The 72,089-nt window shown below is 40.8% G+C and overlaps 1 protein-coding gene across 1 annotated transcript; it reads right to left on the bottom strand.

The window, feature by feature from the left end:
- Positions 1 to 30,723: 30,723 nt before the first annotated feature.
- Positions 30,724 to 50,632, bottom strand: LOC308302260 (toll-like receptor 13; the record flags this gene model as incomplete). Its single annotated transcript, XM_080746520.1, has 3 exons — positions 30,724 to 30,727; positions 48,193 to 48,308; positions 50,468 to 50,632. 3 exons carry the CDS (start codon positions 50,630 to 50,632, stop codon positions 30,724 to 30,726), a joined length of 285 nt encoding a protein of 94 aa, XP_080602646.1.
- Positions 50,633 to 72,089: the final 21,457 nt, after the last annotated feature.

Consider the following 72,089-nt stretch of genomic DNA (forward strand, 5'->3'; position numbering starts at 1 on the left):
TACCGCCCGTGACAAACGCTGTGAGCCAGGATTGGTAAAAAGTGGTCCTGACTGAAAGAAAACATGATCGTGAAAATAAACAGGACATCCTTGGATTACATTTACTCGGATCATGGATACTATTTTCCCAGTAACGCGGAGGTACGTAAAATGGCGGATTCTTCTCCTGATCTTGCTTTTTCAATCACCATGTTCAAAATGCAGCCCTTTCTACCTGAATCATCGTGGGCACCCGATGTGTTAATTAAAATATGTCCGATAAATTAAAATCCTGCCTGCGGCCCCCAAATTGCCTAGCGGAAACCCTGAGTGGAAAAATGGCGCCCCCACCTGGCCATCTGGAACTCTCTAGAGCACCATTCACTCTCCAGGTAATGATGGCTGATCACACAGATGGTCTTTCTGCTGCCATAGATGGCATCTGTAATGTTCTCTATGATGGGTGCACCTGGAAACAAAACAAAACACACACACACACACACACACACACACACACACACAATAATGCCACTATAGGCTTGACAACACCGACAGAGACCGGTCCCTACATGCTTACAACTGTCAGTGACACAACAATAAAGAAATATTTAAATGAATACAGTATTACTTAGAGACCGAGAGGTTTCTACCTGGTAAGAAGTCTCGGTGGTGCAGACAGAGTCTCCAACCCTGCTCTCCCTCCAGCACTGGAAGCATTGCTCTGCAAACCCAGAGCTCATCGTGAACGTTGTAGGAGATGAAGGCATCGTAGCGCTCAGGAGACCCCCTCTTTCTTTCCTTGGCATCTTTAAGGAAGGCCAGGAAGAGGTAGTAGGCATAGAGAAGATGCAACCTCAGGAAGTGGTAGGTGAAAGATGTGAGCAGAGTCAGCACAATCACACAAGTGGAGAGAATGAAGCAGTTGAAGCTAGTGTCCACCAAACAGGAATGGTCGTCAAAGTCCAGAAACCTGGTTCCCTTTTTAGCCAGTGGATAGTCACAAATGAAGTGATTAACACCAGCTACCAGTGTTTGGTTGTTGTTCTGCATCCACTGCAGAAAGCCAACATTAGACAATTCACAACAATCAAAAGGGTTGTCAGCCATGTTAATATACCTGAGAGCAGGGAGAAAACTGAACACAGAGATATTGATCACCGTCAACCCATTGTGGCTCAGATCCAGCCAGAAGAGTTGAGTCAGATTGGCTTGTGCCAGGAAATCCAGGGATGTCAGATTACACTCTTTTAGGGAGAGAGTCTTCAGCTGTGGTACATATTTAAGTGGCACATATTTAAATGAGTCTGGGTCTGGTGGTTCACCACGGACAACTTCAAAATGTTCCAAATGTTTCATATCGAACTCTGAGAGCATGCCCCATACATTTTCGAGACAATCTGGATTATAGTATGATCGACTGAATTGCATTGTTAAGCTCTTCAGGCTCTGTAGTAAGGTGGTATTATAGGTTTGCCATTCTAACTCATGGGGAGGTGAAGGTGTCATTGTTAAGGGGTCTAGATCTTCATAAAAATGTAGACTAAGTGTTTCAAGTTGATCTAGTCCTTCCAAATAGTTGTTGTTCCATGCTGTCCATACCATGATGTCGTCATTGAATTCCACCTCTAATTGCTTGAGCGATTTCAGACTCATGAATTCACCTTTGCTGGGCTGGTAGACCTTATTCTTATTTAAATCCAATGATTCTAGTTTTTGTAAGCCAGTCTTGAATGTGTCGCCAAACGTCTCAATTATATTGTGACTCAGAGTTAGAACCTTTAACTCATTAAGATGTTGAAAAACACACGGTTTAAGTTCATAGATGTGGTTGTGATCTAGATGAACGTGTGTGAGTCTGGTTGAGTGTAAGAAGTCTGAGCAGCTTAAATCATGAATATGATTGTTGCTCAGGTCAAGGATTTGAAGCATGGAGAGATTCTTAACATCGTCTGGCACTTTGGAAAAGCCATTCCATGATAGATCCAGGTTGGTTAGTTGAGTACAAGGTGACAGTGTTTTACTAAGCCTGTCATTGATGCTACCCGTCACGCTGAGTGTCCTCAGTGTGGGTATTTTGCAGATAATATTCAAGAGATCTCTGTCTATCCACACATCTGTCAATCTCAATCTCTTCAGTGAATCAAGGCTCTGTATAGCTCTTCTGGTGTTGTTATAAGACATGTAATGACCCCTCAAATACACTGTAGATATATTCCTTAGAATATACTTGTCTGGTATATCCCACTCCCATCCAGTAACATTACAACATCCTGACAGGTTGATTGTCTTAAGATGTGGAAACACAGCTGTTGTGATGCTAAACTTTTTTATCGACTGTGAATCAACTCTCAACCCCCTGAGCTGGGAGGACATGTTTAATGGCAGATCTTTTGACTGAAAAGACTCTAACTCATCAGCTGTGATGTTCAGCACCTGCAAGCTTGGTAGTTTTAAGATTGTGATTATATCTGTAATTTGATTGGACATCAGACTTATTTCCTGTAAGCTGGTGAGTGACTGGAAGGCAGCAGGGTTGATGGATGTGATATTGTTATCATGCAAGCTCAGCATCAAGAGGTTAGACAGTCCCTGAAACATATTGTCTGTCAGTGTTGTTAATTTGTTATTCTCCATATTGAGTACTGTAAGTTGTATCAAAGGTACAAAAGCCCCGTCATCTACATGGGTTATTAAATTATCACTCAGGTCCAAATCTGTGAGATTTGACAGATAGTAAAAATCTGTCCTGTGTATCTTTTGGATGTTATTGCTCTCTAGTCTTAATGATATAACATCCCTGGGAATGTCGTCTGGTATGCTAACGAGATCACACAAATCACAATCCATTGAAAGTCCAGCAGAGACATTGTCAGAGTGAAGAATTATGCATTCTTTCATGAAGTAAGCCAGTATGGGACTAAGATGAAGCGTGAACAACAGAAATAAGAAGGAAAGACAATGGAAGGTTCCTGTCTGTAGCATCATGGCTGTCTTCAGGGTCAGGTACTTTTGGTGGAGTAATTCTGCTGTGGACACTGGTTGGTGACAACGCAGTTCAGCATTGATGATCTAAAGAGGATACAACAGTAACACAGTCAGGCACGTGCACACATAGACATCAAAGGGGACTTGAGCCCTTGCCCTTTTACCCGTCTGTAAAAAGTGTCCTCTCAAGAACATGAATGCAGTTTTCACCATGGTGAAACAAACGCAAATGCCCCCTTTCCATGCCATACCTGAAGGCAGCATTCAAGAGAATTGCCTTGTCCAAATTCTCCTGAACTAGAATTCAGCATCTCATGTTGAAAGAATTGTCCTCTCTGTGTAAAAATACATGCCATATGCCACATCTCCAGTATTCACTTGATTATGCTTAGTTTAGTACTGGCAATAGCCTACCTCCAAGCTCACAACGTGTCGCAGTCCCTGAACACAGTTACAGTAGAGTACATACAGTACAGTATGTAAGCTTATATTTCCACTCATGTTCCCTTTAAAAGACTATAGCATCATGAGTGGACATACTTGTCCCATATCATTGTTATTACTGTAGAACCAGCCACACTCGTTAGACTGACTTGTATAGTCTATAGGTTAGACCAGGGGTGTCAAACTGCCATTTCGCGGGCATTTTGCGGCCCGCGAAGAGGTCCAATGCGGCCCGCGACGGACCCCCGGCGGCCATCTTTGGAAAAAAAAAAACATTTTTTTTTTCAAAAATATTTTTTGGACCTCCAAAAATGTAGTAGGCATGATCGCAATCGCGAAATTGCATGTTTAACCCCCATACCACACCACATTTGAAGAAAACATAATGGCTTCTATCTCATGAATGCCTGTACGGATTTCCAAGCAGATTTTTTTGTTTGAAAGCTGTGAACAGCGTGCACACACATGGTGCATGATCTAGGCATGGGCATGCATGATCTGTGCACTATGAATTACATGGAAGTCTATGGAGACTGAGGCTTCCTGGTACTTGGCAGCCATTTTGAAAAAGCAGAGAATGCGTTAATAGTAGAAAAGAATATGTATAACTTCAAATTGAGATGTTCTACTTTCAATGTTTTAATTGGGCTCCATAAAAATGCATTGTTTGTTTTCAGTGTCCATAATTAAAGTAGCTACAGTAGTGAGTCAGTTACTGAAATACAATGCTGTGTAAAGGCCTATTCACACTGAGAACTATAAACGTATAACTTTACAAATCTTATGGATATATGTGTGTGTGTGTGTGTGTGTGTGTGTGTGTGTGTGTGTGTGTGTGTGTGTGTGTGTGTGTGTGTGTGTGTGTGTGTACACCTTTGACACAATCTAATTGTCTCAATAGAAGAGCAGGAAAACTAAACACAATCATCTCAATTGTTATATTGTAACATACACTACCATTCAGATTAGTAATAAAATTTGATTTATTGGCCAAGCAAAGTAGGCCTGCATAATACAAGTGTAACTATATAAGCTGAAACTCTGGAGTCTCAGGTGATCATAGCTGAAACCTCAGAACAATAGCCACACATTAGCAACCATAACTACAGATAGCCACCCATTAGCTAACAGAAACTGCTTATGTAAATGCTGGAATGTTAAAAAGTAGTTATAGAACTGACTGCCAACAGACTGAAAAACAAGGCTGGTATAACAGCCATTCACCCTGAGTGTAATAGTTTGGAAAATTGTTTGAAAATGTTCACTGTGTGTGTGTGTGTGTGTGTGTGTGTGTGTGTGTGTGTGTGTGTGTGTGTGTGTGTGTGTGTGTGTGTGTGTGTGTGTGTGTGTGTGTGTGTGTGTGTGTACATATGTATAATTGTATATGCATATGTTTATATATACACACATATGTTTATTTTATATATATATATATATATATATATATATATATATATATATATATATATATATATATATACACTTAATGGCACTTAGCTGGATGTGTGTGCTCGTACGCTGGCTTCGGCCCAGCTCAAGTCACCTTTTGACCAATGTGGCCCTCAACCCAAAATGAGTTTGACACCTGGGTTAGACTGACATGTATATACTGTATATTGGCATTCACGGCTTAATATTGACGACATCAGGGATCTCCATATATGGGCATAAAAGGGATTCTGTTAGTGTGGTACCCCTGACATCACAGTGATGTCAGAGGGTTATGTCAGAGCTCAAGTAAAGTACAAATACCTCAACATTGTACAGTACATACATTTTCCATTTTCAGGGATTACTGAAAATGGGAGGTCATCCCCTTTAAGTAAATGTACTCGGTTATTTTACAATGGCTGCTATGGGAAAGCTAAATCATAACAAATAGTCAAAAACTGCTGTTAAGTATGACATCATTTTGTAGGCAGAGGAGAATTTCTGCCCCCAGTTTCCGTGAATCTTTTTACTATTTTTACTATTTACACATTTTTCTTCTCTTTGTTGTTGAAAGGAAAGTGTTAGAATTATACTTTAGTCGTTATTTTTGTCTCGGATTAGTTGAAATAGCGAGGGACAGAAAATGCTCTGGGGGCAGAGTTCTCCTCTGCCTACAAAATGATGTCACGGCTTAAAAGCCCCATGCACAGGCACTTTCTTTCTGTCTTTCTGTCTTTCTTTCTTTCTTTCTTTCTTTCTTTCTTTCTTTCTTTCTTTCTTTCTTTCTTTCTTTCTTTCACTCACTCAATAAAAACAGTACATGGGGTACAATTATTATAAGAACAGAAATAAGTTCAAGTGGAGAGGCTTGGTTCATCAGGCTGGCCCTTAATCCATGGGTGCATTTAGAAAAGCACATGGGTGTGTGCTCAGTGTATTGAGTGCAGAGAGGGCGGTGACGTTGTGGCTTATTAACGAACGGCCACGGTGCGTTTTTTCCAGCCTGAACTCAGAAAGAAAACTTTCTGAAAAGCAGCAGTTGCCAACGTAACATTGGCCTACCTGCTGTTAGTTTATGTTGATGTGCTTGTAACATTAAAGCCCAAAGGATCAATCAAGCCGCAAATGGTGCGTTTTGTTATCCTTTCTTACGCCATTGTTCGCCACAGAGAATCGCTCGAGACACCACCATGAAAATCAACAAATCAAAACACAGAATTGACCCCCACACTGTCAAACCCCAACTTCTGAGTAAGAACAACATACCAAGCCGCTAGAGTTGGTGTCCCATTAACTTTACATTACAGGGAAAAAAAGCTTAAAATGAATCTGCTTTAAGTAGCATAATGGTTTTCATGATGCTGAATCCATTGCAAGCATCCGTTTTGCACTAAAAACATTCCTGGGGCTAAAACAGCCCCCAAAAAAGTGTGAAAAGTGATGACTCATCACTTTTCATCACTAAACCATAGTCTTGTGGGACAGTTTTTAGCCCAAGGAATGTTTTTTTGTGCAAAACAGATGCTTGCAATGGATTCAGCATCATGAAAACTCCCTAGCTTGACCCCTCTTATGCTACTTAAAGCAGATACATTTTAGCTTTTTTTCCCTGTAATGTAAAGTTAATGGGACACCAACTCTAGCGGCTGATAACACCAATTTAGCTGTGTCTAAGAAAAGGTTATCATACCAAAATATAATCTACAGATATAGAGCCCATGGACTATGTAGCTGGTCGTTCCTGAAAGCTAAAACCTAACTATAATTTTAGCTGGGACCCGGACCCCCTTATATTCCCTCAAAGGCACTGCCCTGGGGTTCCCCGGATCCCAATTTGAGAACCTATGATACAGACGATTGGTATTATTCCTATGTTGTTGTTTTACCCTCTGCTCGGTAGCTCTGGTCCATAGCGTAACGCTATGTCACCGATGAGCCCTTGCGCCGTAGGAAAGGCTGCGCATCCTGTCCCCTGTAGTAAAAATACAAAGTACAGTTTCGCTTCTCACCAAAACAAAGACATCTTCATAGAGTAAAAAGTCCCCCGTAGTGGGGGAAATCTGTGTCTACATTTAACGTCTAAAATGCACTTATCGCCATAAAAGAAAATATTTCAGGCCAAATCTGGTCAATGGACTTTTCAATTGACAAGATCTGTAGAGGGCGGTGTGGAGTAGCTAAAACTTCTAGTGAAATATTTTCTTTTTTGGACCAATTGTGTATTTTAGACATGAGGTGGGGGGCTACGAGTGTTGCCACTAAGGAAAGTAGGCTTTCAACATCTTAGAACCGTCTTTGTTTTGGTGAGTAGTGAAAGTGTATATTTTATTTTTACTACAGACGAGAGGCTGAGCAGCCTGGGCTGCCGCGGCTCTGAGAGCAAGTGCTCACCAGTGACATAGCGTAGTGTTAGATACGGGACCAGAGGGGAAAACTCGCTTACGAAAATGTAATCTATGCACGTTTAAAGGGGTTGGTCATTACTTTATTTATGTTTTGCAGTCGAGACCAGGTGTGCGTGTGAAGGAGCGAGCGAGAGAGAGAGAGAGAGAGAGAGAGAGAGAGAGAGAGAGAGAGAGAGAAAATTGAATTAATCTAATGCAGGGAAGTGCAGGCACCATAGACCTGGATACACTTAGCCTACAGTATATATGTCACGGTTTGATAGAGAAACAGTACGATCGAGAAACGGAGCACTCATCGTGCGGCACGGGGCGGAACAAGCGGTCGCGTCGGCAGGAATGATAGCGCCTCACCCCACGGAGGTTAGGGTTAGGGTTAGGGTTAGGGTTAGGCATAGTTTTACTGAGGTTAAGGTTAGGGTTAGGGTTAGAGTAAGGCATAGTAAGCTAATGGCTAAACACTGCCGAGCTAGGCTAGTAAATAAAGAAAGAGAGTCGCAAACGAGTGACGTCAGCGCCAAACTAGTGAATGGCTGTCGTCGCCATCTGGTGGTGATTGGTGTGTGGTGAACGACAACACAAGCGCTCTTACCATGAACGTACTGATCTGTTACATAAGAGATATATATATATATATATATATATATATATATATATATAAGGCTGGGACTTTAACTGATTAATTGTGATTAATTAATTACAGAAAATGTACGTGTGACCCACTTAGCTACTTAACAATTACTACTACCACTATTGTAGTTAAGCACTCCCTCTAACTCAATGGTTCTAGACTTGTGGGTCGGGACCCCCAGAGGCGTCCCCAAATTATTTTAGGGGGTCCCCAGAGTTACCCAAACGTACTGTAACATATACACACATAAAGAATGTCAAGAGCTAGAAGTTAAAACTTTGACTGGTGCAGCCCTCTCACATAGAAAGGACATCATCTATTACACTTTTTCTCAAACCTTTGTGGTTGCAGTACCCCCTTATACTGATTTCTGAAGCCAAGCACCCCCCCCCCCCCTTTCCCCCTTACATAACAAGTCCAGTTGCAATGCCAATATGTTCAAAACAAAACCGCATAATGGCAAATAAACATTGCTTTCTGTGCTATAACTGTTGTACTAGGTATTTGCAATTTGGTTTAGCAATTTACAGATGAGAAGGTTCACACTTTACTGTCATTTTCCATAACAGTAAAATACATCTTCCCATTTCTCGGGTACCCTCTTCAATACCCCTGCGTACCCCTAGGGGTACACATACCTAGATACATAGAAACACTGATCTGTTACATAAGATATATATATATATATATATATATATATATATATATATATATATATATATATATATATATATATATATATATATATAACACAGAAATGTCACAATGAAAAGTACTTTCCAGGATGAATGAATTGTAACACTGAATCCTACCTGAACTCCTAAACGTCAGAGACAACAATCCTTCCAGTGTTTTACTCAGGCAGGAATGAAGTCCATTTGACCACAGCTCTGCTACACCTCAGACATTACATGGTGTGACAACTTAGTGAAAGAGGAAGCTAAGCGCCCTAATAATGCAGAAATACTTCAAAGAGCAAAGGCGACCTCAGGGCTTCTGAGAGTTCACACGGTCGCAAAATGCAGAAATGCTGGACTTTAGTGGAACTAGGACAGATTCATATCAATCCGTGCAAACAACACGTTTACAAAGTCAGACAGCAATGAAGTGCGTTTGACCACAGCCATGAGGTCATCACTGTGTCCCGACACAGACAAAATTTCTGTTTTATTTATTTATTCATTTATTTTCATAATATTACAATGTTCTTATTTTGATCATGAGACCCAATTGCTGAGGTTCTCCTCAGAATACCTGTATGTATGACACCGATCTACTACTTTATGTGCCATACATACACTATGTATGGCACAATAGGAGTCCACTAGAGCGGTTCTCAAACCTTTTATTTGCAAGGACCCTCATTACTCAGAGAGTGTACACATGGAACCAAATGGACCCTATACAAATGTCCACCCAGGGGCGTCGCACCAAATTCTGGGCCCTGTGTACAAGGATTCACTGCGGCCCCCCCATGAATGTTCTTCATAGGGGGGGGGGGGGGGGGGGGGGTTAAACCATTTAGACTGGGAACGCATTATTACACATTATTTTGTGCTTTAACTATTGGCACCGAGTGCTGCGCTGCGAGCTTGTAGATCAGCTATTTTTGAAGAAAAAAAAAGTCTTTGAATATTTCAAATCCCCACGGACCCCCATCTCAAAATATTTCGTTCCAGGGACCACCCAGAAGCAAAATTTGAGTTACAAATATATTCAAAGATTTGCACATATTTTCCAGACTTTTCAAAAATAGCAGATCTACAAGCTCACGGTGCAATACTCGGTGCCACGCTGTGAAGCTTGTATACAAATAATTAAGGCCCCTCCACCTTGGGCCCTTGTAACTCAGTCCCACTTACATCCCCCCCCCCCCCCCCCCCCCCTCCCCCTCCCCCCCTGTGACGCCCCTGTGTCCACCATAAGCCAGCATGGCTGAGCCGCTGACCACAGCTTAACTGACACCTCAGAAATATCATGGGGTGACAAGTAGTGAAAGAGGGAAGAACCCTAACAATGCAGAAATACTTCAAAGAACAAAGATAGGCGTGCTGAGTGCTTCTGGGAGTTCACACGGTGACAAAATGCAGAAATGCTTCCCTTTAGTGGAACTAGGACAGAAATATCAATCCGTGTGAACAACACGTTTACAAAGGTCAGACAGCAATGATGTCCATTTGACCACAGTCGCTTCCTAAAGGTCAAGGATGTCCACGATCACAACACCAGAGGCAGCTCCACGAATCATGTTCAGCCTAGATTCAACACAAAAAATGCTCTAATTCGTTCTGCAGGCCTTAAAGGAGTGCAACTCCCTAGCCTCCTTCAAAATTGGTCAGAAAGGTCACCTTCAGGCGGCTGCTACTCGAGACTTGTAAACAGACTTAGCCCCCATCCCCCCCCACCCCCCCACCCCAATTTTCCTGCTTTTGTAATTGATGTTATCCTGTAAAGTTTATGTAAAGTAGGCTACTCTGTTTTATCCGTATGTCTTTCAATGTTATATGAGATACATAAAGTGGTTCCTGTGTAAATAAGCCGTAAAGCTAACTAGGATCTTCTTTGAGTTGACCTTGTACCAGTGATTTGTGCTGTTATGAAACTACGTTTTCCTATTGCAAACTGCTAATACATTCTTCAATCAATCAATCAATCAATCAATCAATCAATCAATCATTCAATCAATCATTGATCACAAAAAACATGCTTGACAATGGTGCTCCCCTGTGGTTGGTACCTGTGCTTCAGCACATCAAGCAAGACTTGGCCTTGTCCCTGGAAAATTCTTTTTTATTTTATGTTCACAAAGCAATGTTGTTATTTTTATAAAAAATCTCCTCAGAGCTATACATGAAACTGATTTACGACAACACTGTGTATGGCACATTAGGAGTCCACTATAGACAGTAGCCTGGGATCACTTCACATTTCGGGCTTTGATCCGGTCGGGAGCGGAAACCACTCTAACCAGTGATATGGACCTACACTACGGTATGAGCTGCTGCCCAAGGCCTTTCATGTTGTTTACTATGGACACCGTTCTTCCAATCTGATTAAAATAAACCCTAAAAAGGTTTTGGATGAAGTGTTTACATGAGGTGAGATCCATCCGGATTGTGAAAAAAGTGTAGACCACCCCTTTGCACTCGATTAGAATTTAAATCGGGTTGGGCTTGATCAGGTTTATTTGTGCTCCAAGGAGCACTTGTTCTAGTTCTCACATGTACTGTATCTACCATGCCTTTGTAGCATAAGAGTGATGAGTGGTGATAAAATGTGATGGGTTTGTAAAACTAGACCTACTGCACATATACAGAGCTGCTACAAATTTTAGTTCAGAGGCTTTTCCCCCATATAGTCTATACCATCTGAATAGTTTTGAGAAACAAAATTTGCTGCTATTTGCTCCAAAGTTACTACAAAGGATTGCTGCTATTTGATTCAAAAAGCTAATGCCTTCCTTGTATATATAACAATAAAATGTAAATGGTAAATGGCATCTAGTATGCATGCCCCCGAGCGAAGGTCCTCGATGCATGTCCCACTGGGAGAAGAACCCGTGGCAGACCAAAGACCAGGTGGAAGGATTATGGGCCCTATTATGATCCAGGTCTTATGCCTTGTGCCTTAACTTCTTTACCTTTTTTAGTGAGGGGATTTAAGGGAGCAAATGCTAATTTCGTGCAATTTTGACTTAAAGCACGAAATCTTGCACAGATGTAGCCCAGGGCTTGCTCTAATGATTTAGCCCGAGTCTGAGACCTTCGGGGTCGCCACAGCGGCCAAATCAAGTTGGGCTCCCATTGACTTTCTATACAGGAGGAAAATACCCAGAATAACTTTTTTGTCTGGGTATTTAGGGAGGATCTGAGGGGTCTAACTAGGGGTTTGTCATCATGCTGAATCCATTGCAGGCATTTGTTTTGCACAAAAAACATTCTGAGGGCTAGAAATGGCCTCAGAAAACAATACAAGTATGGGTGCGTTTTCATGTTAGTCGGAGGCCTTAGGATTTTTTTTTCTCGTGCTAATCAGTCTAAAAGTTCAACATTTTGCACAGATGTAGCTCAGGGCATGCTCTAATGATTTAGCTAGGGCGCCCGAGTCTGCAACAATCGGGGTCGCCACAGCGGCCAAATCAAGTTGGGCTCCAATGACTTTAGTGATGAAAAGTGATGAGTCATCACTTTTCAGAGTTTTGTTGGTGCTGTGGTGACCCCGAAGGTCTCCGACTCGGGCGCCCTAGCTATTAGAGCATGCCCTGAGCTGTGCAAAATTTTGAACTTTTAGACTGATTAGCACGAGAAAAAAAAACCCCTAAGGCCTCCGACTAACATGAAAACGCACCCATACGTGTATTGTTTTCTGAGGCCATTTCTAGCCCACAGAATGTTTTTTGTGCAAAACAAATGCCTGCAATGGATTCAGCATGATGACAAACCCCTAGTTAGACCCCTCAGATCCTCCTTAAATACCCAGGAAAAAAAGTAATTCTGGGTATTTTCCTCCTGTATAGAAAGTCAATGGGAGCCCAACTTGATTTGGCCGCTGTGGCGACCCCGAAGGTCGCAGACTCGGGCGCCCTAGCTAAATCATTAGAGCAAGCCCTGGGCTATTTTGAAAAACATTTTTAAATACTTCAAATGCTGATCTACATCTGCATGTTGTGAACTTGCAGATCAGCTATTTGAAATATTTAAAAAACAAAAACAAAATAGTAAAAAAAAGAAGTTAAGGCATAAGGCCTGGATCATAATAGGGCCCTATATCTCCAAACTGGCCTGGGAACGCCTCTGTATACTCCCTGAGGGAGTGGAGGAAGTTACTCGGGATAAGAAAATCTGGAAATCTCAGTTGGAACTGTTACCCTGATTCCGGATAAGCGGTTGAAGATGGATGAATGGATGGATGTAATGGTAAATGGTGCATTTGAATAGCGCCTTTATCCAAGGCGCTTTACATAGATTGTGTGTTACATTCACCCATTCACCCACACATTCATACAACGATGGCGGAGAAAACCATGCAAGGCACCAACTAGTGGTTCAGAGTCTTGCTCAAGGACTCTTCGACACTAACTCTGGGGGAGCCCAGATTTGAACTGGGAACCCTCTGTTCTAATGACGGTTTCTTTACCCCTGAGACAATGCCGCCCCAAAGTCACATTTTGTAAGAACGAAATGTGACATAGCTCTGTTTACACAATGCTGTACCCCCTCCAACTGTACTGTATATGTCTCAGATTTTATTATATTTTGACACTTGCTTGGACAAAGTAAATGTATGTTTTCTCATGTCAATAAAGCTCCTTTGAATTGAGATTGAAATTGTAAACCGAGGGTTTACAAAAGCTGACATTTTCTCAGTCCATCTAAACTCTAAAAGGACATCAAAACTCTATAAAGGTAAGCATTATTGTTCTCACTTGCATTTTCTATGCTTCCGTGGCACAAGAGCTCTGCCTGTGGCATCCTTTGTACACAGACTGTTAGAACAGAAGAACAAAGTAAAACATGCTGTGTCAACCTTTGTACACAGACTGTCAGAATAGAGTCTTACTAGAGTAGAAATTGTGATTTAGAGTTGTAGTAGCATGTGTTTTCCCATCAGAGGGCGCAATACACACATACACACTCTATATATTCAGAAACTGCTTCCTGATCTGTAACCTTCTCTTCATTTCAGGTGGTTTTGTTGTGGTTGCTGAGAACTAGCTGTGAGCAACAACCACTGGTATTAAAAAACACACACAGAATAATAATAATGTATTGTTGATTATTTCCATAACACACACGAGAAGAGCTAATGTATGAGCCCTTCTTTTAGTGGAGTCCAAACTGATCCTGGAGCAAAGAGAATTCAGACAAGTTTAGTGTTGCTGTGAAACCACTAGGCCCAAAGTAATGCTAACCATATCATAACATGACTTTATAGGCGTGTTTTACTGTAAGTCCAGAAACTTGATAAAAAATAAATAAAACAAAACAGGGGTTGTGAGAATGTTCTGTTAATTATTTTAATGTAAGCTAGTGAGCTATTGGCTTGGTTAGTGAGGCAGCAGTATTATGAAAAAAAGGAAAGAAAAAAGGGTTATTCTGCTTATTTTTAAAAGAAAACCAGTTTGTTTGTTGTAGTTACAAGTACCTGGCTGGCTAGAATGTACATATTAAATTCATTAGACACATTCATGGTTCATGATAGGGCTTGAGGCACGTGTCCGTCGACAAGTTCAGGTACTCCTTATTATTTGAGCGGCAATTAATCGCCAAGTTAAACGTGGTAATGGTGACAGCCCTAAAGGGGGTTTCCTACCTTGAGAAGCAGGGGCCGACACTGTCACGGACAGGGTTGTGACGCCCCCGGTGGGGCGGGTTCTGTACCAACATAGTCCTAGATCCAGCCTGGAACAGAAAACGACACTGGGCAGAAACCACCAAAGGCCTGGGCCATCCGCGCAGACGAATCCATGCATAGAGAGAGATCTTCAGCTAGATCTCCATCTCTAAGGGCATCCTCCAGTGTAGTGTATTTGATACATCCTCTTAGCCCTGTAGTGGCACATCATCTTTGCCATCTCCACTGCACACAGCAACATCTCTCTTCTGCAGAGTTCCCAACCGTGCAGATGTCTTCTTCTTTTTAACTTAATGTTCTGTAAAGAGAAAGAAAAACAACGTTGGTCCGTTGAGCCCTAACCTGGTCTCTGACGGGGCTGTGTCACCATTATCTCATTTTACTTCACAATTAATTGTCACAAATAATTGAGATTAACAACATGGTTGGCTTTTTAGACTTGTATAGGTCTAACTAAACTGTACCTTCTATACAAGCCCAAAAGGTTCTATAACTTTTTAGGCTTGTATAACTTGTATAGTTTGTATAACTTGTATGCAGGGTTTTTTAAACTCTAACAAAAATCTAAAAGTTGTCACTAAGTGCCCAGTGTTTGAGTTTTTTACATATTCCCTCCCAGCTATTACAACTAGCAGTTTGTCCGAGCTAATCTCTCAAACTGTTGGCCCGGTCAGCACCAGAATGCTTGTGCACATTGCCAGTAGGTCATAGCCGTATCTCCACGTTCTTTTTCCCACATTATGTGAAATATCCTTTTGAAATATCTGACAGTAATTGTATTTATCATGAAATTATTTCCACAAATGTGTTCAAATATGCAAATTGTCTAATTAAATATGCACAATACCAAACTTTCCTCAACAGAAATGTATTTCTACTGGTAAAATTACCTTAGGGTCAACACGGTTTATAAGACCATTTACAAAATGTCATTGCGTCAGTCAGTCAGTACACATTTGTACAGTCTATTGGTTCCCCTGTCACATGACATAACATTGTTGACTATCATGCAGTGGTTCTATATATACTGGTCCGATATACATCACTGGTCAGATAAATGGCGAGGTCGCATGTCGCCCTGAGGCGTCTTACTATAAATGATTCTCACCCATTTTTTTCACCCAGTGCCAATTACCTAAACTATTTAATCCTGGGCTCTGCTCTCCCTCTGCCGCCCCTGGGGAGACAACGGACTGACCTCAACGTAAGAGTAGTCAAAGTTGTTTCTTTTCACCTGAGAAGGGGGTTTTACCCAGTATGGACATAGCGTGTGAAAGGAACACGTTATTCCAACCAGTTCCTTTCCCCTCCATCAGGCGCCCCGGCTGCGGCTGGCCTCTCTCCCTCAACATGTGCAAATAAATTCATGGAGTGGACCATGTATAGAGCATGGAGCCTATAATAATTATAATTTTAATGATGAAATACTTATATTCTCATAATTATTACTCTCTTAGCTGCTGCTAGCCTAGTAAACGACCAACTTCCGTTCTCCAGGAGGATTCTTGCGAGAAACAAATGAAATGGTTTCCGGAAGAGGGCAGGTACGAGGCTAAGCTGCTGCCAGATGTAGGCTACATAAAGCATGATTCATAAGAAATCACTTTGCAGATCTTGAGGCAGTGGTGTTAAGTAACTAGTACATTTAGCCTACTTAAGTAATGTAGGCCTACTTAAAGCTGTACTATGTAACTTTTTTAATAAAACAAATCTTAAAATTGTCCTAATTATTAAATCGCTAAAGTTTTAGAACACCCACTCTGTTCATTTCAGCTCCCAAAGCCTTTTCTTTATATGTGTTCTACTGAGCCCTGGTGGCCGTGACCGGGGCTGTTTTTCCCGGCAAAATTACGTAATTTGCATCATTCTGTACACGTGTCTCGCTACCGGCCAATCAAAGCCCAGATCTTACACTGCCGAGCTCTTCAGGAAATACACTGCAGTGTTTACACTGGGCTAGGAGTTTAGCATGTAACTCCCCAACCGAGGCTCGTAGAGGGACACGAAAGACCTCTATGGATAGGTCTCGGCGAGAGGATGCGGACGCGGTGGTCTGACGGCCCGATCCGCGCCGTCAGACCACCGAAAAACGGCCGAAAAAAGCAGACGCGACCGCGGTTTGCTATAACGCTAGTGACCACTAGTTGAGCAACTTACACAGTATAGCTTTAAAGGAGTAGTTCACCACTTTTTAACCTGTCTTCATATAATAGATAAAATATCAAAAATGTTTTCTACTCCTCTTCTCCTAGGAGAGCTGTGGGAAGTTCAGAATCAATCGTCTACATTTTCAAAAAAATATATATATTTAGATTTGTATTATCGCGAGAATAATGGCTTCCACTTTAAAATTGCAATTTTCAGGAATAGAAAGCCTGCAGTTTCTATAAGCTGGATTGGCAATCGATGATGTCACAAGACGAAGGGTTTCTGACCTGCCCACAGCCCTCCTCTGAGGAAAAAATAAATAAATAAAAAAGCTATTTTTGAGTGAGGACCAATTATATGAACATAGGTTGAAAAGTGGTGGAGTGCCCCTTTAAGTACACTTTTTAGGTATTTGTACTTTACTTGAGTATTTCCAATACTTTTACTTCTTCTACACTACATCTCAGATCCAAATATTGCACTTTACTCCACTACATTTATTTGAAAACTTGAGTTACTAGCTACTTTGCAGATATAAATTATAATATTATAAAACATACACACATTAATCACTTTAGCCCTATTCTATATTGAAAATAGCCAATCTACAAGCTCACAACGCATGGCATTGCGATGTGTTGTGAGCTTGTAGATCTGCTATTTTCAAACATGTTGTACTTTTACTTTTGGTACATTTCGATGCCAATACTTTTATACTTTTACTCAAGTACATTTGGAATTCTGGACTTGTAACAGGGTACATGTGCAGTATTGATACTTTTACTTAAGTACAAAATGTGAGTACTTTTTCCACCACTGATAGAATATAGTGCACAACACTGTGGCACTTCGGAGATAAATTGGTAGTGAAATGATTACAGCTGGTCAGCTGCTAGCTTAGCCTTTAATAGTGCACTGCAGGAAGACAGACTGCTTTAGAACGCTAAAACTATCCAAAGTGACAAGGAAACAGTGGGGAAAAAGAGGCTTTTAAAGAGGAAATCTGGACAGCAAACTAATGTTTATCCTACCTGGATGGTCTCATATGCAAAGTTGCAAACCATTGTGTTTTGAATTGAAGCACCACGGCTGCTTTTCTGTGACGTTTAGCTGCTTGCAACTTGTAAGGAATATCATTTTAGACAGCAAAACAAGATGAAGCATGGCACGGCACCTTCAAAGTTAGTTTTCAGCCCAAGACAGGTACTTTAGCCAGAGAGAAGCTTTGACCACCAAGTCCATGCATGCTCACAGCTAAGCTGCAGCACCACTCTGTGGCTACACTGTAGCTCTGGTCCACACGCTGTAGCAACTCATAATGTAATAACGGCTCATATTGTAATAACGGCTCATAATGTAATAAGAAAAATGTAATAAAAACTCATAATGTAATAATCAGCTCATAATGTAATAAAAAAACGAGCGCATAACGTAATAATGGATTTTTCAATAATGTAATAATGTAATAATGTGTTACATTAAGAACCTCCACATAGGAGGCTCATAATGTAATAAAACTTCATAATGTAATAATGTATTTTTCATTACATTATGAGCTTTTATTACATTTTAATTATTACATTATGCGGTTGTTTTTATTACATTATCAGCTGATTATTACATTATGAGTTTTTATTACATGTTTTTATTACATTATGAGCCCTTATTAGATCATGAGTTGCTACACACCCTGCCAACTTTGTTGATGAAGAATGGAGCAACTATATACTAAACATGCAGCAAATGAATACATATGGGGATCATGTAGCTGAACAAAGAGCATCCACAATGTTCAACATACAGTTCGTGATTGTATCGACACTGGGTGTTGATGCAACATCGATAATATCCCCATGTGGTCAGTATGACAGTCTGCCATTGCTTGTTCTGGGCCACTTTGCCGAAGGTCATGGGGATCATTATGTAAGCCTTGATGGACCAGTCAACACTTGATTCAAAGAGTCCAGGAAGCAGAGGAGAGCGCACCACTTCGATCTGTCCCTCCCTTTAGCCCTAAGTCTAGCCCTCACTCTGGCCCTGACTCTGTACCTTACTCTGGCACCTGACTCGGCCCCTCACTCTGGCCCAGGGCCTGATTTATAATAGGGGCTTGAAATGCTGCACAGGGCATCACCAACCACAGGGGGGCACCAGAGGATCAACTGTAAACAAAATATATTCACATGAGCTAAGCTAAGCTAATGTTGCTGTCTGTAATGACTGGTTACACTTAAGGGTTTTGAAGAAACGTTAGGAGGATACTAGTATGCACAACTCTAAAAGAACTGGTGCACTATTGTGTTGGAGCGCCTCAGTGCGGCTGCAGAGTTAAGGTGCTATCTATTGAAGACTATATTAGAAGTTTGCATAGGCAAAGGTTCATGACAGTACAGTTCACTGCTACAAGGTCAACTAAAGGGAGATCCTAGTAAGCGTTTCAGCTTATTTGCACAGGAAACCTTCATGTATCTCATATAACAACTGAGACCACACTAAGGGTGACCAGACGTCCCGGTTTGGCCGGGACTGTTCGTTTTCAAGCTGCGTGTCCCGGTGTCCCAACAAATATCTCTAAAACACTAATATGTCCCGCTTTTCAACATTCACTACAACATTGTGCCAATAATAGTATCTGTTTTCAGTGTTTGCATAGACATTTATCATGTGCTTTTCACGAAAATATGCTCACCTAACCAATCAGAAAACATGTACAAATTCATTGCGCGTCTGAATTCAACGCTGAGGCTGTTTGTCAATCACTCACTGCCTGTTTGCAACCCTGCGGTGTATGTGCGCTTGCATGAACGTTAGAGAATGGGCATTGGGCACGCACATGCGCGATAACGTGCACATTGCTTTTAGGGTCCCGGTTTTAGGCGGCTGAAAATATGGTCACCCTACTATTAAGTCATTATGCTAATGTATGGACGTGACGTCTCTGTTGTTTGTTTCATACACCATCTTTGGGCATATTCTACACTATTGTTATTTATAATTTGAAACATGTGGCCACCTGTTTCATTGACGTATTTGTGGGATAGAGAAGCCAGGGCTTGTAGTTACTGGACTGTCGAAATTGTAGCTACCTGATATTGTATGCTGGTGGAGAAGGGGGAAAATCGAACCAAGTTTGAAGTGAGAGGTGGTGCGTGTGTGCGTCCTCATAATGAACCAACTAGGTCCAAGCACAGGGCACAGGGCACCATGAAGGGTAAATCCTGCCCTGCTCTGGCCCTAAATCTGGCCCTCACTCTCGCCATAAGGCCCTCACTCTGGCCCTGACCCGGTACCTCACTCTGGCCCTAAGTCTGGACAGATCGAAGTGGTGCGCTCTTTGAATCAAGTGTGTGACTGGTCCATCAAGGCTTACATAATGGTCCCCATGACCTTCGCCGGCAAAGTGGTCCAGAACTAGCAATGGCAGACTGTCGTCATACTGACCAGATGGGGATATTATCGATGTTGCATCAACACCCAGTGTCGATACAATCACAAACTGTATGTTGAACATTGTGGATGCTCTTTGTACAGCTAAATAATCCCCATATGTATTCATTTGCTGCATGTTTAGCATATAGTTGTTTCATTCTTCATCAACAAAGTTGGCAGGGTGTGTAGCAACTCATAATGTAATAAGGGCTTATAATGTAATAAAAATATGTAATAAAAACTCATAATGTAATAATCAGCTCATAATGTAATAAAAAACAAGCGCATAATGTAATAATTAAAATGTAATAAAAGCTCATAATGTAATAATCAGCTCATAATGTAATAAAAATACATTATTACATTATGAAGTTTTATTACATTATGAGCCTCCTATGTGGAGGTTCTTAATGTAACACATTATTACATTATTACATTATTGAAAAATCCATTATTACGTTATGTGCTCGTTTTTTTATTACATTATGAGCTGATTATTACATTATGAGTTTTTATTACATTTTTCTTATTACATTATGAGCCCTTATTACATTATGAGCCGTTATTACATTATGAGTTGCTACACACGCTCTGCCTCTGACAGACCTGTCGGCAAAATGACGGTAGCAGGAAAACTCGACCTAAAACAAACTCGACCCAAACTCTTTGCTTCTGCGGGTCCCTGGAACTAAATATTTTATTATGTTCACACTCACTCCAGAGGACCACAATGCATAAAGTCAAAATGTGCAAAATTAGCCGATCTACATGCTACTTGATCGATTGATTGATTGAAGACTTTATTAGAAGTTTGCATAGGGAAAGGTACAGTTTCATGACGGTACAGTTCACTGGTACAAGGTCTACTTATTTCCACAGGAAACCATTTAAGTATCTCATATAACATTGAATGACAGACGAATAGAACACAGTACTATGCAGTAGATATGTAAAGAAAAGAAAAATGAGAGAACAAAAAAAAAGAGTCTAAACAGTAAGTAAGTAAGTATATACAAAGAAGGGGCAGAGGAGGGAATCTACCATCTTTCAGGTGGTAATACGTTATCTTGTACATTATAGCTATGATAACGTATGGGAATGTCAGTCAAATATATAAAAAAAAAAAGAAAAACATTAAAAACGTGGGAGAAAAAAACTTAATTCCTAAAATAATCTGAGGGCCAACAATTATTTCAGAGGGGGGCATTTTGGCCCACGGGCCGCCTATTGCCTACCCTACACACTAAATATATAGCATTAACCATATGTCTATGTAGCCTATATGTTGGACAATCTAACTTAAAAATGTAGGTTCCCCAATTAGGTACGGTTCAGAATGAACAGAACCAGAGGCTGATGTAACAAATGTGTAAAGTTTATTCAACATGAATACAGAAGGTAAGAAGGGTTGCTGAGAAATCATGATCCTAAAAGTGGGAGTGAGCCCAATAAGGGCAGGTGATGAAGGGTGAAGGCTTCAGGGCCTACTGGGTACTCTCTAAACCAAACATACACAGTAGAACAACTAATCTAAAAAATATAAAGCAAAACCAAAAGAAAATAAAGTAATTTAATATATAATAATATATCATTATATGTGTTTACTTCCTTTTTTCTACAAAGTAACTAGTAACTAAAGTTTTCGAATAAATGTAGTGGAGTAAAAGTACAATAGTTGGATCTGAGATGTAATGGAGTAGAAGTGTTTGAAATTGGAAATAGGCCTACTCAAGTAAAGTACAAATACCTAAAAATTGTACTTAAGTAAATTACTTGGTAGCACTTTACAATAATGACCTGTTATAAATCATTTATAAACATTTATAAGCAGTTTATAGATGAGTAATAAAACATGAACAAACTGTTTATTGACATTTGTAAATGTTTAACTAAACATTTATAACTGTTTTAAACATCATTTACATGTTATTAGTAAGGTATTAGTAAGTAGTAAACTAATCATGAATAAACCATTTATATACATTTGTAAATGCTTACTAAATCATTTATAACCAATGCTAAAATTCACATAATGTGTAGGTAGGAATGCATTTACAAATGTCTGTTAAGGTGACCTCCATGTGTTGTTCATGTTTAATATACGCTTTGTAGATGTTATCAAGAGCCCTAATGTAAAGTGAAGACTATTCATTGCGACCATCAGGTTGCAAGTTACTATGAAAACCTCCCCCGGCTGTCTGTCAGTCCCTCCGTCAGTCTGTCCGTCACGTCACGTCACATCACGTCACGTCACACTTTTGGCCCTACTCTTATCTCCGGCACCGTTTCCCCTATCCATGCCAAACTTGCCAAACTGCTAAACATGAACAAACATGGAGGCCACATTAACAGACAGTTGTAAATAATGAATAGTCTTCACTTTACATTAGGGCTCTTGATAACATCTACTAATGATTTATAGATATTTAAGGAATGTTTTACAAAGCATAACCATGAACAAACAAGGAGGCCACATTAACAGACAGATATAAATAACCAGTAAGGAGATAAGCAACCTCATGGTGGCGCTAGAAGAGGGGCATGTGAGAAATCAGGGGTGGAGGTTGTGGTTTGGCAGCCAAGGAGTGTGTGCAAAGTTTGGCATGGATAGGGGCAACGGTGCCAGAGATAAGAGTAGGGCCAAAAGTGTGGCGTGACGTGATGTGACGTGATGTGACGTGACGTGACGGACATCCGGTGGAGGTTTGTATAGTAACTTGCAACCTCACGGTCGCAATGAATAGCCTTCACTTTACATTAGGGCTCTTGATAACATCTACAAAGCGTATATTAAACATGAACAACACATGGAGGTCACCTTAACAGACATTTGTAAATGCATTCCTACCTACACATTATGTGAATTTTAGCATTGGTTATAAATGATTTAGTAAGCATTTACAAATGTATATAAATGGTTTATTCATGATTAGTTTACTACTTACTAATACCTTACTAATAACATGTTAATGATGTTTAAAACAGTTATAAATGTTTAGTTAAACATTTACAAATGTCAATAAACAGTTTGTTCATGTTTTATTACTCATCTATAAACTGCTTATAAATGTTTATAAATGATTTATAACAGGTCATTATTGTAAAGTGCTACCAATTACTTAAGTAAATGTACTGTACCCTGTATGAGAGGTTTGTATTTGAGGAATAGGGTAATGGGTATATCCTATATTTTAGGATCGATGTGATGACGACGCGACTAGATGTGAGGGATGCTTCTAGTTACATTACAATACTGGGGTTTGCAATTAACTCATTTACCGCCTCCCCCGATAGTCCAGAGAAAATCCCAATGTCGCTCCCCGCCAGGCCCGATAGTCCCGAGAATTTGCTTTTATATAATGTAATGTTTAATTAGACTCTTCCCCAGCTCGTGACAAAGTTTTAGCCTTCTGTCTTACAGGAAACCAACAATATCACTCATCAAAGTAAGTGTGTTTGAAAAAAAGACTGTAATAATGTATAAATTGCAATACAAATGTATAAATCTCCCCATAACCCACAGTGAACTGGCACAGTGACGCATTTTGCGCACACAAGGCTGGCGGGGGAAAAAAAAGAGAAGAAAAAAAAATTGTGAGAACAGCTGTGTGTGTGTGTGTGTGTGTGTGTGTGTGTGTGTGTGTGTGTGTGTGTGTGTGTGTGTGTGTGTGTGTGTGTGCTTCCCTTAGCTGGCTAAGTCTTCAGTGGTCCCTGTTGGACCCCCTGAGCAGCACATATAGGCTAAGTTCAGTCCCATAAAAAAAATAGTGCTATCAGTGAGATCTGCCTTTCTCTCTCTCTCTCAAGACACAAAACACACAATTATCGCCAATTCGCCATATAAATGCTTCTAAAACATACCTGATAATGATGATGGTTGATTTGAATCCACACCCTGGTTTATAATCCATATATCCAGGCTATAATATTAGTTTTATAATGGTATTTAGTCAACAAACTTTAGTCCACAAACAAGCCATGATCGCCTTTGCAAAGGCGGGGGTCCCTGGTCGCCTTTCTAACGGAACCAATAGGGGGTCCGCGGGTCCAACGCTTCGCCGACCTCCGCAGAGCAGTGCGATAACCAACTGTTACATAACGTTGTAAAATCAATCAATTAGGATCATTTGTTACATAAAGTTCACAGATCCAGTAAGTTGCAGGGACAAGTGGTCCCTGCCTGGCGATGGGGTCTCACAAAGGGGGTCCCCTGGTCTCCAGCCAACACTTCTTCTCAGGGAACCAGGTGGGGGTCCGTGGCCCACGCTCCACCAAAAAAAAACAAGCGATCAACTACAGCCTAGCAAAGATGCTGCGTCTGCCCTGCCCAGAGCAGGGCAGTGCAGAGGATTTTTTTAGGGGCAGGGGGAGACATTTTTCTAACATGTCCTAGAATGTGAAAATAGCAGATCTATAAGCTGTACAAGCTCTCAATGTGTCACAGAGCGATGTGTTGAGCTTGTAGAGCTTGTAGATCTGCTATTTTCACATTCTAGCACATGTTAGAAAAAAGACTCATGCCCCCTTTGATGATATTTGTGTGTGTACTGTGCACCTGTACAGAGCCAAAACCAGCTGAGACCAAAGCAGACATACAGAGACAGAGAGAAAGCGCCCCCAAGTGGGGGCTCACAGAAATACTCACAGAAATACTGCAAAACAGTATGTGAAATAGCTGAGTGTATGGTCAGACATAGCCAATACAAATATGTTTCTCTGCATTTTTCTAAACAGAAAAAAAAAAAAAATCCTATTACATAATTACATTAGTACACTTATCTGATAATGCCTGAAGCCATAAAGACAAATATCAAGTGAGTTATCCACTTGAAAAGCGATCGATCACAAAAATGTCAATATCTCCAGTTTTTTTAATTATAGCTGGATTTTGGTCAAAAATGGCTATTTTGAGATGGCTGCAACTATAGAAAAAAAAGCTTTTTATTTTTTTTTATTTTTTTTTGGTGAGACTAGAGGTTGTCCTGTTTCATTTCAGGTACTGTATGACATTGTCGAAAAAATACAGAATTTAGGAAAAAATTCAATATAAAAAAATATATATACATTTTTTTATTAAACAAAATGGCAGGGGAGCCATACAGTCAATGTTAAAATGGCGGCCAATGTGTTAACACACCAGAATTGCCCCGATTTCGAATTAGCAGTTATTTTACTTCTACTCCACTACATCTCAGAGGCAAATATTGTACTTTTACTCCAATTCATTTATATGAAAACTTCAGTTACTAGTTACTTTGTAGATTCGTATTATTATTACATGATACCAGCTAAATAAACAGTATGAAATTAAATTACATTAAATGAAATTAAAAGTACAACAAAATTATCTAATCCAGCAGGTCAATTATAAAGTGAAGCAAAAAATGAATAATTTCTAATTAGAATAATAAAAACAGGGTTACGAAAAAAAAACATACTTGAGTTTGTCTTATGAAGCGCTTTAAAGTTCATATTGAATAAAAAATAAAAGCAGGTAACGGCTAAAACTGGCACTGTCTGTTAATGTTATAGAAAACAACAAAACAAATGTTACTCCATCCCTGACAGGGCAATTTCCCCCTTAAAAATCTATTACAATACCCTACCAGATTCACCTTTCATTCACATTCACCGTAACATAATGACATGAAACAGCAGATTATTGATTCAAGTCCAGGTCAGTGTGAGGTGTGTCCAGAGCTCTGCGTAGGTTCTGCCAGAACAGTCCAGGGTGCTGTCCAGCCTGGGACCAGCTCAGGTAGGTGTGTCTCTTCATCAGCCTCCTCATGTAATAGTAGGGAGACAACTGGTGGGCTGGAATGTCCTCCAGAAACACCAGGATCAATACGTCCTTCTGTTCATCAAACAGACGGTAGCTGCACACAGGAGACCACAGGACAGTTACACTCAGTCACGTTGTTTGTAGGCTACAGTTAAATAAAGCTGTGGCCAGAACAACAAACACAATCTCAATACAATGGTTCACAACTCAAACAATAATATAAACAAGACATACTTCATAGTTTGGCTCATGTCACTGAGCAAGAAATCTTACAATAAATGTGACAAATTAGGGATGTGCCGAATACAAAATTCTTGGCCAAAACCGAATACCGAATAGTGGAAACATTTCACCGAAAACCGAATACCGAATAGCCGAATATTATTAATATATATTATGCGCATAATGTATTTTTATTACCATTTTTGTACCATTTGTTGTAAAGCTACCTTATTATGGCAAACGTGATTATGTCAAAACCATACAAAACTATCTATCTATAAATGCGACAAATCTCTGTCTGTTTGTTTGTAATCCGCGTATCTCGAGAACCGTTCGTCCCACCGGCTTCAGATTCGGCACGCGCGTTCCCCGCCGCCGCGCGGAGTGCAGTGCCAGGCCTCGACCCGACCCGACTCGCGGTTTTCCGAAACCGGCGCGAAACGTTCGGAATCTCCTTATGCGGAGCTGATTGTTGACATCAGGCTGTTCCGGAGGAAATCGGCGCAAGCGCTGAGTCATTGTGACATCACTTCATAAAAGGCTCTGACATCACGTACGCCACATGAGTCAACACAAAATCTCTGTGAATGTGTATGTATGTATGTAATCCGCGTATCTCGAGAACCCTTCTTCCCACCGGCACGCGCGTTCTCCAGATATGGGCATAAAGTCTGACATCAGAGTTTTCCGCAACCGGTACTGTGTGTGCAGAGATCTTCATATATGGGCATAAGTGGACAAAGACAAACAGATGGTCAAAACGGGTCCTATGACAACAGGTATATTGGGGTTTGCATTAAAGGGTGGGGCATTCATGGGGTTTGCATTAAAGGGTGGGGCATTCATTCCCTATTTCAAATTCGGCACGTGCGTTCCCCACCGCAGCAGGTAGTGCAGTGCTCGGCCTCAACCCGACCCGACCCACGATTGTTTGAAAAAGCGACAGAAATCTCATATATGGGCATAAAATGGACGCAGATAAACAGATATCTCCATATATGGCATATATGGGCATACAATGGATGCAGAATCACAAAGATCTCCATATACGGGCACCACATGAGTCAACACAAAATCTCTGTGAATGTGTATGTATGTATGTAATCCGCGTATCTCGAGAACCCTTCTTCCCACCGGCACGCGCGTTCTCCAGATATGGGCATAAAGTCTGACATCAGAGTTTTCCGCAACCGGTACTGTGTGTGCAGAGATCTTCATATATGGGCATAAGTGGACAAAGACAAACAGATGGTCAAAACGGGTCCTATGACAACAGGTATATTGGGGTTTGCATTAAAGGGTGGGGCATTCATGGGGTTTGCATTAAAGGGTGGGGCATTCATTCCCTATTTCAAATTCGGCACGTGCGTTCCCCACCGCAGCAGGTAGTGCAGTGCTCGGCCTCAACCCGACCCGACCCACGATTGTTTGAAAAAGCGACAGAAATCTCATATATGGGCATAAAATGGACGCAGATAAACAGATATCTCCATATATGGCATATATGGGCATACAATGGATGCAGAATCACAAAGATCTCCATACGGGCATAAAAGGGACACAGACAGACAGATACAGAGATCTCCATATATGGGCATAAAATGGATGCAGATAGACAGATATCTCCATATATGGGCATATATGGGCATAAAATGGACCCAGAACTATAACTGCAGTGATCTCCATATATGGACATAAAATGGACACCGACAGACAGATACAGATATCTCCATATATGGGCAAAAATGGACACAGGCAGACAAATGGTCAAAACGGGTCCTATGAAAACAGGTATAATGGGGTTTGCATTAAAGGGCGGGGCATTCATTCCCTATTTACATTGTTCCGAGTTGGCCAGGTCGCCGACTAGACGCTGGGCCGCCCGAAGGGCTGCCCAGCTTCTAGTAATAATAATCACCATTATCAGGGCTCAAATTTACTTTTTGATTACATGATTTGAACATGCCATATCACATATGTCATTATCAGCCCTACATTTATCATTGAACTTATTCTTTATGCCCAAATGATTGTATATTGTTTTTTTTAGCAGTTATATAAATATTAGAACTTGATATCAAGGTGCCCACTCCTCCTTAGTGCCCACTCTTCCTACCGTCTGTCCCTCATCTATCCATCTAACTCCAGACAGGACCCTACATCTCACATCACACACACACACACACACACACACACACACACACACACACACACACACACACACACACACACACACACACACACACACACACACACACACACACACACTGCTCCTGCTCAATGAACACTTTAACGAGCTTGACGGAGGCACGCTGCCTGGCACGGAGCTAAGCTTACACAACGAGCGACAGGTCGCAATGACATACATAGGCTATACTCGGCTACACTCGTTAGCCGGCAGCTGCGCAGACTAAGTGAAGTGAAGTGAATGCGAGACGGAGTGAGTGAGTGAGGGAGGGGGGAGAGAGTAGCCTCGCGTAGCCAGGCTTACTCATCTCCGAAGAGAGATGAGTGGGGAGAGAGAGAGAATGTTTACTGATGCTGCGGCTGTTTTTTGAGAGATTATACTGGACCCCTGTTCTTCACACTATTCGGTGCTATACTATTCGGTTTTAAAAACTATGCGGCCGAAAACCGAAAATGCATTTTTAGCCATTTTCGGCCGAAAATTTTCGGTGCCGAATATTCGGCCTCATCCCTATGACAAATCTCTGTGAGTATGTGACTGAGTATGTGACCCGCATATCTCAAGGGGACCCCAGAGGGGTCCCTAAATTATTTTGGGGGGTCCCCAGATGTTTAGCTAACATTGTTAACGTTGTTTTCTCACTCAACGGTAAACAGACCAACATACAATATAAGTGTATACAGTACCCTGCACATTTCTAAAGTGACAATTTAAGGACTTTAAAGCTGTAGCCTACTGTGGAAGCTGCTCAACTAGTGGTCAGTAGCGGTATTGCTTTTTTCATCCGTTTTCGCCGCGGACCACCTCCGCCTCGCCGATACGCATCCGTAGAGCAGTCTCCCGACATTTTTAGACCAGGATTGAGGGAGTAGCATGCAAGATTCCTTCACCAATGTAAACACAGTTGCTGAGGGAAGCTAGTTCCTGAAGAGACAGTAAGACTCGCTGTGATTGGCCGGTGGCGAATGATCTGCGCTGTGATTGGCCGGTAGTGTATCATGTGGGAGATGACATAATTTTGCCGGAAATACAGCCCGTCAAGGCTATGTAGATAACATATAAAGAAAAGGCTTTTGGGGCTGAAATTAACGGAGTGGGTGTTCTAAAAACTTTAGCGATTTAATAGTTAGGACACTTTTAAGATTTGTTTTATTAAAAAAGTTACATAGTATAACTTTAAAGACCTTCTTAGTACCTTCTTAGGCGTTGTGAGCATGTAGATCGGCTATTTTCACAATGCAATAGATCGAGTCAAACTAATGTAATGCCCACTCCTAACAATTCCAAGTGCTTGTGCAGGGTGTGGGGTCCCCAGTTCAAATATGATTACTGTGACGGCCCTGCCCCTCTCTTTTCCTCTCTACTTCACTGTAGGCCAGGCGCCTGCCTCAGTGACAGAGCTGGCGGGGCAGGCCGTCAGGCTCTTTAGTTACACCTTGAGGGGGGGGGGGGGGGGGGGGGGGGGGGTCTGGGGACTATAAAGGGAGGCCTCTTGCCCGGACGAGCCCCCCATTTTGTCATGAATAAGGGTAAATTCACAACAAAAAGAGGGAGTCAACCCACAAGCTCAAATGTTTAACTGATTATTTATTAATTAACTTAAATGAAATAAGGCAATAAGCCAACATAATGGTTGTGAGGTGTGAGCAAGTCAGTAGTCAGTGGTGTCTGCGGTGTATGCATGAGTGTAGTGTGCTGTGTGGGTGGTGTATTGAAGTGTGCAAAAGGCAAACAGAACAAAAGGCTAAGGCCCAAAACCAGGCCAGTGGCTCCCTGAGCACAACCTGTTCCCTTGGAGGAGAGAGAGAGAGTGAGCACTGGGCAGGAGGCCTCCCTTTATAGTCCCCAGACCACACCCCCCTCAGGTGTAACTAAAGAGCCTGACGGCCTGCCCCACCCAGCTCTGTCACTGAGGCAGGCGCCTGGCCTACAGTGAAGTAGAGGGGAATAGAGAGGGGCAGGGCTGTCACATTACTTTGGGGGTTGTGGCCTGAAAAGGTTGAGAACCACTGTGCTAGGCAATACCCGTACAACGGGTATGATGGGTATTGCGTAACAACCGGAGGGGCATCATTCCCCACGGGTGGCAAAGCAAGCAGGCTGCATATTCTTGCTCAAGATGAAGAAAAAAACAAAAAGTGTCACTTTCTCAGTAATGTTGTCCTTCCTGAGATCCTGACAATATAAACGTATATCACATTTCAGGCCTTTGGTCTGAAAAAGATCTCCATATGGGCATAAAAGGACACAGAGAAAGATACAGATGTATCCATATATGCATATGGGCATAAAAGGACACATACAGACAGATACAGAGATCTCCATATATGGACATGTAAGGGACACAGACAGACAGACACAGAGATCTCCATATATGGGCATAAATGGACACACACAAACAGATGGTCAAAACAGGTCTTATGACAACAGGTATAATGGGGTTTGCATTCCCTATTTACATGATCGTTCCCGAGTAGGCCGGTCCCCAAATAGACGCTTGGCCGCCCAAAGAGATTCTAGTTTAACCCATAATTTCAAAGACAAACAACTAAAGAGGGCTACTCAAGGAGCCACCACTGTATAGGGCCCATAACATCTGCAATACTGCCCCCACCTGGCCATCTGGAACTCTCTAGAGCACCATTCACTCTCCAGGTAATGATGGCTGATCACACAGATGGTCTTTCTGCTGCCATAGATGGCATCTGCAATGTTCTCTATGATGGGTTTACCTGGAAACAAAACATACCACATTATTCACACCAAATTGAAAACAATTTCTAGATAGATAGATAGATAGATAGATAGATAGATAGATAGATAGATAGATAGATAGATACTATTACAGTATATGCTATAGCTACAGTACAATGACCCATTAGGCTAGACAACACAGACAGAGAGAGATCCCTATAACAGACACAAAGAGACAGACATACAGGGTACTTAGATGAATACAGTATTTCTTTGAGACAGACATATTTAGATGTATACAGTATTACTTAGAGACAGAGAGAGGTTTGTACCTGGTAGGAAGTCTCTGTGGTGCAGACAGAGTCTCCAGCCCTGCTCTCCCTCCAGCACTGGAAGCATTTCTCTGCAAACCCAGAGCTCATCGTGAACGTTGTAGGAGATGAAGGCATCGTAGCGCTCAGGAGACCCCAACTTTCTTTCCTTGGCATCATAAAGGAAGGCCAGGAAGAGGTAGTAGGCATAGAGAAGATGCAACCTCAGGAAGTGGTACCGGTAGGTGAAGGATGTGAGCAGAGTCAGCAAAATCACACAAGTGGAGGAAATGAAAAAGATGAAGCTAGTGTCCCCCCAACAGGAATGATCATCAAAGTCCAGAAACCTGGTTCCCTTTTTAGCCAGAGGATAGACACAAGTTATGCGGTGAGCGTCTACTATCAGTATTTGGTTGTTGTTCTGCATCCACTGCTGAAAGTCAGCATTAGACAATTCACAACAATCAAAAGGGTTGTCACCCATGTTAATATACTTGAGAGCAGGGAGAAAACTGAACACAGAGACATTGATCATCGTCAACTCATTCTGTCTCAGGTCCAGCCAGGAGAGTCTAGTCAGATTGGCTTGTGCCAGGAAATCCAGAGACTTCAGATTACAATTTATTAAGGAAAGAGTCTTCATTTGTGCTACATTTTTAAATGAGTCTGGCTTCGGTTTTTCACCATGGACAACATTCAAATGTTCCAAATGTTTCATATATGAGATCATGCCCCATGCAAAAGATGGATCACCCCATTGTATTGTTAAGTTTTTCAGGCTCTGCAGTAAAGTGGTATTATAGTTTTGCCATTGTAACTCATTGGGAGGTGAAATGTGGGATGCAATTTTACAGGGATTGCGATTTGCATTTAGATTAAGTGTTTCAAGTTTATCTAGTCCTTCAAAACAGGTGTTATCCAATTTATAGAATGCCACGTCTAATTCCTTGAGCGATTTCAGACTCATGAATTGTCCTGTGCTGTCACAATCTATGTCATTTTCATTGAAATTAAGAAATTCTAGCTTGTGTAAGCCAGTCTTGAATGTGTCACCATACGCCTCAATTAAATTGTGATTCAGAGTGAGAACCTTTAACTCATTAAGATGTTGAAAAACACACGGTGTGAGTTCAGTGATGTGGTTGTGATCTAGATGAAGGTGTGTGAGTCTGGTTAAATGTAAGAAGTCTGAGCAACTTAAATCATTAATATGATTGTTACTCAGGTCGAGGATTCTGAGCCTGGTTAAATTGAAGAAGTCTGAGCAACTTAAATCATTAATACGATTGTTACTCAGGTCTAGGATTTGAAGCATGGAGAGATACTTAACATCGTCTGGAACTTTGGAAAGGTGGTTGAGAGCGAGGTTCAGGTGACTCAGTTGATTCATTTGTTTTATTGAATCCTTAGACAGTTCATTCAGGTTATTCCATGATAGATCCAGGTTGGTTAGCTGAGTACAAGGTGACAGCGTTTTAATAAGGTCACTGATGTAACCCCACAGTTTGAGTGTCCTCAGCGTGGGTATTTTGCAGATAATATCAAAGAGACCTCTTTCTATCCACACGTCAGCAAATACTAGATGTAGGTTCTCCAGTGAGTCAAGGTTCTGTAGAGCATTTCTGATGGTGTTAAACGACAAATTATAAACAATCAAATACACCGTTGTTATATTCCTTAGAATATACTTGTCTGGTATGTCCCACTCCCATCCAGATTCATTATAACAGCATAACAGGTTGATTGTCTTAAGATGTGGAAACACAGCTGTTGTGATGCTAAACTTTTTTATCCCTGCCCGCAATCTCAACTGCCTGAGCTCAGAGGACATGTTTAATGGCATATCTTTTGACTGAAAAGACTTTAACTCAAAAGTTGTGATGTTCAGCACCTGTAAGCTTGGTAGTTGTAAGACAGTGACGATATCTGTAGTGTGATTGGGAATCAGACTTAGTTCCTGTAAGCTGGTGAGTGACTGGAAGGCAGCTGGGTTGATGGATGTGGCTGTCGTCTCAACAAAATAAAAAATATCATTAGTATCATCATCCAATCTCAGTATCAAGAGGTTGGACAGTCCCTGAAACATGTTGTCTGTCAGTGTTGTTAGTTTGTTCCTGCCTATACTGAGCACTTTAAGTTGCACCAAATTAACAAAAGCCCAGTCATCTACATGACTTATTGAATTGTCACTCAGATCCAAATCAGTGAGATTTGACAGATGGTAAAAATCTGTCCTTTGTATCCTTTCGATCTTATTGCCTCTCATTGTTAGTGATATAACATCTCTGGGAATGTCGTCTGGTATATTAACGAGAACATGATTAGAACAATCCACTGAAACACCAGCAGAGACATTGTCAGAGTAAAGAATAGTGCAGGCTTTCTCTTTCAGGAAGTAAGCTAGTATGGGATTAAGACAAAGCGAGAACAACAGAAATAAGAAGGGGAAACAATGGCAGCTTCCTGTCTGTAGCATCATGGCTGTCTTCAGGGTCAACTGTCAGGTACTTTTGGTGGAGTAATCCTGCTGTGGACACTGGTTGGTGACAACACTGTTCAGCATTGATGATCTAAAGAGGATACAACAGTAAAACACGAATATTATAATAACCTTCTATTTGATCTTTAACTCTATGTAGATTCTCAGTCTATATTCCACATGCCTCACATACCCAGGTGGACAGATTCTGTCCCATGTCATTTTAATTGTCATTTGGGACTCACATACAATAACTGAGCAAGATGTAAAAATGTTGGAAATTTAAATGTAAAGGCTTAGGGTTCTCAAAAGTTTGTGGAGAAATCTTCTCCATTTAGCCTCACCTTCACTTCACTGACAAGTTAAAGTGTATTTTTTATCAAATAATATTGTATAGCACTTCACTGACAAGTTAAAGTGTATTTTTATCAAATAATATTGTATAGCGCAATAACACATTAAATAAATTAACCAGAGGTTTTCCACTGGTGGTCTGTGAATTTATTTTCTTGACCGCTAGTTGAGAAACTAAATGACCTAAGATGACCTGTCAGTGCTGTCAGTTACTGGGAAGTCAGAGGTCAACAAATGTCCACATAAAAAAATCTCAAGAAGGCAAAGAGTAGCGGATTGACTGCATGAGTCATCATTATTAGTAAATGTAATGGCACGAGTCAGCTCATGAGTTACTTCAGTATATCAGTTAACATGAGTTTAATATAGACGGTTAGGATAACGAATAAGGTTAACTGTCGGATAGGGATAGATAAATGGCTCTCATCCTTTTTGAGCGGTGCAACGCTCCTACACTTGAGTGTGTCTGTGTATTACAATCAAAGTTATATGCCTGATCTGCAAGGCTGCAATACCGCTCAGTGACCACAGAATGGTTCTGTTGAGCAGCCTTGAAATGTGCACGCACGCACGCACGCACACACGCACACACACACACACACAGCCTTGACATTCATTGACAGCACCGCTCAGTTAACACTGTTGTGATCTTTTTTTTTTTTTTTTTTTTTTTTTGCTCTGGACCAGTAGCAAATTGTTTTCCCCTCACCACAGTATCAGGGACTCACACAAAAGTCCCTGATATAAACCATTTCATACTATTTATACTCATCACAATTTATGTTGCTAGTAACTGTTTACTTATTCGTATTCCTATTAAAGGAGTCATCCAGACCAAAACACATATAGGGTTAAATCTGTCTTTTATCATACCCCTTTATACCTGCTTTATTCCATTTTTTTCATAGCTGCCCCTGTTGCTAGATTTCGGCAGCCCCTGTTGCTAGATTTCGTGGGCCCTCTCATAACTAACAAAGTGTATAGCCTTTATACTAGTGCGGTTATTTCTTCAGCTTCAAAGTTAGTATTTTTTATTGGATTGTGTTTACACAACGTCCTGAGACCAACCAAACCGCTGTTTTGACCTCACAGGCACCCTTACTTGTCAAACCGACCCCTCCCTCCCCTCCCTTTCTAGCCTCTCCTCTCCCTGCTCTGGTGCAGAGCAGAAGCCGTTTGACAAGTAAGGGTGCCTGTGAGGTCAAAACAGCGGTTTGGTTGGTCTCAGGACGTTGTGTAAACACAATCCAATAAAAAAATACTAACTTTGAAGCTGAAGAAATAACCGCACTAGTATAAAGGCTATACACTCTGTTAGTTATGAGAGGGCCCGCAAAATCTAGCAACAGGGGCAGCCGAAATCTAGCAAAAGGGGCAGCTATGAAAAAAATCGACTAAAGCAGGTATAAAGGGGTATGATAAAAGACAGATTTAACCCTATATGTGTTTTGGTCTGGATGACTCCTTTAAACAATGAACCTTGCATCTATCTAAACAACATGACATGCTATCTAAATAACATTCTGTATTTGTGGTCAAGAGAAGTGTATATGAAAAAAGGAGAAAAAAAAAGAAACGTTACACAATGTATATGAAGATTTTTGGTAACGTTCACTATAACTCACTGTATCGTTAAAAGCCCTCCTCATTATACAATTTGCGTTTGAATTCTTCCAGGCAGATAAACGTGCAATGTTAATTTCTTGTAGGGTAAAACTACAGTCGTTTTTTGATTACTGTAGGTTGTGGCTTTCAAAGTCTTTCTCCAAAGTGATCACACTCGTATATAAGTGATCACACTCCTATACTGTAAACACAAAGAATGTCAAGAGATAGAAGTTAAATAGTTGATTGGTTCAGCTCTTTAACACAGAAAGGACATTGTCTATTACATATGAGATATAACACAGATAACAGATATAACAAGAAAGGTAACAATGAACAGCACTGTCCAGGATGAATTAATTGAAACATTGAATCATACCTGAACTCCTAAACGCCAGTGACAACCATCCTTCCAGCGTTTTACTCAGACTGAAGTCTGAAGGATTAAGTCAGTTGACCACAGCTCAGCTACACCTCAGAAATCACATGAGGTGACACATAGTGAAAGAGGGCGCACCCTAAACATGCTGAAATACTTCAGATAACAACATCAAGACTCGTGACACTTAATTGACCCATAGCCTTGATGACCGTCCAGTCTTATGCAACGGGTAAAATGTAATTTAGATAATCTGCAATTTAGACAAATGCCAGGTTCATTTGTTGACCTGACATCCTGGTTGTATAGTTTCAATGTACATATGTACATATTTCAATGTAGAGATATATATTTTTTTCTTATATTAGACAGTTTAGATGCAAGGTTCTTGGTCTACCTTTACTCCTACAGAGACACTACTCTGTCTCTGTGCTATAAAGATCTGCTATAATAGGTCATGTTAAAGGGTGGAATTTGTTCACCGTTGAATGTGTGAATGTGCGTGCAAAGCTTCACCGCAATCGGACGTTGCGGTAATTATTTGAAAAAGTCGGGGCATAGGTTCTGTTCTGGCATCAGGGAGTGTGTGTGCACCGTTTTTCTGCCATGATGCCGACAGTGCAGGAGAAAGCTGTTCACAGATGGACACACACACGGACACACGGATGGACGAATGTACAGGGTGCAAAACCTGGTCTCGGCCACACCTTTGGTGGGGACAACAGCCCTGGCAAAGCCAGGCGAGCTCATGCAACTTGTCACATGTTCTGCTTGTAAAAAACTAGTAAGACACCTCAGGGCGACATGCGATTAATAATAATATTTATCCATATACACAACAGACTGACTGACACAGACAGACAGACAGACAGACAGAGACAAGCTGTGATATTTCTCATGGTATAGTGCTACCTTCGGTCGCAATAAATGTTACACAATGTCAATGAACATGTTATGCAATGTTGGCTATAACTCACTGTATTGTTAAAAGGCCTCCTCAAGCTACAATTTGAGTTTGAACCTGTACGCACTACCAGGGTAAAACATTCAGTGTGATTAAGTTAAGTTTCAAATTCTTGTGTGTTTTTTTTTCACCATATGAATGGCAGTGAATGACAAGATCTACTGAAGTTACTGATATGCACTCAACGAAAGGCAACAGCTAGAAGTAAAAACGTACATTATTACATAAGACATTTGACCACAGCTCAGCTGACACCTCAGGAATAACATGGGTTGACAAACAGTGAAAGAGGAAGCACCCTAAACATGCAGAAATACTCATCAGTGGGGATTCCCAAGCTGATATGAACTATAGCCTTTCTCTTCAGGGAAAGGTAGCGTTCTCTAATTGAAGCCATTGTTCTTACATGAAAAAAGGAAAAGATGACCAATTAAGTGATTACCAATTATATTAAGATAGGTTGAAAATGGGTGAATGGCTCCTTTAATTAAAAATGGTTTCAAACTTCAAACAGTCTTTTTCCTGCCCTGCAAACTAAAGCTGTAGGCTGAAACCACTTTGTCCACTGTGTCTCTTTCAAATATGTAGCAGATCTATACATCCTATAGACACCACTGCATTTAGAGTCTATGTGGTCTGTTGAATCATTCCTATGGAGTATGGACAACCTGTGGGTCTGTTGAATCAGTGATATCGAGTATGGACAACCTGTGGTCTGTTGAATCAGTGATATGGAGTATGGACAACATGTGGTCTGTTAAATCAGTGCTATGGACCTACAGTAGGCCTACATCTACTGTAGGTAAAGGAGCAACATGATCAGTAAAATGCATGATTTGTCATGTTGTTTACATTGACATGTAAACATACTAACTGTACTGCCATACTGTTTGCTCTGCAGAAAGAAGACAAAAGAACACACACATCCAAGTAAGACGTTCAGCATATAATAACACCACACAGATAGTTACGTTATTAACAGGAACCCTGTTAATAATAATCAATTCGTCCATACAATGGACAGGACAAATATGTCCGTGGCAAAGACTTGGTCTTGTCCATGGCATATTTCATATTTTCTGTTTTACACACCATTATAATGTTGATCATAATACCTGAATGTCATTCCAGGTTTACCTCACAACATGAACTGTATGACACTATGGCACATTATGAGTCCACTGTAGCCTAATACAGTGGTTCTAAATGTGTTATTTTGGAGCCAGTGCAGCGCACTGCTATACATGATCTCAGCTAAATAAACAATACAAATGAAAGGGAATTACATTAAATTACAATTAAATAAAAAGGTACAAAAACAAAATCAAATCCAGTAATAGTAGAAGAAATATACAGTGAAATAAAAGCTCAGATCATTTCCAATTAGTGCTTGTAGGGTGAAAATATGGTTATTTTGGGGCTCGCTGCCTGAAAAGGTTGAGAACCACTGGACTAAGACAGTGGTTCTCAGACTTTTTATTAGCAAGGACCCCCATTACTCAGAGAGTGTACACATGGAACCAAATGGACCCTACACAAATGTCCACCACAAGCCAGCCACTGACCACAGCTCAACTGACACCTCAGAAATATCATGGGGTGACAAGTAGTGAAAGAGGGAAGCACCTTCAAAATGAAGAAAGAAAGGCAAGCTGAGCGCTTCTGAGAGTTCACACGAGGACACAATGCAGAAATGTTTCCCTTTAGTGGAACTAGGACAGAAATATCAATATGTGCGAACAACACGTTCACAAGGTCAGACAGCAATGACGTCCATTTGACCACCGCCAGGGTCATCACCCTGACAAACTACTTCTTAAAAGTCAAGGATGTCCACGATCACAACACCAGAGGTGTAACAGAGGTGATCCGAAACTCCCCACCCGGCTTCGAACCCGGGTCTCCCGCGCGAAAGTCCAATATCTTAACCATCACTCCAAAGGGACATCCCCATGGAACGAGAGCAGATACTAGACTTTTGAGGCTTCAGGCTGGGGCTGCGTCTCATCACACTGTGCGACCCACCACAGAGGAAGCTCCACAAATCATGTTCAGCCAAGATTTAACAAAAGAAATGGCTCTAATTGGTTCTGCAGCTATACCACCAACATGTGGAACGCCCTTCCGCAGGCCTTAAAGGAGTGCAAATCCCTAGCCTTCTTCAAAATTGGTCTGAAAAGTCACCTTCAGGCGGCTGCTACTCGAGACTTGTAAACAGACTTAGACCCCAATGCCCCCCCCCCCCCCCAATTTTCCTGCTTTTGTAATTGATGTTATCCTATGCAAAGTAGGCTACTCTGTTTTATCTGTCTGTCTTTCAATGTTATATGAGATACAGCCGTAAATCTTACTAGGATCTCCTTTGAGTTGACCTTGTACCAGTGATTTGTGCTGTCATGAAACTGTACTTTTTCCTATTGCAAACTTCAATCAATCAATCAATCAATCAATCAATCATTGATCACAAAAAAACATGCTTGACAATGGTGCTCCCCTGTGGTTGGTGCCCTGTGCTTCAGCACATCAAGCAAGACTTGGCCTTGTCCCTGGAAAATCCTTTTTTATGTTATGTTCACAAAGCAATGTTGTTATTTTTATGAAAATACCAATTGCTGAATGTCAGTCTCCTCAGACCTATACATGAAACTGATTTACGACAACACTGTGTATGGCACATTAGGAGTCCACTATAGACAGTAGCCTGGGATCACTTCACATTTCGGGCTTTGATCCGGTCGGGAGCGGAAACCACTCTAACCAGTGATATGGACCTACACTACGGTATGAGCTGCTGCCCAAGGCCTTTCATGTTGTTTACTATGGACACCGTTCTTCCAATCTGATTAAAATAAACCCTAAAAAGGATTTGGATGAAGTGTTTACATGAGGTGAGATCCATCCGGGTTGTGAAAAAAGTGTAGACCACCCCTTTGCACTCGATTAGAATTTAAATCGGGTTGGGCTTGTTTATTTGTTCTCCAAGGAGCACTTGTTCTAGTTCTCACATGTACTGTATCTACCATGCCTTTGTAGCATAAGAGATGTGACGGGTTTGTAAACCTAGACCTACTGCACATATAAACAGAGCTGCTACACATTTTAGTTGAGAGGCTTTTTCCCCCTGTAGTGTATACCATCTGAATAGTTTTGAGAAAAGAAATATGCTGCTATTTGCTCCCAAGTGACTACAAAGGATTGCTGCTATTTGATTCAAAAAGCTAATGCCTTCCTTGTATATATAACAATAACATGTAAATGGTAAATGGCATCTAGTATGCATGCCCCCCGAGCGAAGGTCCTCGATGCATGTCCCACTGGGAGAAGAACCCGTGGCAGACCAAAGACCAGGCGGAAGGATTATATCTCCAAACTGGCCTGGGAACGCCTCTGTATACTCCCTGAGGGAGTGGAGGAAGTTACTCGGGATAAGAAAATCCAGAAATCTCAGTTGGAACTGTTACCCTGATTCCGGATAAGCGGTTGAAGATGGATGAAATGGATGTAATGGTAAATGGTGCATTTGAATAGCGCCTTTATCCAAGGCGCTTTACATAGATTGTGCGTTATATTCAACCATTCACACACACATTCATACAACGATGGCGGAGGAAACCATGCAAGACACCACCTAGTGGTTCAGAGTCTTGCTCAAGGACTCTTCGACACTAACGCTGGGGGAGCCCAGATTTGAACTGGGAACCCTCTGTTCTAATGACGGTTTCTCTACCCCTGAGACAATGCTGCCCCAAAGTCACATTTTGCAAGAACGAACATGTGACATAGCTCTGTTTACACAATGCTGTACCCCCTCCAACTGTACTGTATATGTTCCAGATTTTATTATATTTTGACACTTGCTTGGACAATGTAAATGTATGTTTTCTCATGTCAATAAAGCTCCTTTGAATTGAGATTGAAATTGTAAACCGAGGGTTGCCATTTGCTCAGTCCATCTAAACTCTAAAAGGACATCAAAACTCTATAAGGGATACATTATTGTTCTCACTTGCATTTTCTATGCTACCGTGGCACAAGAGCTATGCCTGTGTCAACCTTTCTACACAGACTGTTAGAACAGATGAAGATGATCAAATGATATTGTATAGCACAATAACACATTAAATACATGAACCAGAGGTTTTCAACTGGTGGTCTGTGAATGTATTTTCTTGACCGCTAGTTGAGAAACTAAATGACCTAAGATGACCTGTCAGTGCAGTCAGTTACTGGAAAGTCAGAGGTCAAGAAATGTCCACATAAAAAAAGGAGAGTCTCAAGAAGGCAAAGAGTAGCGGATTGACTGCATGAGTCATCATTATTAGTAAATGTAATGGCACGAGTCAGCTCATGAGTTACTTCGGTATATCAGTTAACATGAGTTTAATATAGACGGTTAGGATAACGAATAAGGTTAACTGTCGGATAGGGATAGATAAATGGCTCTCGTCTTTTTTAAGCGGTGGAACACTCCTACACTAGAATGTGTCTGTGTATTACGATCTAAGTTATATGCCTGAGCTGCAAGACTGCAATACCGCTCAGTGACCACAGAATGGTTCTGTTGAGCAGCCTTGAAATGTGCACGCACGCACGCACGCATGCACGCACGCACGCACACACGTGCGCACGCACGCACGCACACACACACAGCCTTGACATTAATTGACAGCACCGCTCAGTTAACACTGGTGATATTTTATTTTTTTCTTTTTGTTTTTGCTCTGGACCAGTAGCACATTGTTTTCCCCTCACCACAGCCAAGTCCCTGATATAAACCATTTCATACTATTTATACTCATCACAATTTATGTTGCTAGTAACTGTTTACTTTTTCGTATTCCTATTAAAAAATGAACCTTGCATCTATCTAAACAACATGATATCTCAATAACATTCTGTATTTGTGGTCAAGAGAAATACAAAAAGTGTATATGGAAAAAAGGAGAAAAAAAAGAAACATTACAGAATGTATATGACATTTTTTTGGTAATGTTCACTATAACTCACTGTATCGTTAAAGCCCTCCTCATAATACAATTTGCGTTTGAATTCTTCCAGGCAGATAAATGTGCAATTTTAATCTCGTGTAGGGTAAAACTACAGTAGTTTTTTGATTACTGTACGTTGTGGCTTTCAAAGTCTTTCTCCAAAGTGTTCACACTAATATAAACACAAAGAATATCAAGAGATAGAAGTTAAAACGTTGATTGGTTCTGCTCTTTAACATAGAAAGGACATTGTCTATTACATATGAGATATAACACAGAAAGGTAACAATGAACAGCACTGTCCAGGATGAATGAATTGTAACATTGAATCCTACCTGAACTCCTAAACGTCAGTGACAACCATCCTTCCAGTGTTTTTCTCAGACTAAAGTCTGAAGGATTAAGTCATTTGACCAAAGCTCAGCAGCTACACCTCAGAGTCAGAAATCACATGAGGTGACACATAGTGAAAGAGGAGGCACCCTAAAAATGCTGAAATACTTCAGAAAACAACATCAAGACTCGTGACACTTAATTGACCCATAGCCTTGATGACCGTCCATCTTATGCAACAGTTGAAATGTAATTTAGATAATGTTATTTAGACCAGGGATCTTCAACGTTTTCAGGCCAAGGACCCCTTAGCTGAGAGAGAGAGAGAGAGAGAGAAAACAGGGACCCCCACTACGTATTGCATAAAATTGTGTTGTTGGTTGTTGGTTCAATGTGTATTTTTGGACATTGAACAACTTGATGCCTCGCGTTGTGAGCTTGTAGATCGGCTATTCTTGGCTAATGTTCCACACAGAATAGGGATACCAGGGTTCAAGTGGTAAGTGTAGAAAAAATAAAGTTCTTATCACACAAAGATAATAAGGAGGACCCCCTGTAGTAACTCTGAGGACCCCCTAGGGGTCCCGGACCCCCTGTTGAAGACCCCTGATGTAGACAGTGGCCATGACCCGAGGGCAAGTAGAACATGACCTGTACTTGCCCGACTGGCAAGTGCCTCTGAGACCTTAGTGTCAACACCCCTGTAATCCGTCTCAACTTCTCACGGGTCAATCCAAATAAGACACTGACAGTTAAAGGAGCACTTCACCAATTTGCAACCGTAGGTCTTCATTAAACTGGCTCATTATAAGATGGTGTCATTTCCATTTACTCACTCTGTGCCTCAAAATCATGAACCCAGCGTCCAATGGCTGTGAAAGTTCACACGTGTCTGTTTTAGCGCCACCAGGAGGCCGATTATTGCATCTTGACCAGGCAGAGTCTTATGCTCGGAGGCGCATGCTATCTAAATCACATTTTGTACCTATTTTGAAACTATTAGGTAAACAATGAACCTATTAGCATCTGTCGAATCAACATGCTATCTAAATAACGTTTTGTAACTGTCTGTCATGCCAAAACCTGAACAGGCTGATAATAGCTGCAACTAGAAACAGTGCTCCTCAGAGCAAAGGTCTACTCCAGGTCATGTAGGTTATAGTGGGCCTGCAATAGAGTAACAAAGTCATGACGTGACTCGCTCATTCCAATGAAGTAATTCTCTATGGAGAATAACATTGAGTCATCTTAAAATCATCTCATAAGCATTGCAGTCCAAAAATAAACAAACGGTCTTTGCGATTTTGTCGGCGAGGTGGCTCTGTATGGTTTATGATAGTCAGTCACTCATATTTGATAAGGTGTTTCTAGCAAAAATCTAACTAATTCGGGGACAGTAACATTAGTGTTTTCTCACCATCAGTTGATTCTTAGGCTGGACTCACACATATGCGTGAAACATCTTCTCCGTATCGTCTGAGAATGGCCACTGGGGCGCCGTACTAATGCATTGTCAATGGAAGGTTGTTTGGTGTTTTGTCGTTGCCGTGTCTCTAGCTCAACCACAGCCTGTCTTTTGGCCAAGAGACACGGCAACGACAAAACACCAAACAACCTTCCATTGACCATGCATTAGTACGGCGCCCCCCAGTGGCCATTCTCATACTATACGGAGAAGATGTTTCACGCAAATGTCTGTACGGCGCCTTAATATCCATATGAGTCAAACCGCTGAGATCATTTGTTTATAATTGGAACACAGTTCTTATATGACACGATATGAAAAAGGTCAATGGGAATTCAGAATGGGGGAAGAAAACCGCGAACCAGGTAGGATGTGTAAATTACGTCACACAGAATTTACCAACTAGGAATAATAATAATGAATTGCATTTTTATTGCGCTTTTCTAAGCAAGTTGCGAACTCAAAGCGCTTACAATGGTCCATTCATTCATACATTGGGAAGGAAGTAATATAAAAAAATAGAAGTAATTTCTCTATGGAGAATAACATTGAGTCATCTTAAAATCGTCACATATAAGCATTGTGGTCCAAAATTAAAGCGTCAGGATGTTAGCATTTCAACAGGTTAGCATTCACCAGCATCGGACTAATGTGACCCCGAACTATAAAAAGTCGTAATAACGCTATGCTCCCATACACAATATACACATTCTAGGAGTTTGGCTCACAATATGAATGGCAGTAAATGACTAAAGTTAACTCAACGAATGGCAACAAGTACTGAAAACTTACATTATTACATAAGACGTTTGACCACAGCTCAGCTGACACCTCAAGAATAACATGGGTTGACAAACAGTGAAAGAGGAAGCACCCTAAACATGCAGAAATACTCATCAGTGGGGATTCCCAAGCTGATATGAACTACAGCCTTTCTCTTCAGGGAAAGTTAGCATTCTCTAATTGAAGCCATTGTTCTTGCATGAAAAAAAAAAAGATAGGTTGAATATGGGTGAATGGCTCCTTTCATTTAAAATGGTTTCAAACTTCAAGAGTCTCTGTGGTCTGTTGAATCCGTAATATGGCGTATGGACAACCTGTGGTCTGTTAAATCAGTGATATGGACCTACAGTACATCTACTGTAGGTAAAGGAGCAACATGATCTGTAAAATGCACGAGGCGTCATGTTGTTTACATTGATGTAAACATACTAACTGTACTGCTATACTGTAGCTCTGCAGAAAGAAGACAAAAGAACACACACATCCAAGTAACATGTTCAGCATATACTACGTTGATTGTCTCAGGAATTAATCATTTTAATTATGAATTAAGTTATTAACCAAAATGATTAATGAAACTTGTTGATCACATGCATTAATACCACATACTGTAAATAGTTACGTTAACAGGGTTCATCAATTTGTCCGTACACAGACAGGACAAATGTGTCTGAGACAATGACTTTGTCTTGTCCGTCATGGATGGTGTGTTTTACACACCATTATAATGTTGATCGTAATATCTGAATGTCATGTTTCCAGGTTTTCCTCAGAACATGAACTGTATGACACATATTTACTATGGCACATTATGAGCCCACTGTAGCCTAATATAGTGGTTCTCTCTCAACTCCACAACTCAGAGTGTACGAATGCATTTGGTTCCATTTGTACACTCTCAGAGTTACAGACCTGTACTGGTCATTAAGGGGTAGCTCTTTGGGTTTCTGGTATCTTTATTCTTTATTTCAGACCCAGGAAGATCCATATCAGTCACAATACCATAATACAATAGAAGAACAAATAATAAAACAATACAAATTAAAAGCACAAAGCACCAAGCCCAAAAATTCAGTTTCTGACATACAGACATGTGCGCCAATGGTTCCACAGTCTAGATGAGAACCTGACAGAACTGCGTGTAGGGTCCGTTATAACAGCAATGATGTCATTAACTGACTCAGATGCCCTACACATAAACCTGTACAGCAGAGCAGGTGGGAACCCCGACGCTGACAAACATCTGGCTCGCACTGGAGCTCTTCTCGGAACTCTTAACAGCAGCCTCATACAGTTATTATAGGCCACTGTGAGACGTCTGATGCTGTATACAGTGGTGTACAAAAGGATCTAAAAAGAGATATCTTCACAGGTACTGAGCCCATGCTACATTTGCGACACAGCATGTTGGCTTGGGCAAACAGCTTCCGCCGCTGTCTATAGATGTCCTTGTCATCTGAAAGGTCATTGGAGATAATATGACCCAAATAAGTAATCTCGCTACATACATTTAGGGTAGAGCCAGCTAGATTGAAGTCAGGGAAGTTAGATTGTCTGTCTTCCCTACTTTGGATAATCATGATTTACTCTTTTTAGCATTGTATTTAATATCAAAATCAAGGCCATACTGTGAGCATATACTCAGAAGCTGTTGGAGACCCTTACTATACGGATTAAATATGACCAAATCATCTGCATACATCAGGTGATTAATTAGTGAGTCACCAATCCTACACCCAGTTCTACATGCATTTAACATCAGTGATAGATCATTCATATAAACATTAAAAGAAAAGGGGACAGAATTCCTCCTTGACGGACTCCATTAGTTACATGAAAGGGAGGAGAGATTGACTTCCCCCATTTTACACTCATCGTCTGGTGAGCATACCAGAACACCAAAAGTCTGACTAAGAAACTAGGGACTTTGTGTCAATTTCAAAAACAACTTCTCATGATTAATGCGATCAAAACGCCCGAGAAGCATCAATAAAAGATACAAACATAGTAGAGTTCTGTCTACTGTATTTTTCCAGAATCTCTTTGAGAGCAAAAATACACAATTCAGTGCCATGTTTCCTTTTAAATCCAAATTGGTTATCAGCAGACAAAATCAACCTCTCAAGTCTGCGCAGGACAATTGATTCCAATACTTTGGACAAAACACTATATTATTGTAATATTAATATTATTGTCTGCTCATTTGCATGTCCATGTCAGAAAATTATAATAATTTTGACAAAGATGTCCAAGCAGCATGAAGTTGATGATAATACAGTGGGAATTAAAACATAACTTTAATAACAGTCAATGAATCCAATGATTCAAATTCAGTCAATTAAGTATTTTATCAATACATCATAATATGAGCAAATCATTTGAAATCGTGTGTCAGACAGTACTCAAATGCTTGCAAAATCTGTATTAGAAGTTAGAAGGGTCAATTCATCTCAGAAAATACATATACCAGAGACATGTATTCAAGACAAAGTTTATATAATAGTAAAGGAGCATGATCTGTAAAATGTAGGTAAATGAGTATAATGCATGCTTTTTTTCAGATGAGCAAATAATACAATTAATGAAACTAGATCATATACAGTATCATGCATGCATATATCAAAGCGGATTAATTTGATAAGCAATGAAGAGAGACATGAATAAACATGTAAAGTTAGGGAGAATAGAGCCTCAGTGAGAGTTTGTATTCAGGAGAACAACTTTGAACAAATAAACCTTTTCTCATAAATCATTAAAATCCATAAAATATCTTCTACAAACATTGGTTTAACACCACACTGTCATGATCTCACCAGCCTCTATTAAATGTATATTATTTGTAATTCCTTCTTTTAATTGTTACATGAACCCAGCTAAATAAACAATACACATAATGAATGGGAATTCCATTAAATTACAACAAATCCAGTAATAGTAGAAGAAATATACAGTGAAATAAACACTCAGATCCTTTCAAATTAGAATAATAAAAGTGGAGGTGAGTGAGTCTTACGAAGCGATTTAAAGTTCATATTGAATAAAAAATAACTACCAGTGTCTGTTAATGTTAACAGCAAACAAACAAACATGCTCCCCATCGCCGACAGGACGATTTCCCCCTTTGTAATCTATTAAAATTCCCTGCCAGATTCCCCTTTCATTTAGCCTGACACTCAGCCTTAATTGACATTTCGTTTCACTCCATTATTCAGTCTGCAACTGCTTTCATCTAAGGCAATTTCTGGGATGGGCGTTGCCAAAGAGGCAGTCTTCTGCGATTGGTTCACCGTCTGACCAACACAACAGTAGCAAAGCAGTGTTGTTGTTATGTGGCTGGCTAGTGGCTAGCCTGTTGCTTGCTAGTGCTACTTGCTAGCCAAAGAAACAGCAGGAATAGGAGCACAACGAATTAGAAATCAAACACAACATAAAATGTCTGCTACTGATGTTTCATAGCGAGATCGATACGATCGCATTTTACCGCGACACGATGTGTGCGGTCCCGTCCGGCAGCGGCGAATTGCACATGAGTTCTGGGATATCCCCACCCACATTGATCACAAGACGCTGATTCACAACGCTGATTCGCCGTACGGATTTCCAAACGAGGAAAACCTCCTCAGTGAGTGCAACACCAGACTCCCTGAATCGCCAAAACAAAAATTTAAAGGGGTGTGGCTAGCGAATCAGGGTCTGAACCAGGCTAACTTTCATTCACATTCACTGTAACATAATGACACAAAATAGCAGACTATTGATTCAAGTCCAGGTCAGTGTGAGGTGTGTCCAGAGCTCTGCGTAGGTTCTGCCAGAACAGTCCAGGGTGCTGTCCAGCCTGGGACCAGCTCAGGTAGGTGTGACTCTTCACCAGCCTCCTCATGTGATAGTAGGGAGACAACTGGTGGGCTGGAATGTCCTCCAGAAACACCAGGATCAATACGTCCTTCTGTTCATCAAACAGACGGTAGCTGCACACAGGAGACCACAGGACAGTTACACTCAGTCTAGTTTAATTTACTTAAATTTACACAGAGACAAACTACTACTTGCATAAAAAAGAAAGACAAAAATTGTTGTTTAATTGGCTGTAATTATAAAGACAGCCAGCCACTGTGGCCGGCTGGGAAAATGGTGTTATTAAGCCTATTATTAATATTATGATTTAGATGGAGTAGAACAACCATCAAAACCAATCATAATCGTTTAAAATGTATCATGATCTGACACTGTCATGAGAGCTTGTTGCTGCTGCTGTTTCTGCCGCCGCTGCTGTGTGCAGTTGTATTTGTCATACGATGGTGTCACGCATTAGAAATATCAAAGCTGCAAGCTCACAACATGTCGAACTTGCAGCTGTGCGGGCTTGCATGTCTGCTATGCTCGACACGCACCGTCATACAGCAAAACACACATATCCAGCTTTTCACAGCTGAAAGAGGGAACGCCACTAGTGCTGTGTGTCTTGGCTACTGTTATGATGATGAGGTAATCTAAACCAAACTGGACCCAGTTGAAGACAATAAAACAGGGATCCAAACTCCTATGGGTTGTGGAATCACATGGATGTTACACAATCGAGCACCGTGGCGTGACTTTCTGTTCACAGCAATGGAACGTTGTGGAAGTTGGAGACGTTGATTGCAGGCAAGTCACCCTTCCTTGCGCCCCATCATAACATACTATTGTTCCCTATTGAGCTTGGCACATTTCCTGGGGCAAGCTGCCCAGATCACACATGTCACACGTGTTCTCTTATATTTTTCACTCTCAAAAAGTGCCTGCAATATAGTGCATTTTAAACTACATTGCAGTGCACATCATGGGGTGATCACTGCTTTCCTTCTGTGAATTGTTTTATTACATTTTTTGTTTATTTTCTGTTTATTTTGTTGCTGAGTGAGGTCAGCAGACAAAGTGACTTGAGTGAGATGAAAAAAAACATGGGTGAAATGTGCCAATCTCAACAGGAAACAACATTAACAAAACAAATAATGTTGTAGGTTTTCAAATTAAGGTTTAATGAGATGTAGGCTAAAGCCCAAATCATATTAGTTTGGGCTACTGTGCAAATGCATCGCGCAAGGCAAACAGTTCACTCGCACCCACTCTTTTCTACCGCCCGTGACAAACGCTGTGGCCCAGGTTTGGTAAAAAGTGGTCCTGACTGAAAGAAAACATGATCGTGAAAATAAACTGGACATACTTGGATTACATTTACTCAACATATTACGGATACTTTTTCCACACGAAGGTACGTAAAATGGCGGGTTGCCATGGCGATGATGGGCCCCTGCGAGGGTAAACCCTGAATCATCGTGGGCACCCGATGTGTTAATTAAAATATGGCCGATAAATTAAAATCCTGCCTGCGGCCCCCAAATTGCCTAGCAGAAACCCTGAGTGTGACAATGTCACATAAGGTCAGAGAGGGTATATTTCCTGCCCATGCCATTAAAAAAGTATGAATTTCTTCATAATACATAACTTGTGTTGCCTCTTTCAAGTGTGTAAATGTGTCTCTCAATATGTTTTTTATGGAATTCTCAGTGAAACATCAGAGAAATGGCGCCCCCACCTGGCCATCTGGAACTCTCTAGAGCACCATTCACTCTCCAGGTAATGATGGCTGATCACACAGATCACACAGGCAGCAGTCTTTCTGCTGCCATAGATGGCATCTGTAATGTTCTCTATGATGGGTGCACCTGGAAACAACACACACACACACACACACACACACACACACACACACACACACACACACACACACACACACACACGCACACGCACACGCACACACACACACACACAGAGACAAAGACACACACACACACACACACACACACACACACACACACACACACACACACACACACACACACACACACACACACACACACACACACACACACACACACACACACACACATTATTCAGATCACATTCAAAACAATTTCACATCTTGAGAGACACATAACTAAATAGTATTATACTGTAATAATAATAATGCCACTATAGGCTTGACAACACCGACAGAGAGAGGTCCCTACATGCTTACAACTGTCAGTGACACAAGAATAAAGATATATTTAAATGATTACAGTATTACTTAGAGACCGAGAGGTTTCTACCTGGTAGGAAGTCTCTGTGGTGCAGACAGAGTCTCCAGCCCTGCTCTCCCTCCAGCACTGGAAGCATTTCTCTGCAAACCCAGAGCTCATCGTGAACGTTGTAGGATATGAAGGCATCGTAGCGCTGAGGAGACCCCTTCTTTCTTTCCATGGCATCATAAAGGAAGGCCAGGAAGAGGTAGTAGGCATAGAGAAGATGCAACCTCAAGAAGTGGTAGGTGAAGGATGTGAGCAGAGTAAGCACAATCACACAAGTGGAGGAAATAAAGCAGATGAAGCTATCGTCCACAAAACAGGAATGATAGTCAAAGTCCAGAAACCTCATTCCCTTTTTAGCCAGAGGATAGTCACAAATGAAGTGATTAACACCAGCTACTAGTGTTTGGTTGTTGTTCTGCATCCACTGCTGAAAGACAGCATTAGAACAATCACAAGCGAAAGGGTTGTCAGCCATGTTAATATACCTGAGAGCAGGGAGAAAACTGAACACAGAGACATTGATCACCGTCAACACATTGTGGCTCAGATCCAGCCAGAAGAGTTGAGTCAGATTGGCTTGTGCCAGGAAATCCAGGGACGTCAGATTACACTCTTTTAGGGAAAGAGTCTTCAGCTGTGGTAGATATTTAAGTGGTACATATTTAAATGAGTCTGGGTCTGGTGGTTCACCACGGACAACTTCAAAATGTTCCAAATGTTTCATATCGAACTCTGACAGCATGCCCCATACATTTTCGAGACGATCTGGATTATAGTATGATGGACTGAATTGTATTGTTAAGCTCTTCAGGCTCTGTAGTAAAGTGGTATTATAGGTTTGCCATTCTAACTCATGGAGTGGCGAAGGTGTCATTGTTAAGGGGTCTAGATCTTCATAAAGATGTAGACTAAGTGTTTCAAGTTGATCTAGTCCTTCCAAATAATTGTTGTTCCATGTCGTCCATACCATGTCGTCATTGAATTCCACCTCTAATTGCTTGAGCGATTTCAGACTCATGAATTCACCTTTGCTGGGCTGGTAGACCTTATTCTTATTTAAATTCAATGATTCTAGTTTGTGTAAGCCTGTCTTGAATGTGTTGCCAAACGTCTCAATTATATTGTGACTCAGAGTTAGAACCTTTAACTCATTTAGATGTTGAAAAACACATGGTTTAAGTTCATAGATGTGGTTGTGATCTAGATGAACGTGTGTGAGTCTGGTTGAATATAAGAAGTCTGAGCAGCTTAAATCATGAATATGATTGTTGCTCAGGTCGAGGATTTGAAGCATGGAGAGATTCTTAACATCGTCTGGCACTTTGGAAAAGCCATTCCATGATAGATCCAGGTTGGTTAGCTGAGTACAAGGTGACAGTGTTTTACTAAGGCTGTCATTGATGCTACCCGTCACGCTGAGTGTCCTCAGTGTGGGTATTTTGCAGATAATATTCAAGAGATCTCTGTCTATCCACACATCTGTCAATCTCAATCTCTTCAGTGAATCAAGGCTCTGTATAGCTCTTCTGGTGTTGTTATAAGACATGTAATGACCCCTCAAATACACCGTAGATATATTCCTTAGAATATACTTGTCTGGTATATCCCACTCCCATCCAGTAACATTACAACATCCTGACAGGTTGATTTTCTTAAGATGTGGAAACACAGCTGTTGTGATGCTGAACTTTTTTATCGACTGTGAATCAACTCTCAACTCCCTGAGCTCAGAGGACATGTTTAATGGCAGATCTTTTGACTGAAAAGACTCTAACTCGTCAGTTGTGATGTTCAGCACCTGCAAGCTTGGTAGTTTTAAGATTGTGATTATATCTGTAATTTGATTGGACATCAGACTTAGTTCCTGTAAGCTGGTGAGTGACTGGAAGGCAACAGGTTTGATGGATGTGATATTGTTATCATGCAAGCTCAGTATCAAGAGGTTAGACAGTCCCTGAAACATATTGTCTGTCAGTGTTGTTAGTTCGTTATTCTCCATATTGAGTACTGCAAATTGCATCAAAGGTACAAAAGCCCCGTCATCTACATGGGTTATTAAATTATCACTCAGGTCCAAATCTGTGAGATTTGACAGATAGTAAAAATCTGTCCTGTGTATCTTTTGGATGTAATTGCTCTCTAGTCTTAATGATATAACATCCCTGCGAATGTCGTCTGGTATGCTAACGAGATCACACAAATCACAATCCATTGAAAGACCAGCAGAGACAATGTCAGAGTGAAGAATAATGCATTCTTTCAGGAAGTAAGCCAGTATGGGACTAAGATGAAGCGAGAACAACAGAAATAAGAAGGAAAGACAATGACAGCTTCCTGTCTGTAGCATCATGGCTGTCTTCAGGGTCAACTGTCAGGTACTTTTGGTGGAGTAATTCTGCTGTGGACACTGGTTGGTGACAACACTGTTCAGCATTGATGATCTAAAGAGGATACAACAGTAACACAGTCAGGCACGTGCACACATAGACATCAAAGCCCTTTACCCGTCTGTAAAAAGTGTCCTCTCAAGAACATGAATGCAGTTTTCACCATGGTGAGAAAAATGCAAATGCCCCCTTTCCATGCCATACCTGAAGGCAGCATTCAAGAGAATTGCCTCGTCCAAATTCTCCTGAACTAGAATTCAGCATCTTATGTTGAAAGAATTGCCCTCTCTGTGTAGAAATACATGCCATATGCCACATCTCCAGAATTCACTTGATTATGCTTAGTTTAGTACTGACAATAGCCTACCTAGTAGAGTACATACAGTATGTAAGCTTTTATTTCCACTAGGGTTTTGCAATGGTATGAGATTTTTAACACAGAAAATATCGTCCGCGTCAACGCCGCGGTTATCGGTAACACCGTTTCAACCACCATTGAGTGTCTTGTCGTCCTTTGAGCACTCAGTAGCAGCCAATGCTACCTCAAGCTACAACAACAACAACCATCCGACCATATAACAAATTCAGCTTTGTAAAAAAGCAACAACACTGTTAGTGTTACAACAGCCCTGCGTTGTTTGGCTAATCGTTGTTTTTCTGCCTACTGCGCGCTGACATAATAAAGCCACAACTTGTCTCCTGGAACGTGCCCTGCGAGTGGGGACGAGACATCATGCAGTCTGATGGGCTGTGCCTCGCCCCGTGGATGATCTGTTGATTCTGGATCTGTTCTCGACACTCCCACACAAGGAATAGCTCCCGGCCTCCCGCGATTGAGAACCGAATCCCATCGTTCATTTAAAAGAGCTGTTCAAAAGAGCGGAATCGTTGGCGAACGTCACATCTCTACTGCACTCCTCAGGGGAGAGCAGAGCAGCGGATGCGTTTTATATTTATTTAACGGTGTTATCTCGCTCACCGGTAACACCGGTAACACCGAGTAGGGATCAGGAATCTCCATATACGGGCATAAAAGGGATTCTGTTAGTGTGGTACCCCTGACATCACAGTGATGTGAGAGTGTGATGTCAGTAAAGTACAAATACCTCAACATTGTATATAGTTCTTAATTAAGTAAAGGTACTTTGTTACTTTACACCACTGTAGCCTGTGTGACCAATAAAACATCCAAAATATTTCACATCAAACTATACATTTGGTGAAGCCTCATTCATACAGGTTGAGCCTTTATTCACAGTAAAATACTGATCTTGTTACGTCTCTTCATCTCTTCATAACATTGGCGTTCTGTGTGGATGTACTCATTTATAGCACGACCAGCATGAATTTGAATTAATGTGAATTACGTCACACAAAAACAATGCTCCTGGTGTGTGCTCTAAGTGGTTGATGACCCTCTCTCTGTCTCTCTATTCTCTGTGTGTCTGCGTGCATGTGCGTGCATATGTGCGTGCATGTGTGCGTGTGTGTGTGGGGCACACAGCGCAGCTCTATTAGTCTAGTAATTCTAGGAAAAAAGTCCACTCAGGTTGGAAAAAATTGTGTTATTTAGTTTCTCAACTGATTCTGACAGGAAATTAGGTCTACTAGCCAGGATAAAAAATCTACCATAATCTGCTCACTGCAAATACCCACAGTGGCCAAATCAAGTTGGGCTCCCATCGACTTTCTATACAGGAGGAAAATACCCAGAAAAAAATCTGCTTTAAGTAGGATGTGAGGGGTCTAACTAGGGGGTTGTCATGATGCTTAATCCATTGCAAGCATTTGTTTTGCACAAAAAACATTCCTTGGGCTAAAAATGGCCCCAGAAAATGATGGTTTAGTGATGAAAAGTGATGAGTCATCACTTTTCATCAGTTTTGTGGGCGTTTTCTGGGGCAAAACAAATGCTTGCAATGGATTCAGCATCATGACAAACCCCTAGTTAGACCCCTCACATCCTACTTAAAGCAGATTTTTTTCTGGGTATTTTCCTCCTGTATAGAAAGTCGATGGGAGCCCAACTTGATTTGGCCACTGTGGGTATTTGCAGTGAGCAGATTATGGTAGATTTTTTATCCTGGCTAGTAGACCTAATTTCCTGTCAGAATCAGTTGAAAAACTAAATAACACAATTTTTTCCAACCTCAGCTTTATTTTTACTATGGGAAAGCTAAATCATAACAAATAGTCAAAAACTAAAACAATATGTCTCCTATAGGCACAGGCCCTTTCTTCTTTCTTTCTTTCTGCTTTCACTCAATAAAAACATTTATAATTATTATAAGAACAGAAATAAGTTCAAGTGGAGAGGCTTGGTTCATCAGGCTGGCCCTTAATCGGGTGCGTTTGGAAATGTGCTCCGTGTAGTGAGTGCTGAGAGGGCGGTGACATTGTAGAGTGCACTCAGTGTGGCTTATTAACGAACGGCCACGGTGCATTTTTTCCAGCCTGAACTCTGAAAGAAAACTTTCTGAAAAGCAGCAGTTGCCAACGTAACATTGGCCTACCTGCTGTTAGTTTACACATTGATGTGCATGTGTGTAACATTAAAACCCAAAGGATCAATCCAGCCGCAAATGGTGCGTTTTGTTATCCTTTCCTACGCCATTGTTTGCCACAGAGAAGCACTCGAGAAACCACCATGAAAATCAACAAATCAAAACACAGCATTGACCCCCACACTGTCAAACCCCAACTTCTGAGTAAGGTCGGTCAGTGTGCGCACTGAGCACACCGGGGGAACAACGTTGGATGTTCGAACGACAACGCACCAAGAGCACTGAATAAACAAGTTACTGAGTGAAGATGAGGAGTTAAGTATGAGTGAATTACAGACTAGGAGTAAAGTAGAGTTTGGAAAGCTGCAGTTGGAACTCTCAGACGAAAATGTCAGTGGTCGGAGACGGCATGGACAGGCCTTTAAGTTAAGGCATAAGAACCGGTTCTTAAGTGGTACGGCTGAATTAAGGGAAGATGTAGATTATCGGATTGTCTAACAGTGATTTTACTAGGTTTTCAATGTAATAGCTACTTGTATATAGTTAATAAAGGAAAGACGCATGGATTTACTTAAGACAATCTCAATCATCTCATCAATAATGCGAGAACGCATAGCTGCGGAGACTCCACCAAATACAGCTCAGCTGGTGCAGTGAAACGACTGATAGCAGGAAGGATAGAGTTGTATGCATCATGGGGATGCAGTGATGCTTAGTTTAATGTGTCCTTTATTGAAAGTATGCGTCAGGGACGCAGGACGCAGGGCTAGTAGCATCACTGGTCTAATAGTTAGATCATGAACTTGCAAATTGGTCTTAATGTCATATAGATAGACAATAGTTTTTTGTTTTACAGAAATGTAATTAATCTATGCACGTTTAAAGGGAGGAGAGAGAGAGAATGAGAGAATTGAATTATGAGATCTAAAGTAATGCAGGGAAGTGCAGGCACCATAGACCTGGATACACTTAGCCTACAGTATACCTGTACACACATACATAATGTCAAGAGCTAGAAGTTAAAACTTTGACTGGTGCAGCCCTCTCACATAGAAAGGACATCATCTATTACACTTTTTCTCAAAACTTTTTGGTTGCATACTGATTTCTGAAGCCAAGCACCCCCTTCCCCCTTACATAACAACTAGGTACTAGGTATTTGCAATTTGGTTTAGCAATTTACAAATGAGAAGGTTCACACTACTGTCATTTTCCATAACAGTAAAATACATTTTCCCATTTTCTCCTGTACCCTCTGCAATACCCCTGCGTACCCCTAGGGGTACACATACTCCCATTTGAGAAACACTGATCTGTTACATATATAACACAGAAATGTCACAATGAAAAGTACTGTCCAGGAAGAATGAATTGTAACATTGAATCCTACCTGAACTCCTAAACGTCAGAGACAACCATCCTTCCAGTGTTTTACTCAGACAGGAATGAAGTCCATTTGACCACAGCTCAGCTACACCTCAGACATCACATGGTGTGACAACGTAGTGAACGAGGAAGCTAAGCGCCCTAACAATGCAGAAATACTTCAAAGAGCAAAGGCGACCTGAGTGCTTCTGAGAGTTCGCACGGTCGCAAAATGCAGAAATGCTGCACTTTAGTGGAACTAGGACAGATTCATATCAATCCGTGCAAACAACACGTTTACAAAGTCAGACAGCAATGAAGTCCATTTGAACACAGCCATAACGTCATCACTGTGTCCCAGTGCTGCCCGGCTCCTGACACAGACAAATGTGTCCGTGCCACAGGCAAAACTTGGCCTTGCCCGACGTGGCAAACTCTTTTACATAATATTACAATGTTCTTATTTTGATCATAAGACCCACTTGCTGAGGTTCTCCTCAGAATACCTGTATGTACGACACTGATCTACTACAACACTATGGCACTGTAGGAGTCCACTAGGACAGTGGTTCGCAAACCTTTTATTTGCAAGGACCCCCATTACTTAGAGAGTGTACAAATGGAACCAAATGGACCCTATAAAAATATCCACCACAAGCCAGCATGGCTGAGCCACTGACCACAGCTCAACTGACACCTCAGAAATATCATGGGGTGACAAGTAGTGAAAGAGGGAAGCACCCTAACAATGCAGAAATAAAGAACAAAGAAAGGCAAGCTGAGTGCTTCTGACAGTTCACACGGTGACAAAATGCAGAAATGCTTCCCTTTAGTGGAACTATCCATGTGAACAACACGTTTTCAAAAGTCAGAAAGCAATGACGTCCTTTTGACCACAGCCAGGGTCATCACCCTGACAAAATACTTCTTAAAGGTCAAGGATGTCCACGATCACAACACCAGAGGCAGCTCCACTAATCATGTTCAGCCTAGATTTAACACTAAACAAGGCTCTAATTCGTTCTCCTGCTATACCACCAACATGTGGAACGCCCTCCCGCAGGCCTTAAAGGAGTGCAAATCCCTAGCCTCCTTCAAAATTGGTCTGAAAAGTCACCTTCAGGCTACTCAAGACTTGTAAACAGACTTCCCTCATCAAAAAACACTACTGAATCACTACACAAAACCTATTCGTGTAGTAGTGACTGTGTAGTCATGTGTAGCAATTGTGTAGTAAATCTGTAATGTATTCACTACTCATGACACACCAGTAGAGTTTTGTAGTGAAACAGTAGTGTTTCCAGTAGTAATCAATCAGAGTAGTGAAAAAGCTGTTAAAACACTACTGCTTCACTACAAGGGAATTTAAATAGTGATTATGTAGAAATTTTACTACTTGTTTCTGTGTAGTGAATGTGTAGTAACAAGTAGAGTTTTTTACTACTTGCTCATATAGTGTGTGGCAATTGTAGTCCTACAGCGGCCATGTTTTTTAGGGGGGGGGGGGGGCAAACACAGGTGTTCTGATTGGAGTAGAACATTATTAGTTCTATGCCAATCAAACAATTGAAACACCTGTGTTTGACCCAAAACATATAGTGAATATGTAGTAAAAACACTACAGAAACACTACTTGTTCTACCTTGGAACCAGTTTAAACCGGTTTGTGGGAAGCTGCTGCTAACAGCCAGGAGTTTTACCAGCTCTCATGGAGTCATTTCATTTATTCCTTTTCGGTAGGTGAAAATTAAAACACTGGATAATGTAGCTGTTACATGTATGTTAAGAATGTTTTCTGTTGTGTTTTTGTAGAAAGTGTGTATTTTCCTGCCTGCTAGCAGCTAACCAGTAAACAAATACTAAGCTAATGCTAACGTTAGCTGATGCTAAAGTTATTACAGTACATCCTAAAGGAACTGAATTTTCAAATTGTGTTGTGGACAGCTTATAGTAGGCCTATGTCCTTTTGATAGAAGCGGTCATTTTTTTGTTTTGTATTATCATAAGGTGTTTTGATGTGTAGTATTTGTGGGTAACAGAGCTAACAGAGTTATTTAGCAGCAGTTCTTCTTCTGTACACTGTCAGAGTTAAGGGGAGACCTTGACATTTGAAGAAACACTGTTGTGAATGGTTATTCATTGTATTGTATCCACATCCAGAAGCTATTTATTGTTTTTATTGTTACAAGAATGTTATACATTCCTGTTTCTCATTATGTCTACATTCAGTAGCTATTTGCTATTTGTTTGTAAAGCCTCCTGGGACCCCATGCTATATTATTAGAAGTTGGGAACCAAATGGACCTGACCCATTTGAACACTGTATAGGGGAGTTATGGGGGATTATAGCCAAATGCATAACTGGGGGTCCTTGAAATTGAAACATTGGAGAACCAGTTCTGGGCTCAGCTGAGGTGTGTGTGTGTGTGTGTGTGTGTGTGTGTGTGTGTGTGTGTGTGTGTGTGTGTGTGTGTGGGTGTGCGTGTGTGTGTGTGTGTGTGTGTGTGTGTGTGTGTGTGTGTGTGTGTGTGTGTGTGTGTGTGTGTGTGTTTTTTAATATGTTGAATCTAGGGTTGCAATACCTCCCTTTCTTTTCCTAAGTGTTGAACTTTGGAAGTGCTCGTCTTCAATAACGCAACGTCCCGCTGCCTCCTACATTATGTGACATTTAGATCCAGGTGGTACAGTGGACCATTGAGTGATTTCCCACGAGCGCTTCCAAACTCCAGCACTTAGAACCTGAACTGAATTTCTTGACAGAGATCATAACATGTCTATGTGGATTTTTATGTAACAAACACTTTGCAGATAGCAAGAGGATACCGGTAATTCAAACTTTCCATAGAACGCAATATTGGTGAGTTTGACGTCGTTTAATATAATCAGATTGCAAAAAAACTGTTTTGATGCATTGGCTGCCTATGGGAGGTATTGCAACCCTAGATTCAACCAATTAAAAAAAATCTAGTGTTGCAATTTGCGGCTAAATTTGTACATTGCTAGTGCATAGTGACTGTGATATCCACCCCTATACTCATTGATGATATCTGCATTCATTCATAGATGTATTGACATAATATTAATTCATATAGGTCTAATCAGTGACCCTGTTGACTGTTAACCATTCAAGCCCCCTAAATAATCATATTTGAGCTGGGGACCCTCCACCCTGACAAGCACTTGGAGTAGTAAGCTTGTGTAGTAAGCTTGTAGATCTGCTATTCACAATTGTTGCCTCTTTCTTATATCATTTGACAATTTGGCCAATGTTTGACCACGTTTTATATAGTTTGTTTTTCACTTTTGATGTTCATTGTTCCCACTATGGCAATATATATATTTTTTAAATTAATTATAACAACAAAAAACAAATTTGTGTGTTTGTGAAGATGCAGCTTCTGAAGACGGTTCAGAAAGCAACAACTCCAAAAAAGGAGTGATCCCTTCAAGAAAGAGAAGAGGGAGACTTTGCTTTCAGAGCAGCCATACGTTTCCAATGAAGACAGTCAAGACACCAATGACTCCACCATCTCAGAGAGAGAGAGATCTTCCACCATCTCGATCAACACAATCTGGATGCAGCATTCCAGAGGAGGTTCAACAGTTGGAAAGGTAGGAAGTATTGTTTGTTTAAATAACTGGCTGCATAAATTCATGTTTTTAACATTACAGCACGTAACATTGCAGCATGCCCGACATGTTTCCATAACATGACGTTAGATATCACTAGCTCTGGTCCATAGCATTAGTGGAGTTCTCCCTAACGCTATGTTAGTCTACCTCCACACCTCCTTGGCAAAATCGGAAAGCCCGCTCGTCTGGTCCGAAAAAAAATAAAAACTGTTTCGCCCTCACCAAACCAAAGGTATTAGTGGACAGTTGAAAGCTTACTCTACTTAGTGGATGCAGTCTGGGCCCCCCACCACACACTTAAAATACATATATAGGCGAAATGAAAAGTCTCATTGGGTGTTATTTATCTCTGTGACGTTGGAAGCGCTGTTTCATAAAATAGTCTTCAACCAGGAAGAGTGTCTCCGTCAGGTGGATTATTTTTCATTAACGCTATGGACCAGAACTAGGATATCACATGCTTGACAAACTTTCATATTTGACTATACGATTAAAAATACAATAAGTGAATTGTTTGTGATATTGTTTGTTTTGTTTTTCTCTTTGTGTTTGTGACAATCTGCAGAAGACCCCAATACCTTTCTGCAGGCGAGACCACTCGGCCTGCCGTGATCGTCGGTGAAACCAACTGCACAATTGGGGCCATGCCTGTGTTGACGATGTATCTCATAACGTGTTCACCTTTCACCTCACATACCCCAAGTGCAACATGACTAAAGGAAAATACTATGGCCCGAAGGCAAAAAAGTCTGTGGTTGCACAGTGGACTGTATCGGCTGACCCCGGAACTGATCATTAACCTTAAAGGTGCTGTAAGTGATGTCTTTGTTAAAATGTGATTTAAATATCTCTTTCCATAGCAATCATTGCTATACTGTTTGTTCAGTAAGAAGAGCAGTTTTAGTAAAAGCATGAGAATTTTAAATTTAAAATAAAATGTAATAAAAAGTAAATGAAGAAAACATGTGTTCTGTGCTTATTCTCATTATGATCTTTTTACATTATTTTAAACATTTTGGTTGATATGAGACAATTTGTCTAGATTAATGAATATTTTGCTTGGATTAACTGGGGCTTTTTTGCAGTGTGTAAAAGTAAAAGGAATGAGCAGTTGTTGTCGTCATTGCTTAATAGTAAGACTGAAGTGATTGAATGATAATCGTGTACAGTTTCAAAAGTGATTCAAAAGGGTTTGTGTAGAAACTAAAAGTAATTCATTAGTGATCAGTAGTGATAAAACACTACCTAAACACTACAGAAGGATGTAGTAATTCCACAGGGATTGAGAAGAGATCCAGCAGTGAATGTGTAAGCATTGTGTAGAGTTTCAAAAGTGATTCAAAGGGGTTTGTTTAATAGTAAGACAGAAGTGATTGAATGATAATTGTGTAGAGTTTCAAAGGTGATTCAAAAGGGTTTGTGTAGAGATGAAAAGTAATTCATTAGTGATCAGTAGTGATAAAACACTACCTAAACACTACAGAAGGATGTAGTAATTCCACAGGGATTGAGAAGAGATCCAGCAGTGAATGTGTAAGCATTGTGTAGAGTTTCAAAAGTGATTCAAAGGGGTTTGTTTAATAGTAAGACAGAAGTGATTGAATGATAATTGTGTAGAGTTTCAAAGGTGATTCAAAAGGGTTTGTGTAGAGATGAAAAGTAATTCAGTAGTGATAAAACACTACAGAAACACTACATAAACACTACACATACAAGGATGTATTCATTCCATTGGGATTGTGAAGAAGTGACAGAAGTGCACGTGTAAGCATTGTGTAGTAATTCAATAATAAATGTGAAAGAATTGAGTAGTGATTGGATAGTACTTTCCCAAAAGCCAATAGTGATACTGTAGTAATTAAGTAGCAGTCGTGCAGTGATTTGAATAGTCATTAAGTAGTGATTATCAGTAGTGATTCAGTGGGTGAAACCAGCCATTTCTCTACTCATTACTACTGGGAATCACTACATAAATCACTACACATTGCAATAGTAATCAAGTAGTGAAATTGTAGTGTTTGTGTAGACATTTAGTAGTAGTGATGAGTAGTGATTCAGTAGTGTTTTTTGATGAGGGTTAGCCCCCATGTCCCCCCCCCCCCTATTTTCCTGCTTTTGTAATTGATGTTATCTTATGTAAAGTAGGCTACTCTGTTTTATCCGTATGTCTTTCAATGTTATATGAGATACATTCCTGTGTAAATAAGCTGTAAAGCTCTCCTTTGAGTTGACCTTGTACCAGTGATTTGTGCTGTTATGAAACTGTACGTTTTCCTATTGCAAACTGCTAATACATTCTTCAATCAATCAATCAATCAATCAATCAATCAATTAATCAATCAGTCGGGACATGGACAAAATGTGTCCACCAGGGCAGGATTAACCCTTCATGGTGCCCTGTGCTGTGGACCTAGTTTGTTGCATATTTTGTGTTCACAGTGAGAAAGCACTCAAACGCTAATAATGTCATTTACTATTCAAAGCAAATAAAACATAGCCTGACACTCAGCCTGCCATTTGATTCAAAAAGCTAATGCCTTCCTTGTATAAGAATAACATGTAAATGGTAAATGGCATCTAGTACGCATGCCCCCCGAGCGAAAGGTCCTCGATACACGTCCCACTGGGAGAAGAACCCGTGGTTGAAGATGAATGAATGGATGGATGTAATGGTAAATGGTGCATTTGAATATCGCCTTTATCCAAGGCGCTTTACATATATTGTGCGTTCACCCATTCACGCACACATTCATACAACGATGGTGGAGGAAACCATGCAAGGCACCAACTAGGTGTTCAGAGTCTTGCTCAAGGACTCTTCAACACCAACTCTGGGGGAGCCAAGATTTGAACTGGGAACCCTCTGTTCTAATGACGGTTTCTCTACCCCTGAGACAATGCCGCCCCACAGTCACATTTTGTAAGAACGAAATGTGACAGCTCTGTTTACACAATGCTGTACCCCCTCCAACTGTACTGTATATGTTCCTGTTTTTCAACAGATTTTATTATATTATGACACTTGCTTGGACAATGTAAATGTATGTTTTCTCATGTCAATAAAGCTCCTTTGAATTGAGATTGAAATTGTAAACCGAGGGTTTACAAAAGCTGCCATTTTCTCAGTCCATCTAAACTCTAAAAGGACATGAAAACTCTTTAAGGGTAAGCATTATTGTTCTCACTTGCATTTTCTATGCTTCCGTGGCACAAGAGCTATGCCTGTGGCATCCTTTGTACACAGACTGTTAGAACAGAAGAACAAAGTAAAACAGGGCCGGATCTAGCCTTTAGCACAAGGTGGGGCAGGAAGAAATGATAGGGGGTGACCTCCATCCGGGACAAACCCCCTAAAACACCCGAAATGCATAGAAAACTAAGCATTTTGACACATACATATAACACGCAATACAACAGGCCTCACACCTATCTATCTCTCTATTTCTCTCTAATAGCTTTTCAGTTTATCTATCCATCTACCTAATCGTAGCATAACATTTCAAATAGTTTAATATTTTTGAGATTTTAGATTTTTGCATGCCATCATGTTTGGTGGGGCAGACAGGGCATTTAGGGGGACATTGCCTCCTGAAGTAAAACATGATGTGTCAACCTAGCCGCAAATTGCAACACTAGATTTTATTTTAATCGGATGAATCTAGGGTTGCAATACCTCCCATAGGCAGCCAATGCATCAAAACATTTTGTTTGCTATCTGATTGCATTAAACGACTTCAAACTCACCAATATTGTGGCTCAATGGAAAGCTTTGAATTTACTCTTGCTATCTGCAAAGTGTTTGTTTCTGAAAAATCCACCGTAGACATGTTATGAGCTACTTTCAATCAAGAAATTGGCTTCAGGTGATTATGCTGGAGTTTGGAAGCGCTTGTGGGAAGTCACTTAGCGGTCCTGTGTACCACCTGGTTCTGAATGTCACATAATGCAGGAGGCAGCGGGACGCTGCGTAATAGAAGACGAGCGCTTCCGAAGTTCAACACTTAGAAAATAAACCATGTCTGCTCGGATTTCTTTTTTTTTCTTTAAAATTTTTATCCCACGATTTTTGTAACCCATTTTTTCACCCGGTGCCAATTGCCTAAGCTGTGATCCTGGGCTCTACTCTCCCTCTGCCAACCTGGGGAGGGCCCCGAACTGAGCTCATGCTTCCTTCAATGCATGAGGAGTGAGCAGGCCGCTTCTTATCACCTGACAGGGGGAGCTTCCCCGGTTGGACGTAGCGCGTGGAAGGAACACGTTATTCCAACCAGTTCCATTCCCCTCCATCAGGCGCCCCGGCTGGCCAGGGGGAGGCTTTATAGAGACCAGGATTACTGCATGTTTTTGTGAGGGTATCTACCCTAGGAGACACGGGGAGAACATGCAAACTCCACACAGAAAGGCCCTTTTGCCAACCCCACCTAGGGTGTGGGCACTGATGACGCGGAGGAGGGAACACGCCCCCAGCACCCACAGTGTCCCCCGGCGGGAATCGAACCCAGGACCTTCTAGCTGTGAGGCGACAGCACTACTGACTGCGCCACCGTGCCCTCTGCTCGGATTTCTTGACAGAAAATAAATCATAACAATTCTACGGTGAATTTTTCAGAAACAAACACTTTGCAGATAGCAAGAGTAAATTCCAAGCTTTCCATTGAGCCACAATATTGGTGAGTTTGAAGTCGTTTAATACAATCAGATAGCAAAAAAACTGTTTTGATGCATTGGCTGCCTATGGGAGGTATTGCAACCCTAGATTCATCCAATTAAAATAGAATCTAGTGTTGCAATTTGCGGCTAGTGTCAACCTTTGTACACAGACTGTCAGAATAAGAGTCTTACTAGAGAAGACATTGAGATTTAGAGTAGTAGTAGCATGTTGTTCCCATCGGAGGACGCAATACACACATACACACTCTATATATTCAGAAACTGCTTCCTGATCTGTAACCTTCACTTCATTTCAGGTGGTTTTGTTGTGGTTGCTGAGAACCAGCTGTGAACAACAACAACCACTGGTATGAAAAAACACACACAGAATAATCATTTCTTTTGTATTATTTCCATAACACACAAGAGAAGACTAATGTATGAGCCCTTCTTTTAGTGGAGTCCAGACTGATCCTGAAGCAAAGATAATTAAGAAAAGTTTAGTGTTGTTGTGAAACCACTAGGCCCAAAGTAATGCTAACCATATCATAACATGACTTTATAGGCGTGTTTTACTGTAAGTCCAGAAACTTGATAAAAAAAACAGGGGTTGTGAGAATGTTCTGTTAATTATATGTAAGCTAGTGAGCTATTGGCTTGGTTAGTGAGGCAGCAGTATTATGAAAAAAAAGAGAAAAGAAAAAAGGGTCTTTCTTTTAAAAGAAAACAGTTTGTTTGATGTAGTTACAAGTACCTGGCTGGCTAGAATTTGCATATTAAATTCATTAGACACATTAATGGTTAAAAGGGTACGATACTGGCCATGATAGGGCTTGAGGCACGTGTCCATCAACAAGTTCAGGTACTGTAAATGTCCCCTTCGACTTTCCCCACAAAGCATTTAGAGCACAAAGCCATCGTAGCAACACATGATGGGCCTTTACAGTTGACCAGGTCCCCGACCCGGATTACACAAGGGTAAAACATGTTCATTCTCTCACACAAACACCTCCAATCGCAGCCAATCACAGCCAGTCAGCATCCCAAGCAAACAGACCACAGAATTAAGCAGCTGCAGCATCCAGCGAAGGTCAAGGAAATATTAGGGCTTGTCACAATCATTACATATAATCGCCTAATCGCAAGTATTCGAGATAATCGCAATACTTATTTGGGGATACTAGTCATAATCCTTCCCGTGTTGATTAATCAAATGTATTTTCAAACGTTTTCCAAAAATAGCAGAAACAGACGTTCCACAAGCTCGTAGATCGTCTATTTCCTCTATTCATGTTATTTCGTGTCCAAGTATAAAGTTCCTAAAACTACACTAGCTACCAAAACTACACTAGCAACTAGTTGTAGATTCAACCTGAAAACAAAAAAACTATGCACTACCGACTTAGTCCCAGACGAACCTGACAACAAAAACTACACTACTGTACGAACATAGTCCTAGATCCAGCCTGGAACCAAAAACGACACTGGGCAGAAACCACCAAAGGCCCGGGCCATCCGCGCATACGAATCCACGCATAGAGAGAGATCTCCAGCTAGATCTCCATCTCTAAGTGCATCCTCCAGTGTAGTGTATTTGATACATCCTCTTAGCCCTGTAGTGGCACATCATCTTCGCCATCTCCACCGCACACAGCAACATCTCTCTTCTGCAGAGTTCTCGACCGTGCAGATGTCTTCTTCTTGTCAACATCATGTTCTGTAAAAAAAGAAAAAACAACGTTGGTCCGTTGAGCCATAACCTGGTCTCTGACAGGGCTGTGTCACCATTATCTCATTTTACTTCACCATTAATTGTCACAAATAATAGAGGGTATGTGCATGCTTTAGGTGAATGGCAAATCGAGTGGCAAAGTGAGTGGCAAAGTGAGTTTAATGTCGTTTAACGTCATTTAATGCAATCAGATAGGACTTTTCTGTTTGGATGTATGGGCTGTCAAGGCCAGAAAGTTGTTTTTTGCCACTCAGTAGGCGTTCCTGCATAACTTCCGGGTATGATGATGATGTCATGCGCATACCCTCTATTGAGATTAACGACTTGGCTGGCTTTTTAGGCTTGTATACAAGCCCAAAAGGTTCTATAACTTTTTAGGCTTGTATAACTTGTATAGCTTGTATAACTTGTATGCAGGGTTTTTGAAAACTAACGAAAATCTAAAACTTGTCACTAAGTGCCCAGTGTTTATGAGTTTTGATATATTCCCTCCCAGCTATTAACTAGCAGTTTGACCGAGCTAATCTCTCAAACTGTTGGGCCGGACAGCACCAGAATGCTTGTGCACATTGCCAGTAGGTCACAGCCGTATCTCCACTTTCTTGTATACAAGCCCAAAAGGTTCTATAACTTTTTAGGCTTGTATAACTTGTATAGCTTGTATAACTTGTATGCAGGGTTTTTGAAAACTAACGAAAATCTAAAACTTGTCACTAAGTGCCCAGTGTTTATGAGTTTTGATATATTCCCTCCCAGCTATTAACTAGCAGTTTGACCGAGCTAATCTCTCAAACTGTTGGGCCGGACAGCACCAGAATGCTTGTGCACATTGCCAGTAGGTCACAGCCGTATCTCCACTTTCTCTTTTTCCCACATTATTTATGTTTTACACTTTTTGAAATATCTGACAGTAATTGTATTTGTCATGAAATTATTTCCACAAATGTATTCAAATAAGCAAATTGTCTAATTAAATATGCACCATACCAAACTTTCCTCAGCAGAAATTGATTTCTACTGGTAAAATTACCTCAGGGTCAACAACGGTTTATAAGAACATTGATTTCCAAAAAGTAGTCATATAAATGATTCTCACACATCACGGTTTCATATGGGTGCAGGTTTGTTTAGAGCACATTATGTCAAAGTCAAGGCCCGGGGGCCAGATCCGGCCCACAAAGGAATTATCTATGGCCCCCGGGATGATATTTAATTACTATTGGAACCGGCCCGCAGGTCGCAGCCGCACGCAAAAGAACGTAACACAACATGTTAAATGTACAGACAAGGCCAGGCAACCACACCACATTTCATGCTTTTCTTAGACAGACAGCTGAAGCCAACCAATCACAAACCAAAAAGGGAAATTTGGATTTAGAATGGAGGCTGTAAAACAGCGCTTTCATGTGTTGTGTATGCGGCCGTGACTCGTGCCGTCCTCCACATTGTCAAATCGAAGCAAAGCAACACAAGCAACGCTGTACAGTTCAATGAGAAGATGCTTACAACGCATTGACGCGATCCGTGACAGACACATTGTGAGTTTTAAATAAACATTGAACCAGTCCGGCCCTCGACTTGTAGCAAATTTTGTTTTTTGGCCCTCTGTGTATTTGACTTTGACATCCCTGGTTTAGAGAGTGATAACTGCCATTAATCTACGAGATTGGCAGGGTTATCATACCAAAATATAAACTGGAGAGTTGTTTTCTCTCTTGCACAGGTCTCCACCAGGCCAGGCGTCCTGGTGGTGCTATAATAGACCAATGTAAAAATGGTGCCATGTGTTCTTCGCCAATCTTAGACCTTTCATGGCAATCGGAAGCTGCATGCATGATTTGAGACATTGTATTCCAAAAATGTGTTTTGATAAAGTCTACCTAATGTTGGCGCTATAACATGCCAATTTGAAAAGAGTAGCATTTGTTCCTTGGCCTAGTGGGAATATGTGTGTCAAATCTCACGGTAATGGCAAGCTGCGTTGATGATTTGAGGCATTTTGTTCAAAAACTGAGGAATCCTGCAAACTTTGAAAGACAATATTAGCCAATTAGGATGGAATATGAAATATCAGACGGATCGGTCTTGATCACATGACTATAGAGATACTGTGTACTGATTTGCGTGATTGTTGGAGAAAATCTGATGGAGTATAAAGAATGTGTTTTACATAGGTTGTCCTCCTGGTGGTGCTATAAAAGGAAATGAGAAAAATGCAGGGCAAAGGTTTATCCTTAGCTTCTAGGGAGTGTGCATACAAAGTGTTCCACTAATCAGTGGAGTTAAAGGTAAAAACACATATTGGCCTGTTATAGCGCCACCATGAAGGCTGATTTGACAAGTTTGAAGTGGCATTCCTTCCTCTGTCTAGTGGGAACTTGCGTGCCCAATTTCACCAATATTGCACGCTGTGTTCATGATTTAAGGCATTCTGTTCAAAACTTTGGAAGCCAATTGTAGGCAATCAGGATGGAATATGGACAATTGGACAGATCCATGTTGATCACATGACTGTAGAGATACTGTCTACCGATTTGCAGGATTTGTGGACAAAATCTCTAGGAGTAGTGTACCACCCGGAATGTGTTTTTCAAACATCAGCCTCATGGTGGCGCTAGAACAGGGCCATGTGAAAGAATGTGGGGCAGAGGTTCTGAATTGGCATCCAGGGAGTGTGTGTGCTCAGTTTATCACCGACCGTGCCAACGGACGGACAGGGGTGAAAACATACTCTCCCCCATGCCTTCGACTGGTGGAGACAACAATATTATGGGAACTCCAAGACAGACTGCCTTACAAGATATAGGCATTGTGATACAGATAATTTCAGACATCTAAAGCAAGCTAATAGGTGGCCAAGTGAACTGTAAACTGTTTCCCCCCTCAACATTTGCAAATACATTAATGGACGACTGACCATGTAGAGCATGGAGCCTATAATAATTATAATTTTAATGATGAGATACTTCTCATAATTATTACTCCCTTCCTTCTCTGCTGCCAGATGTAGGCTACAATGCCACATAAAGCATGATTCATAAGAAATCACTTTGCAGATCTTGAGGCAGTGGTGTAAAGTAACTAAGTACATTTACTTAAGTACTGTACTTAAGTACACTTTTTAGGTATTTACTTGAGTATTTCCAATTTCCAATACTTTTACTTCTACTCCACTACATCTCAGATCCAAATATTGCACTTTAGTTAGCTACTTCGCAGATATAAATTATAATATTATAAAACATACACATTATGCACTTTAGCCCAATTCTATACTTAGGCTATTTGAAAATAGCCAATCTACAAGCTCAAAACTCACATTGCGATGTGTTGTGAGCTTGTAGATCTGCTATTTTCAAACATTTTGTACTTTTACTTTTGGTACATTTCGATGCCAATACTTTTATACTTTTACTCAAGTAGCCTACATTTGGAATTCTGGACGTTTACGATACTTTTACTTAAGTACAAAATGTGAGTACTTTTTTTCCACCACTGATAGAATACAGTGCACAACACCGTGGCACTTCGGAGATAAATTGGTCGTTTAGTGAAATGATTACAGCTGGTCAGCTGCTAGATTAGCCTTTAATAGTGCACTGCAGGAAGACAGACTGCTTTAGAACGCTAAAACTATCCAAAGTGACGAGGAAACAGTGAAAAGGGGGGCTTTTAAAGAGGAAATCTGGACAGCAAACTAATCCTACCTGGCTGGTCTCATATGCAAACCATTGTGTTTTGAATTGAAGCACCACGGCGTTTAGCTGCTTGTAACTTGTAAGGAATATCATTTTAGACAGCAAAACAAGATTAAGCATGGAATGGTACCTTCAAAGTTAGTTTTCAGCCCAAGACAGGCACTTTAGCCAGAGAGAAGCTTTGACCACCAAGTCCATGCATGCTCACAGCTAAGCAGCAGCACCACTCTGTGGCTACACTGTAGCTCTGGTCCACACAGATCTGCCTCTGACAGACCTGTCGGCAAAATGACGGTAGCAGGAAAACTCGACCTAAAACAAACTCGACCCAAACTCGTTTCCTAACAAAATCAAATATTTGCTTCTGCAGGTCCGTGGAACAAAATATTGTATTATGTTCACACTTACTCTAGAGGACCACAATGCATAAAGTCAAAATGTGCAAAATTAGCCGATCTACATGCTACTTGATTGATTGATTGATTGATTGATTGATTGAAGACTTTATTAGAAGTTTGCATAGGAAAAGGTACAGTTTCATGACGGTACAGTTCACTGGTACAAGGTCTACTTAAAGGAGATCCATGAAAAGACTAAGCTTATTTCCACAGGAAACCATTTAAGTATCTCATATAACATTGAATGACAGGTGAATAGAACACAGTACTATGCAGTAGATATGTAAAGAAAAGAAAAATGAGAGAACAAAAAAAAGAGTCTAAACAGTAAGTAAGTAAGTATATATACAAAGAAGGGGCAGGGGAGGGAATCTACCATCTTTCAGGTGGGAATACGTTATCTATTTGTACATTATAGCTATGATAACGTATGGGAATGTCAGTCCAATATTAAAAAAAAAAAAAAGAAAAAAAAACATTAAAAATGTGGAAGAAAAAAACATAATTCCTAAAATAATCTGAGGGCCAGCAATTATTTCAGAGGGGGCCATTTTGGCCCACGGGCCGCCTATTGCCTACCCCACACACTGATAGCATTAACCATAGGTCTATGTATATGCTGGACAATCTAACTTAAAAATGTAGGTTCCCCAATTAGGTACGGTTCAGAATGAACAGAACCAGAGGCTGATGTAACAAAAGTGTACAGTTTATTCAACATATAGAAAAATATATATATTCAAGTTAAAATACAAAAGGTAAGAAGGGTTAATATTGCTGGGAAATCCTGATCCCAAAGTCCCATCTTTTGTTTATATATATATATATATATATATATATATATATATATATATATATATATATATATGGGTGGGTGACGTGACGTAACGTTTTCGCTGTCCTCGGTGTCAAACATGTATAAATAAAAAATATATTTGTCAAAAACCTTCTGAATATTGTGCAGGACATTAAGCTTTATGTGAACTTACTCAAGATTAAAACATTTCATTCCTCATTTCTTCAGAATCTTCAACCAAACATGGCAAAACTCATATGGTGTGACTGTCCTGACCTTGTTTCTCAAAGTGGGAACTTGAATAAAACTAAGAAAAAGAATTGCTAAAAATCATTTGAAAATGAATTTAGGCTAAAAAAAATGTCTATTTTGAGCCTATATCTTTTCAAAGTCAAAGCATAATGTTTTCAGTCATTTCTGATCAAAAACATTTTGTCCCCCAACCCAAAATCATTTGGTGTGACAC

Source organism: Nannobrachium achirus (genome assembly GCF_963921795.1).
Source record: "Nannobrachium achirus genome assembly, chromosome: 17".
In the NCBI taxonomy this organism is placed as follows: Eukaryota; Metazoa; Chordata; class Actinopteri; order Myctophiformes; family Myctophidae; genus Nannobrachium; species Nannobrachium achirus.